The 72,089-nt window shown below is 38.7% G+C and overlaps 6 protein-coding genes across 6 annotated transcripts; 3 read left to right on the plus strand and 3 right to left on the minus strand.

Annotated features, from left to right (window-relative positions):
• The first annotated feature begins 19,304 nt into the window (after window positions 1-19,304).
• LOC100262043 (benzaldehyde dehydrogenase, mitochondrial) lies at window positions 19,305-24,008 on the plus strand. Its single transcript, XM_002283096.5, has 11 exons — window positions 19,305-19,658; window positions 20,488-20,628; window positions 20,703-20,845; window positions 20,936-21,089; window positions 21,209-21,438; window positions 21,893-21,982; window positions 22,332-22,505; window positions 22,583-22,720; window positions 23,091-23,228; window positions 23,306-23,367; window positions 23,514-24,008. Exons 1-11 carry the CDS (start codon window positions 19,586-19,588, stop codon window positions 23,785-23,787), a joined length of 1,617 nt encoding a protein of 538 aa, XP_002283132.1. The 5' UTR covers window positions 19,305-19,585; the 3' UTR covers window positions 23,788-24,008.
• A 7,371-nt stretch (window positions 24,009-31,379) lies between these two features.
• LOC100241707 (U-box domain-containing protein 19-like) lies at window positions 31,380-33,676 on the plus strand. Its single transcript, XM_002279953.4, has one exon. It carries the CDS (start codon window positions 31,442-31,444, stop codon window positions 33,479-33,481), a length of 2,040 nt encoding a protein of 679 aa, XP_002279989.1. The 5' UTR covers window positions 31,380-31,441; the 3' UTR covers window positions 33,482-33,676.
• Window positions 33,677-48,675: 14,999 nt separating this feature from the next.
• On the plus strand, window positions 48,676-52,443 carry LOC100267214 (protein DELETION OF SUV3 SUPPRESSOR 1(I)). Its single transcript, XM_002283070.5, has 3 exons — window positions 48,676-48,927; window positions 49,206-49,305; window positions 52,167-52,443. Exons 2-3 carry the CDS (start codon window positions 49,224-49,226, stop codon window positions 52,292-52,294), a joined length of 210 nt encoding a protein of 69 aa, XP_002283106.1. The 5' UTR covers window positions 48,676-48,927; window positions 49,206-49,223; the 3' UTR covers window positions 52,295-52,443.
• A 251-nt stretch (window positions 52,444-52,694) lies between these two features.
• Window positions 52,695-53,735, minus strand: LOC100262201 (UDP-glycosyltransferase 90A1). The gene has a single exon (XM_010664887.3). It carries the CDS (start codon window positions 53,733-53,735, stop codon window positions 52,695-52,697), a length of 1,041 nt encoding a protein of 346 aa, XP_010663189.3.
• A 3,548-nt stretch (window positions 53,736-57,283) lies between these two features.
• Window positions 57,284-57,877, minus strand: LOC100267370 (UDP-glycosyltransferase 90A1-like). The gene has a single exon (XM_010665543.1). It carries the CDS (start codon window positions 57,875-57,877, stop codon window positions 57,284-57,286), a length of 594 nt encoding a protein of 197 aa, XP_010663845.1.
• A 10,814-nt stretch (window positions 57,878-68,691) lies between these two features.
• LOC100852675 (RING-H2 finger protein ATL56-like) lies at window positions 68,692-69,877 on the minus strand. Its single transcript, XM_003634245.4, has one exon. It carries the CDS (start codon window positions 69,379-69,381, stop codon window positions 68,935-68,937), a length of 447 nt encoding a protein of 148 aa, XP_003634293.2. The 5' UTR covers window positions 69,382-69,877; the 3' UTR covers window positions 68,692-68,934.
• Window positions 69,878-72,089: the final 2,212 nt, after the last annotated feature.

Genomic DNA, 72,089 nt, shown 5'->3' on the forward strand with positions numbered 1-72,089 from the left:
TGATTTTCGAGATTCCAATTTTTCAATTAAATTTCAAAAATCTAATTTTCTCCCGAATAGTTTTAATTCCGCTCTGGCTTTCAAATAATCTTATGCTCCTCTTGACTTTAATAAGCAGGAACAAATTTTCTGTAATTCCGAATAATGGAATTTATGGGATTAATTCATGCAATATAAATCGGGCTTTGGTGGGGGCCCAACATATGTGATTTCCTTATGATTGATTGATTGTTTGTTTGATTTAATTGTCATGCATGATCGATTTTATTTTGCTCTATGACATGCTCGAAATTATTCCTTAATTGTGCACTAACCTCACTTCTTGATAGCGCTTTATGGATCACTGCCCAGGTACGCATCCATATCCGCTCGGGTCATTTTCTATATGCATGTTTAGATTCTCACATGTGCATGATCACTCTGAGTATTCATTGATTCCCTCATCAATTGTCATGACTGCTTCATTTTATTAGTAGAGATCCGACTTTAGGGACTTAGAAGGGTGCTACGGTTTTTACCGTACCTTCCCGATAAGTAACCTGACCCCCGAACCCGATCCGGTTTTTCACAGACCACATTTTCTAAAGTAAGGAGTCACACATAGGGTTTTTCTTTCTTATTTTGTTTACCCTTTTAAAAAATAAAACAAAAATAAGTGGCGACTCCAAGTCATTTTTTTAATCGATTAAATCATTTTTCAAAATAAAAATTGAGCTCGCCATCGAGTGGGAAACGCATTGAGCCTAAATGCGGGGTCCACAAAATGGCGACTCCGCTGGGGAGTTTTTTTTAGAGGGTCAAGCTTGAACTTAGAGTGAAGCAAACGTGGCATTTGATTGGACGATCAGTGGATGCTCATCTCTTGATTGTACATTGGGGATTTCTGATGCATGCTTAGAGGTTGTATTCATTTGAGTTTTTGATATGCTGGATTATTGATGATTGATCTTATTGCATTGCTTAGCGTATTGATTCTGATTTTGGCATGATTGTTCTGATAACTTCACATGCATACACTCACCATTGTATATCACTCAACTTGACATGTTGATTCTTTGACTTGTATACTATCTTGATCGTCTTTGAGCAGGATGTTTGTATCACTATTTGTCTTGATTGTCGTATTCTCGCTTATCTTGTGTGTACATGAGTGATATATCCTGCTTTGCCTGACTGTATGATGCATGACTGCCCTCCCTCTGCATGATTGCATGTCATCTGTCTATGTGGGTCTCACTTCTATCCCCCTATCTCCAACTCTCTTGGTTTCGGTCATTCCTTTCATCTTGGTTCTCACTATTGCAAGTGTGAGACCTTCTGTGTGCTTGCTCTCTGACCGAGCCAGAGATTAGGAGTAGGGTCTGGCGACGGGCTATATCGATGCACGGGAGTATTCTGGAGGAGAGCGACACTTTGATGTCGATTGGAGTCCGATCATTGAAGACCTGTATAGCCCCGAGCTAGGTTTCATGGATAGTCGTGCGACCAGTGTGTTTCCTCTTCTGCTCTAGATTCTTAGGGTTTTCGGATGCACCCACACCATTCACTGTGCACTTTAGTTGACCATTGAGCGTTGAGAGTTTGAGAGGTTTCACCATAGCAAACCCCCTGGGATGTCGAGGTAGTGCATGTGTGGAGGTGATGCCCACCTTGCATGGAAGCGCCCCGTCTCTTCGAAGGCGTGCAGAGGGTTGCGTACCACCGGAGGGTACGATCGCTTCTATTAGGGATCTTTTAAAGTCCACCTATCTCCTTTTAGAGCCACCTTGACCTTGTAGGTTGAGCCGTAGATCCTCCGATTAGGACTCCCTCCCTACACGTGGGTGCGTCTGTGGGCCTTCAGAGCCGGTTCAGTAGTAACAGGTTTGGTTACCTTCGCAGTAGTCTCTTATATATCTGCTCAGGATTGGATATCAGTTTGTTCGCTTCCAGGCTACCTTTTGACACATTTGATAGACATTCTTTGTGAAGTTTCCTTTACCCCGCACCTTATCTAGTATTTCCACTATTGTAGGAGTACCGATACGTTCAGTCTGGGTTCGACTTCTTGGATCAGAGTTGGGGGTAGATTGATCAGGGTATCAGACCAGTTAGACCAGAGATTAGATCAGAGGGATATGGATTCACAGATAGTTACTGTCGATCAATTCGCTGAGGCCATCGCTTCGATTCAGGAGGCTATAGCTAGCCTTGGCCGGAGGATAGATGGGCAGTAGGCCCAGCAGGTCCCGCCCCCGAATGGTGCCCAGTATGACCATACAATGCCACCACCCCCTCCACCCAGTCAGTCAGCACCACAGGCCATGCCGTTCACCCTACATAGCCAGACCGAGGTTGCTCCGCCTCCCGTCGCCGTGCCTACCCCGACCTCAGAGGACCCACATGCTCGCATGGATAGGCTTGAGCAGGGGTTGAGGCAGTTGAGGACTTCCGACAGAGCCATTACTTGGGAGGGTTTTGATGGAGTGTCGGTAGCCAGCTTGCCGGCTAAGTTCAGGATGCCTGACATTGAGAGGTATACTGGCATTGGTTGTCCACGCCTCCATCTCCAATTATACAGCACCGTGATGAGGGCTCATGGACTGGACGAGCCTCAGATGATTACTCTTTTCCCACTATCTTTGAGTGGGGCGGCCCAGCGTTGGTTTGCATCTCTGGAGGCCTCGAGGCGCCGCACATGGGACGACTTGGCCCAAGAGTTCCTACGACAGTTTTCGTTTAACGCTGTCGTAGATGTATCGAGGAGGGAGCTTGAGGCTTTGAGACAGAGGGCGGAGGAGTCTGTTTCTTCTTTCATTTCCCGCTGGCGCAGGAAGATAGCTGAGATTATCGATAGACCATCAGAGAGGGACCAGATTCAGATGGTTTTGAGGAGCCTGCAGCCGCGGATCGCCAGACATGTGGTAGGGGCCCCGTTCACAGATTTTGGGTCTCTAGTTATGGCTCTGTATGATGTCGAGGACGGCATCTCGAGAGGTTTATGGACAGATTCTTCCCTTAGTGATGTTAAGGGGAAGAAACCATTCGTAGGACAGAGGTCGACAGATGTTAGTGCTATCAGTTCGTCCAGTCAAAGGCCTCCTAGGCGCCATCAGCCGATCCCACAGTTTCCCGAGCCTCATTCGTCTTATGCATCTCATCAGTACAGGCCACGGGCACCTCGACCAGCTTATGATCAGACATATACTCCGCAGACTTTGGCTTTGCCTTATTATGCCTCCCAGGGCATTGAGAGACCCCCGGTTTCCTACACGGCTACAGGACAGCCATGCTATGCTGCTCAGTTCACTGCGAGACCCGCAACGCCTCATCCCCGAACCAGAGCTCAGCAGACTTCTGCTCCTTTTGCTTTGAGGACGCAGATGCAGTTCTCACAGATAGGCATGCCGTTGAGCCAGGCTCTTCGGAAGCTTACAGAGGCTGGGTTATTGACTACTCTCACCCTTCGGCCACCGCCTCAGCCGATTCCACCTCAGTTCAGGATGGATCTACACTGTGCATACCATCAGGGGCCTGGACATGAGACCGATCGATGCACCGCTTTGAGGCATGCCGTTCAGGATTTGATCGACCAGGGTTTGGTACACTTGGGTCAGCCGAGTGCGACCACGAACCCGTTGCCTGCTCACACCACACATGCAATCCCTCCACCAGCCGATGGCATTCATTTCTTAGAGTTTGATGAGATCGATGACCACATCCACATGCTGAGTGATGATGATCCAGACCCAGAGCCCATCATGCCAGATGTGATTTATGAGATGAGTGGGGTGACTCTGGGTCCTCAGACGCCTGCTCCATTCCGATTAGTTCCCGAGGCGGCGTCAGTGCAGACTGCCACCGTTGAGCCATTGATTTTGCCGTGCTATAGCGTTCAGACGCCGTTCGTCTTAGTCCCAGATGTTGAGGAGTTTCAGGCTCCACACAGTGATGATCCTCAGACTTCGAACGTTCAGTATATCCTCCGGGGAGGGAGAGTATTGAGACAGCCATCTCCAGCCGCTGCTGCTAGACCCTTAGGGGGTACATCATCCCAGGAGGAGGTCAGAGTAGAGGATGACGAGATTTTGAGGCAGCTGCAGAGCACTCAGGCTCGTATTTCTATCTGGAGCATTTTAGCGTCCTCCAGTACTCATCGAGATGCACTGACTCGAGCTTTGAGCCAGATCAGAGTTGATACCACGACCACTCCCGAGTGACTCATTCATATGATGACGGTCGGCAGAGCCACTTGTATCGTCTTTTCCGATGATGACTTGCCGCCAGAGGGTTCAGACCACACGCGTCCGCTCTATATATCTGTTGGCTTTTCAGGTCGTCGAGTTCCATCTGTCTTTCTGGACAATGGCTCGGCCCTGAACGTATGTCCTCTGGCCACCGCCATCGCTCTTGGATATGCACCATCCGATTTCGGCCCATCCACTCAGACCGTCCGAGCTTATGACAGCACCCGTAGAGAGGTCATGGGTACACTGGAGATTGAGCTCTTGATAGGTCCGACCACATTCATCACTATCTTTCAGGTTTTGAGGATTCCTACACCCTTTAACCTGCTTTTGGGCCGACCGTGGATTCACCGAGCTGGAGCCATTCCTTCTTCACTTCATCAGAAAGTGAAGTTCATCCATGAGGGCCAGGTAGTCGCCATACAGTCGGCAGGGGACATGTTCATTTCCGCTGAGCCCGTGCTCCAGATCAGCCATAGCGACGACGACTTACTGCTGACCGGGTTCACTTTTGATGAGGTGCAGACCGTGGATATAGAGGATTTCTGCCGGGATTTTATGGCCATGTCCTTTGACCAGCATGGGAGCACAGTGGTGCTCGATATTATGCGGAACATGTCCTATCTACCCGGCATGGGGTTGGGTCGACGTCAGCATGGACCGAGCGAGTTCATCACCTTTCCGGACCGCGATGTACCATTCGGGCTCGGATTCATTCCCACTGAGGCCGACTATCGTCATATGGCGCGGCTGCGCAGGGAGAGGGTGAGGGCTTGCTTGACTCATACGCCCTTTTATTATCCTGTCCGCCCATACACCATGAGCCTAGCCGATTACTTTGTGAGGCCATCAGAGCCACATGCACCATCTGATGGGATCATCGGAGGACTCAGCACCACTCAGGAGGCCGAGCTTCAGCGCCTCGTCCAGCAGTTACAGTTGAGTGAAGGAGCCCCTGGCCCTTCGGCTTCTATGTTGATTGCTCCTCCCTCCCCAGATCGCACGAGCCTTATGACGCTTTGCTTCCCGGATGAGATCGATGATCACGAGACTTTTGCCAAGATTGGAGACGTTGTGGATGGAGCCGTGCCGCGTGACGAGTACGTTGATGAGATGCTAGCGATGAGCTTGAGCCAGACCGAGGAGATAGCCCCGCCAGAGCTCGCTTCGCCATTTGATCTCTTCGGGGTGTTCGTCCTCGAGATCGCCGAGGAGATCCAGGTTGCCCCCACTCCAGAGGTCGTCGAGGATGTTATAGTTGCTGTTGATTTGTTTGATGGCCCTGTTGGCCTAGTTGAGGGAGCGTCCGACCTTGTGGACCCACCTCTCATCTTTGATGTTTTATCGGGATTTGTCTCCCGTCATGACTATGTTTCTGACTTTTCATCTATGGATTTGAGCACCTTTGAGTATTTGCCTGTCTCTCATGTTATTGATTTATCTGCACCATCTTCACCCACATCACAGATTTTTGACATTGATGATGAGATTGCGCAGCACGACTCAGACGATGACTCATCTTCTGCTTCTGATTCAGACCCCGTTGATCAGAGAGTTTCACCTGCAGGGGACACCGAGATTGTTGACTTTGGCACGTCAGATCAGCCTAGGGAGTTGAGGATCGGATCGGATTTGTCTACAGATGTGAGAGATAGCCTCATCCAGCTACTCAGATCCTACTTGGACGTTTTCGCATGGTCCTATGAGAACATGCCAGGCCTTGATCCATCTATCGTCCAGCATCGTTTGCCACTTTTGCCCCAGACCAGACCGGTTAAACAGAAGTTGAGACGATTGCACCCTCGTTGGAGTTTGCAGGTGAAAGAGGAGATCCAGAAGCAGCTCAGTGTAGGATTCTTATCAGTGGTTGAGTACCCGGAGTGGCTGGCCAATGTCGTCCCTGTTCCCAAGAAGGACGGCAAGGTGAGAGCCTGTGTTGATTTCCGAGATCTCAACAAGGCCAATCCTAAGGATGATTTTCCTCTTCCACACATCGACATGCTAGTTGACAGTACGGCGGGTCATTCGATGTTGTCCTTTATGGACGGATTTTCCGGGTACAGTCAAATCTTGATGGCTCCAGAGGACATGGAGAAGACGTTCTTCATTACCGAGTGGGGTACTTATTGCTATAGAGTCATGCCATTCGGATTGAAGAACACAGGAGCCACCTATCAGAGAGCAGCGACCACCCTCTTCCATGACATGATGCATCGGGATGTCGAGGTTTATGTAGACGACATGATAGTGAAATCCCGAGGTAGATCAGATCACTTGGCAGCTCTTGAGAGATTCTTTGAGAGGATCCGATAGTTCAGGTTGAGACTGAATCCCAAGAAGTGCACTTTCGGAGTGACTTCTGGGAAACTCTTGGGATATATGGTCAGTGAGCGAGGCATAGAGGTAGATCCGGACAAGATTAGAGCCATTCTTGACATGTCTGCGCCGAGGACAGAGAGAGAGGTCAGAGGCTTCCTGGGCAGACTTCAGTATATCAGTAGATTCATAGCCAGATTGACAGACATCTGCGAACCCATATTTCGACTCTTGAGGAAGAGTCAACCTACTGTTTGGGATGACCAGTGCCAGCGTGCCTTCGAGAGGATCAGAGAGTACTTGTTGTCACCTCCTATTTTGGCGCCTCCTACACCAGGCCGTCCTTTGCTCTTATACTTGTCCGTATCAGACGTGGCCTTGGGTTGCATGTTAGCTCAGCTCGATGATTCGGGCAAGGATCGAGCCATTTACTATTTGAGTAAGAGGATGTTAGACTACGAGACGAGGTATGTCATGATTGAGCGTTATTGTTTGGCATTGGTTTGGGCCACTCGGCGGTTGAGACATTACATGACCGAGTATTCCGTGCATTTGATATCCCGTCTAGATCCTCTGAGATATTTGTTTGATAGACCCGCTCTGGTTGGTCGCCTCATGAGATGGTTGGTACTTCTAACTGAGTTTGACATCCATTATGTCACTCAGAAGTCCATCAGAGGGAGCATTGTAGCAGATCATCTAGCCTCATTACCAGTTTCTGATGCCAGAGCTATTGACGATGATTTTCCAGACAAGGATGTCGCTGTTGTGACTAGTCTGTCGGGGTGGCGCATGTACTTCGATGGTGCGGCCAACCATTCTGGATATGGGATAGGCGTCTTGTTGATATCCCCTCACGGTGATCACATTCCCAGATCAGTTCGTTTGGCATTCTCGGATCGACATCCTGCCACGAACAACATTGTTGAGTATGAGGCTTGTATCTTGGGATTAGAGACGGCCCTCGAGCTCGGGATTAGACAGATGGAGGTGTTTGGTGACTCCAATCTGGTATTGAGACAGATTCAGGGCGAGTGGAAGACTAGAGATGTGAAGCTTAAGCCTTATCATGCATATTTGGAGCTACTGGTTGGGAGATTTGATGATTTGAGATATACCCATCTGCCTAGAGCGCAGAACCAATTTGCTGATGCTTTAGCTACTCTAGCTTCCATGATCGATATTCCCGTTGATGCCACTGTTCGACCTCTGTTGATCGAGTCGAGATCTGCTCCTGCTTACTGTTGCCTGATCGATGATGTAGAGCTAGATGATGGTTTGCCATGGTATCACGACATATATCACTTTTTGAGACTCGACGTATATCCTGAGGCCGCCACGGCCAAGGATAAGAGAGCATTGAGACAGTTGGCCACTCGATTCGTGATTTGCGGTGAGACATTGTACATGCGATCGCCTGACGGGATGCTATTATTGTGTTTGGACCGCGCCTCTGCCGATCGGGTGATGAGAGAGGTTCATGCGGGAGTCTGCGGACCACATATGAGAGGACATATGTTGGCTCGTAAGATCATGAGGACAGGATACTTCTGGTTGACCATGGAGACAGATTGCTGCCAGTTTGTTCAGAGGTGTCCCGAGTGTCAGATACACGGAGATCTCATTCACGTGCCGCCCTCCGAGCTGCACGCACTAACTTCACCATGGCCATTTTCCGTCTGGGGTATTGATATCATCGGGAAGATTTCACCGAAATCTTCTAGTGGTCATGAGTTTATCCTGGTCGCCATCGATTACTTCACCAAGTGGGTGGAGGCCGCCTCATATGCGAGATTGACATCAGCTGGAGTTGCTAGTTTTATCAGATCACACATTATCTGTCGCTATGGAGTCCCCCATGAGTTGATTTCGGATAGAGGGGTACATTTCAGAGCAGAGGTTGACACCTTAGTACAGAGATACAGCATCCGGCATCATAGATCGTCTGCGTACAGGCCGCAGACGAATGGGGCAGTAGAGGCCGCGAATAAGAATATCAATAGGATATTACGGAGGATGGTCGAGACTTCTCGGGATTGGTCAGAGAAGCTCCCATTTGCATTGTGGGCTTATCGGACTTATTTTCTCACCTCTACAGGCGCCACACGCTACTCCTTGGTATATGGCATGGAGGCGATGCTACCCGTTGAGATTGAGATGGGTTCGTTGAGAGTAGCACTAGAGCAGCAGATTCCTGAGGCCGATTGGGCTCAGGCTCGATTTGATCAGCTCAATCTCCTAGATGAGAGGAGATTGAGAGCAGCAGACCATGTTCGTGCGTATCAGAGGAAGATGGCCTGCGCTTTCAAAAAGCGGGTCAAGCCCAGACCATTACGGATAGGTGACTTGGTTCTGAAAGTCATCAGGGGATTGATCAGAGATCCTAGAGGGAAGTTCAAACCCAACTGGAGCGGACCTTATTTCATCAGGGAGTTGACCCCAGAGGGCGCTGCATGGTTGATGGATTTAGATGGAAACCGATTCTTAGAGCCAACCAATGTGGATCAGCTAAAGAGGTACTATGTCTGAGACCATGGTCGTAGGATGGGTGGCCGTCATTTCGGTTAGCCATTACCTTGTAATTCCTTTGTGATACATAGTCCGTTGCTAGCCCATTGAGCCTCGCATGCGCATTATTGCCTTTCTTTCTTATCGCCTTGCTCACATTTTCACACCGGGATAGGGGCCCTTTAATGTATGCATGCATTGTTTGGTAGTTTCATGAGCCTTGGACCTAGGGGCATGTTTTTCTCATCATCTTTTCCTATCACTGCACCTCTGCATTTTCATCTCATCTTATTGGTTGTGTTATTCATCTCTTCTTCTTTATCCTATCTACTATTTGTTTGTCTCATATTCTCTCCACCCTGAGTGGTGAGCCTCCTCAATTCATCACATGGAGGATAGTCACATCATTTCCACCATCTATCTCACGGACATTGGTTTAGAGATCCTTAGTTTGAGAAGGTCATCTCGTTAGAGAGAGTTTTGGGTTGCCTTATCACTTGGGGGTGTGTTCATTTGTTATCGATATCATCTTTGGGGTTCATTTGTTCACGTTCAGGGTACGCATATTTGTATATATGTAAAAAAAAAAAAAAAAAATCATTATTATTATTATTAGCACACGTGTGTATGTGCATAGTGTTCTCGATCATTGGGTATGTATATTGATGTCTGGGGGTCATTTTTATTGAGTATGTTCGTTATTGGGAGTTCGTATGTGAGCTCTCTGAGATCCCATGTTATTTGTATTGCTTTGTCATATCTATTTGTGAGAGAGATGAGTGACCTTCTCCTTAGGACTCCGAGTCATTGTCCTTCCCATCATTACATTCATTATTGACGTGACTTCACTTCATGTTTGATCTGAGTCGATCACTACCTTTCTTCACGTATCCATTGTTTCGTTGTCGTTTTTATCGTTGCTTGTGATTCATCTCATTCCCTTCACATCTTATTCTCCCCTTACAGCGACCCATCTCGGGTTCGATACTTCGCATCATCATTACACATATCACTACCAGTTCATTTTGCTTCATTTGTCTCCTTATCGATATCATATTCATGTTAGGCATTCTCAGGTCCATGGCTCATGGGGTTCACTATACATGTTGCATTTCATATATGAGGGCATGAGTTTTGATCATTGGGTATTTGAGCCTAGTTTCCTTTCATTTCTATCACCCTATCACCTTGGCCTACGTTACGTCCCGCGTCTTAAGACCACCCTGAGGCCATGGGATCAGATGTCGTCTTCGGCAGCCTTTACTTGGACAGGTGATTGAGATCTGGTTGATATTTAGATATTGTCATGCTTCTTCTTCTGGGAGTCGCCTCTTTGATGTGTAGGTCTGATTCAGTTGTGTTCGGATTACCAGGATCGTGAGTTTGATGATGATTGATTTGGTGTCACTTGATTTTTGACCTATCATACCTCTGGTGCCACACTGGGGCATATCCCATTTCATTTAGAGGTTCATGGATCCTCACGGACTTGCGCGATCATCACTTACTGGATGCTCATCGAGACGTGGACATGATCGTTACCTTACGGAGCCTCTGAGATCCACCCAGCCGGGTCCGCACTTCTCGACACTTGGATTCCATTATGCCTCTCCACCTGGGAGGTACATTTTGGATATGTGTGCATGATTCAGTTATGGATTCGGACGACCATTGTTACATGTTCGATGACAGATGATTTCGTGTCGCTCGATTTCTGACCTGTCGTGCATCTGATGCCCATACTGGGGCATATTTTCCGTTTCGGATGAGATTTACGGACTTTCATGGAGGTCACATGTGCGATGATGGATGATTTCATGACATTTGTTCTTCGGACCTGTCGCGCACCTGATGCCATACTGGGGCATATTCCGTTTCGGAGGATCTTTATGGATCTTCGCAGAGGTCACATGTTCGAGGATAGATGATTCCATGCTATCTGATCTCCGACTTATCATACATTTCGATGCCATACAGGGGCATGTTTCGGTTCGGATGAGATTTACAGATCATGAGGGAGTCGCGTGCTTAGCCTTATTTGGCGAGATGTATGTAGAGATGATGATATATTTGCTATCCTCACGATGATTCCTTAGTGGAGCCTATCGAGAGCCGTCTAGCCAGGCATGGATGACCTGAGCTCCTCTGATTTTTCGACGTATTGCATTCTCGATGCCACATTGGGGCACATTCCCCATCTTGATCGAGATTTATAGATCCCCACTGGTTTACATGATCATCCACAGTTATGAGATACATGCCAGGTCGATGTTTGATCTCATTTTGTCCGGCTACTCCGAGGAGCCTCTTTTGAGTCATTCAGCCAGATTCATACCCTTTGATATAGTCGTATGGAGTTGTCTCTGGTGCCTGGATTTCCCGCGTCATCATTTCAGAGGGATACGATCTGTTACGCGTCCCATTGGTGTTATTCTCGGGTCATCAGGACGGATCGGGTACATCGGGTGTCATACTGGGGCATATTTCCGTTTCGGATGAGATTTACGGATCTTCACGGAGGTCACGTGCTCGACGATAGATGATTTCTTGTCGCTTTTCTTCTGACCCGTCCCACATTCGATGCCATACTGGAGGCATATTTTCCATTTCAGATGAGATTTATGGATCTTCACTTATGTCGCATGATCGAGGATAGACGATTTCATGCCACCCGATCTTCGACCTATCATACATTTAATGCCATACTGAGGCATATTTCCGTTTCGATTGAGATTTACAGATCTTCATGGAGTTGCATGCTCATCCCCACTTACGAGATACACGTTGACACGATGTTTCCTCCGTGGAGCCTCTCAGGAGTTACCCAGTTAGGGCTGCACTTCGCGACGCCTCGATGTCATCATGCTTTCCTTCCGGGGGACGCCCTTTTGATCTATGGGTCTGATTCAGTTACACGTGGATGATTTGGATCGCGCATTCGATGACGGGTGATCTGAGCTCATTTGGTTCTTCTGACCTATCACACATCCGATGTCATATCGGGGCATCCCTCCACTGTCATTTTCGTTTGGGGCATCCCCCCACTGTCATTTACGTTTGGGGCATCCCCCCACTGTCATTTACGTTTGGGGCATCCCCTCGCTGTCATTTTCGTTTTGGGCATCCCCCCACTGTCATTTTCGTTCGGGGCATCCCCCCGCTGTCATTTTCGTTTGGGGCATCCCCCCACTGTCATTTACGTTTGGGGCATCCCCCCAGTGTCATTTACGTTTGGGGCATCCCCCCCCCTGTCATTTTCGTTTGGGGCATCCCCCCACTGTCATTTTCGTTCGGGGCATCCTCCCACTGTCATTTACGTTTGGGGCATCCCCCGCTGTCATTTACGTTTGGGGCATCCTCCCACTGTCATTTACGTTTGGGGCATACCCCCGCTGTCATTTACGTTTGGGGCATCCCCCCGCTGTCATTTTCGTTTGGGGCATCCTCCCACTGTCATTTACGTTTGGGGCATCCCCCAGCTGTCATTTACGTTCGGGGCATCCCCCCACTGTCATTTACGTTTGGGGCATCCCCCCGCTGTCATTTTCGTTTGGGGCATCCCCCCGCTGTCATTTTCGTTTGGGGCATCCCCCACTGTCATTTCGTTTAGGGCATCCCCCTACCGTCATCTTGTTTAGGGCGTTCCCTTGTTTTTAGTTCGTTTAGGGCATCCCCCTTTGTTTCAGATTTATCACCATCATAGATTTTCATCTATGAGCATTTGTTTCAGTTTTCACCACCATGGATTTTCATCCTTGGGCTTCTAGAGCCATCACTGTCGTCTCATTTAGGCTTCCAGAGCCATCACTATCGTCTCGTTCGGGCTTCCAGAGCCATCACTGTCTTCTCATTTAGGCTTCCAGAGCCATCACTATCGTCTCATTCAGGCTTCCAGAGTCATCACTATCGTCTCGTTTGGGCTTCCAGAGCCATCACTGTCGTCTCATTTAGGCTTCCAGAGCCATCACTATCGTCTCGTTCGGGCTTCCAGAGCCATCACTGTCTTCTCATTTAGGCTTCCAGAGCCATCACTATCGTCTCATTCAGGCTTCCCGAGCCATCCCTGTCGTCTCATTCAGGCTTCCAGAGCCATCACTATCGTCTCGTTCAGGCTTCCAGAGCCATCACTGTCGTCTCATTTAGGCTTCCAAAGCCATCACTATCGTCTCATTCAGGCTTCCAGAGCCATCACTATCGTCTCGTTTGGGCTTCCAGAGCCATTACTTTCGTCTCGTTCAGGCTTCCAGAGCCATCACTGTCGTCTCATTTAGGCTTCCAGAGCCATCACTATCGTCTCATTCAGGCTTCCAGAGCCATCACTATCGTCTCGTTTGGGCTTCCAGAGCCATCACTGTCGTCTCATTCAGGCTTCCAGAGCCATCACTATCGTCTCGTTCGGGCTTCCAGAGCCATCACTGTCTTCTCATTTAGGCTTCCAGAGCCATCACTATCGTCTCATTTAGGTTTCCCGAGCCATCACTATCGTCTCGTTCGGGCTTCCAGAGCCATCACTGTCGTCTTGTTTAGGCTTCCAGAGCCATTACTATCGTCTCATTCAGGCTTCCAGAGCCATCTCTGTCGTCTTGTTTAGGCTTCCAGAGCCATTACTTTCGTCTTGTTTAGGCTTCCAGAGCCATCACTATCGTCTCATTCAGGCTTCCAGAGCCATCACTATCGTCTCGTTTGGGCTTCCAGAGCCATCACTGTCGTCTCATTCAGGCTTCCAAAGCCATCACTATCGTCTCGTTTGGGCTTCCAGAGCCATCACTGTCGTCTCATTCAGGCTTCCAGAGCCATCGCTGTCGTCTTGTTTAGGTTTCCAGAGCTGTTATTTTCTAATTCAGCTTTTAGAGTTAGTTTTTGGTTGGCTTCCAGAGCTGTTATTTTCTAGTTTAGCGTTTAGGGTTAGCTTTTTGGCCTGGCTTCCAGAGCCGTCGTTTTTCTCAGTTTAGTGTTTAGAGTCGGCCTTGTCATCTAGAGTCACAACTCCTGGCGTTCATATCCACTGGCTTGGCGCATCTTGCCTTCATGGTTTTACATTATCCCTCGGTTTTTCCTCACTCCGTTATCCTGTGCTTATCGTCTATTCATCTCGTAGTCCACATAGGGTAGTCCCCTATGGGCGCATTCTTGCTCGTACTCCAGGGTGGTTCGACCGTTACTCATCTTTGACGTTGATCTCTTGGGTCACTTTTGGAGACATCTTAGAGAGAGGGTGGATCCTTGGTGCAACCTTAAAGGCGTTTCGAGATGCGTTTTTCTTTTAGGGTTAGAGCCTTTGTGTTCATCTGTTGGCTTGAGTGAGTTCTTATTTTACTAGTGTCCTTTCAGGGGTCTCTTTTGTTCTTCGATAGAGTTCACTTCGTTACACTCACTATTCACACTTTCTTTTCATTCTAGTATTCATATTCCTTACACTCGTGAACTCTATCAAAGAGGGGCATATTTGTAGACCCCCGGAGGCAGACAGTTTTTTTTAGTTATTATTATTATTATTTATTTATTTTTATTTTTCCTACCATTTTCTTCCCGAGCCGCTCGACATGATGGGAGAGCTAGTTTTTGGGGCAGAGAGGGGACTCAAGTGGGCGGTTTTTTGGGCGGCAGATGGGACGGGGGTACAGAGATGGCTTGCTGAGGAAGACTGAGAACGGAGGAAAGAGAGGAAAGAGAGAAAAGAGGAAAAAGAGGAAGAGAAAGGCAGCGATCTCCTGGCGGATTTCAACTGGAGAGGAGTCTTTCAAGAAAACTGTAAGAGAAGAGCAAGGGAGGAATCACTCAGGTTTGATTATTTCGCACCTTAGGTTCTCCATTTTTAACTCATTTCGTTCTATTTTCAGCCATACCTTAACTCTTTATGATTTTTTGGAGGCTTGTTCGGATTATTTAATGTGTTAAATCTGCTCCTCATTCCATGTATTGCTTGGTCCCTGTTTTCCCCATGTGAGCTGTATGATGACCATGCTATATATGAGCTGTGTAATGGCTATACCATTTGCTTGTTCGTCGAGATCGCTCGAATCCTCCCACCATTCTATTTGATAAGCCTTTTTTTTACCTTGGTGAAGTGGAGTCAGATTTGATGATATTATATTTTTATGCACATACTCTGCTTTTCTTCATTTCCCCCTGTTTCTCGCCACCATCCTTCTTCGCAGTTTCGCTTCCCGTGGCTCGCCGATAATCTAATGCCTGAACATAGTTCATCAGATGGATCCGAGAGGGCGCGGAACGTGAACTGGTTTCCGGTGGCTGTCGCGGCTGTCGAGGATGCGGACGACGGAGGAGTGTTGTCGTCTCCGAACAGCACAGTCTCATTTTTTAGATAGTTCTTGAAATGTTAATGTAATAATTCCCGGTCTCATCTCTCCTCCTCCTAAAACTCTCCTTTATTTTCCTCCATCTGGAGGTCCTGAAAGTTTCTGCATTATCAATGGAGTGCCCTAGGGGGCATTATTCAGTGAGAGTATTCTTTGGACTGGTTAATGAACCTAGTTTTGACCGGGAACCTCCATTTGATGTTTCTATAGAGGGAACTCAAATTTATTCTTTGAGTTCAGGTTGGAGCAACAGTGATAACGGGCAAATATTTGCTCAAGCCCTTTTGTTTTGATGGCATGTTTAAAGAAATTGGTGATTAAAAGTCAAAGATATGAGTTTTTTTATATCATTTTTTATTCTTAATCAGTGGCATGGTTCCCGCAGGCTTCAAAATGGTTTTTTTTTTTTTTTTTCTCTTTTCTCCCACGTGTCATCTTCTTAATTCCACTTTACATGTTAAAATTTTCATTTTTTTTTAAAAGTCCTGTTATCAAATAATTCTTTTAAAATCCCAACGTTTTAAATTCATTCATTTATTTTATCCATTTTATTCATTTATTTTTTATTTGTCTATTTTTATTTATTTAAAAATCTCAATCATTAAAATTCAATTTTTCAAAAATCCGACTTCCAAATCTAATTTTTAATCTAAAAAATTCCAGTATTCACGTTCACTCGTTTAAATATTATTTCGTTATTATTATCATTATTTCATTTATTTGTTTGTTTATTTCCTTTAAAAATTCCAATCATTAAAGTTTAATTTTTCAAAATTCTAATTTCTTTCAAATTTAATTTCTAAAAATCCGAATTCCAAACAAACTCTAAAACTCCAAATTTCTAGTGATTTTCGAGATTCCAATTTTTCAATTAAATTTCAAAAATCTAATTTTCTCCCGAATAGTTTTAATTCCGCTCTGGCTTTCAAATAATCTTATGCTCCTCTTGACTTTAATAAGCAGGAACGAATTTTCTGTAATTCCGAATAATGGAATTTATGGGATTAATTCATGCAATATAAATCGGGCTTTGGTGGGGGCCCAACATATGTGATTTCCTTATGATTGATTGATTGTTTGTTTGATTTAATTGTCATGCATGATCGATTTTATTTTGCTCTATGACATGCTCGAAATTATTCCTTAATTGTGCACTAACCTCACTTCTTGATAGCGCTTTATGGATCACTGCCCAGGTACGCATCCACATCCGCTCGGGTCATTTTCTATATGCATGTTTAGATTCTCACATGTGCATGATCACTCTGAGTATTCATTGATTCCCTCATCAATTGTCATGACTGCTTCATTTTATTAGTAGAGACCCAACTTTAGGGACTTAGAAGGGTGCTACGGTTTTTACCGTACCTTCCCGATAAGTAACCTGACCCCCGAACCCGATCTGGTTTTTCACAGACCACCTTTTCTAAAGTAAGGAGTCACACTTAGGGTTTTTCTTTCTTATTTTGTTTACCCTTTTAAAAAATAAAACAAAAATAAGTGGCGACTCCAAGTCATTTTTTTAATCGATTAAATCATTTTTCAAAATAAAAATTGAGCTCGCCATCGAGTGGGAAACGCATTGAGCCAAAATGCGGGGTCCACACCCAATCCCTCTACTACCACCACGAATCCCCCAAAAAATCCATAATTTTTCTTTATCACATATGTTGTACCATGAACTTTTCAAAGAATTTGAGTCACCAAACGCTAACATGCTTCTCATTTTAACATATGAAAAAATTATCCTTTCTTAAAATAAAATAGACATTATTTTAAGATTTTTTTTGTAGGTACTATTCATTTAGTACTACAAAAAGTAGAAAAAAAATTAAAATTATATGATTAAATTTTATATTGGAAATTCTAATTTAAAAAGATTTTATTAAAGATAAAATAATAATTTTGGTATTTTTAAAATTTTTAATTAAATAAATATTTATTTCTGAGTCAATATTTAAACAAAAAAAAATATCAATCTCTATATTAGAATAAATCACCTTTCAAGGTATTCATGAATGAGAACTTTATTTACTCTTACAAATCATATTTGACCTTTAAAAACTATTTTTAATATTTGAGAAATTTTTATAAACAAAAAATGAAATCCTAAGGCCATGTTGGGTTCCTGAAAAATTTGAGAAAAAATGCAAATGAAAGAAAATAGAGAAGAAAAATTGAAAGAAGGAAAAAAGTAAAGAAAAATAAAAAATAGGTTTAAATTTAATAAATTAGTTTATACATTTTTCAATTTCATTTTATTTATTTCTTTATTATAGCAAGATTAAATAATTTAAAAATATACAAATTTTAAATTAATTTTAATTATATTTCATTTATTTTACATCTTCATAAAATCAAATATAAGAAAATCATTTTTCTTAATAATTTTTTTCTCTAATACTTTCTGGAAACAAAAGTAGCCTACCAATCCGAAACCAAAAAAATTGTCTCAACCTTCTTAATTTGATTAAGAATATTTAAGGGTTTTTTTTTTCTCAACTAGAAAGGTATTTCCCCTTGATGGTTGAACCACATGGCAATTCCTACTCCATGTGCCCTTCTTCTTCGAGAAAGGAACATTTTTTCTTTTGTCCAGATCCCATGTATAAAATTGATTGGATCAATGAACAAAATCTCTACTTACCGTTACCTAATTCTTTGTCATGGTTCCCACCAATAATACTAAATAATTAACGATTTTGGATGGGGAGATTTTAATTTATTCAAAAACTATTTGAAACCATTATTACCATCGTACTTGGCTAACAAAATTTAATTGTCTTTTAAAATTGTGTTTCGTTTCAAAAACTACTATAAAAAAAAATATTTAAAAAATAATTTTATTATATTTGATTTGTGTAAAAATACACAAAAAATGAAATATAATTAAAATTATTAAAAAAATTTGTATGTTTTTAAATTATATAATTTTTGAAATAATATATAAAAATAATTTGTTAACTTTAATTTTTTTTTCTTTTTTACATTTTTTCAAAAACTTTTAAAGAAACAAACATAATTTAAATATCTATTTTTATTTTCCATTTTCTTTAAATAAAAATTGAGAATATATTAAAATAAAAAATAAATTTTATAATTCACATTCATTTATAATCATCATCATTATAATAATAATAATAATTATTATTATTATTATTGTTAGTCCGAATTATTGCATTTGGTAAGGGTTTGACATTCCAACCACCCTTTTCTCACCTTTTATTTGATTTGAGACAATTTTTTCTTATTTTGAATAATTTATAAATAATTAAAAAAAAAAAAAAAAACCTACGACCGCACCTAATTCCGAATGTGGTACTCAATTTCCAAAAATATTTGATAGCACATTTTTGAACGCTCTCCATATCATCCCATCCTCCATGCCTACAAAGACGAATACAATAATATTAATATAAAACAAATTATAGATGCAGCACAGAATGCCCTCCACGTAGGACAATTGAGCCCAACAGATACCCAGGTGGCCGCCCTTTGTAGGGCCATTTGTATCGACCTAAGGAATGACCCCATCATCATCTTTAAATTTCTTTCTTTATTTTATTCTTTGTAATATTTTACGGTCGAATCTTGGGTGCATATGACGATAGTATTAAATATCCTTTTGACAGGTGGACAACAATGACGTGGAAGGTGAAGCTCTTATCATATTCAATCCATGAGTCTTGGCCTTGATGCTATCATTTCAATCTCACTTTGATGTATACATATTTGGATGTTGAAGACAACAAGAAAACTTTATTATTATTATATTAGTTTTTTTAGTTAAATTTTAAATTAAAATTATTTATTTTTGTTTACTTGAATATGATTTAATAAAATAAATTTATATATTATAATATTATTTATTTATATTAATTAAAATAAATAAAAATAGTGAATATGTTTAAAAGCTTATTGCAATTCTTCCGAAATTCTGGCCACAGAAAGTGTTAATACTTGAAGAAGACTGAAAAGGAGAAAAAGCCAAAAGGTTGTATTTTGTGCTGAAAAAAAGTTCCAAAAAGGATTGTAGGGATAAACATCGGCTCACAGGAAATGAATAAATTTATGCACGGGAAGTTGTAGGGTGATGTAGAGAGCGTTGTTTGCTTGCTACTTTGTCTAGTGGTGGTGGTGGGTGGTTTTAAAAAATCTTTGGTGGAGAAGCTACTGTTTATCATAAAGTTTTGGAGCTCATCTCTGCATCTAGCCATGGCGGCTAGGAGGATCTCCTCGTTGCTCTCTCGTTCTCTCTCTGTCTCTTCTGCTTTTTCTCTTTCTCTAGGTGACTCCACTCACTCTTCTTCATTGTTCTTCTTTCTTTCTTTCTTTTTTGGCCGATGGTGATGATGGTTGTGCTCTTCTGTTTCTGGGTTTTGGTTGTTTTCTATTGTTGGGTTTGTTTGTATGTCATGAGTCAATCTTTGAGTTGTGTCCATGAAATTGAAATAAAGGAAGAATTTATGGAAAAAAGAAAAAAAAAAAACTGTAAAATATTGAGTGGGTGATCTTTAAAGAACCTGATTCGGTACTAAATGTGTTTTCCTATTGATCTACCAAAACTTTATTTGTTTGTGAACAGAATTTTCCTTTTAATTTTTTTTTTTTCCTTTTTCCTGCTCCTTGTTTCTGATTCTGATATTCATTTGAAAGCAGAAACAGTCAAACGGCTGCAGGAACGGTATAAATTACTGTTGATTGGATCCCTTTTGAGGAAAATGCTTTGTATTCGAAAATACATAAATCATTTTCCTTCTATTTTCTCGCGGGGTGTGTTTGGTAGCAAGGAACTGGGCCCTTTTGAATTGGAATTGAAGTTGGGAGGCCACAAGCTTAACTCCAAAATTTGGATGCTTTGAATGGCAAACCCAAGTCTAGAAAAACAATTCAAAAGTCAAAGCAGGAGTGTTGAATTTCGACTAAGGGATTTCTAGATCAAATCCAATTTCCATCATCCAAACAAATCCTTGATTCTTTTCCTGTTTTCTCTCTATGTTTCCTTGGAATCGGGCTACATTAATTTTCCCATGTATTTTTTTCTTCGAAAGTTCCACATTGTATTGGGTTGGCCGATTTATTTACTTCGATTAGCCTCTGTCAATTATAATTTTCAGGCAAAAATTTCAACAGAGGGAAAAGCATCCATCGCTTTAGCACTGCAGCAGCAGCAGCAGTTGAAGAACTCATCACTCCAACTGTTCAGATAAATTACACTCAACTTCTAATTAATGGGCAATTTGTAGATGCAGCATCGGGTAATCATTTTTGTGCGGGCAATGTTTCCATCATTAATGAATCATGTATGAAACCGATGTTGGTATCATTACAGGAAAAACATTCCCCACCTTTGACCCTCGCACGGGAGAAGTGATTGCTAATGTTGCAGAAGGTGATGCAGAAGATATCAATCGGGCAGTGTCCGCTGCTCGAAAGGCGTTTGATGAAGGACCATGGCCAAGGATGAGCCCCTATGTAAAAAAGCACCCCTTTTTTGTCCATTTTTCTATTGCCTTGGTATGTGAATAGTTTCTGATGTGTTCATGTCTTATAATTTCGCTTCAGGAAAGGTCGCGGATATTGTTGCGGTTTGCTGATTTAGCCGAGAAACACAATGATGAGCTTGCAGCTCTAGAGACATGGAATAATGGGAAGCCATATGAACAGGCTGCCAAAGCTGAATTGCCACTGTTTGTTCGTCTATTTCGCTATTATGCAGGTGAGAGCATTAAGACGAATTGATGTCCATGTTCCCTTGCTGCTTTTACATTTAAGTCATTCTTCAATATCCTGCACATATTGATGAAATTTTTAACAAATCATACCATAATTATCCAGGTTGGGCAGATAAAATCCATGGTTTAACAGTTCAGGCTGATGGCCCACACCATGTTCAGATATTGCACGAGCCAATTGGTGTTGCGGGACAGATTATTCCCTGGAATTTTCCTCTTATGATGTTTGCTTGGAAAGTTGGACCTGCACTAGCATGTGGTAATACCATTGTCCTAAAGACAGCAGAGCAAACACCTTTGACTGCTCTCTTTGCGGCAAAGCTATTTCATGAGGTAAGTTTGTGGGGGCCATTGAATCACTCCAAATCTTCTCCTGAAATGGTCTAAGACATTTATTTTAGCATATGTTAATAAGAGTAAACGAAGAAAGAATGAGATGTTAATGACCATGAATAACCTTTTGATGGTAGATCCAGTTTGGGTATGGTGTACATCTATAGCAAACCTAATAGTATAGCAGGACCGAATAGTTGTTCTCTACTGTTAGATAATTTCTTGAATTCCAATCAGGTTATGGTCCAATGAACTCAAGCAATCAAACAGAAACAAAGAAGTGTGTTGAATTATAAATGATTATAATGCAATACATCTCTGATCCCACTTCAATTATGTACTTTGATGTTGCAGTTTCCTCAAAATTGTTTATTCTTTTGCAGTATGTGGATGATACATCCACAACTCTTCCCTGATGATCATATTTTAATCTTATTTTTGCTCTTTGTGGCAGGCTGGTCTTCCTCCCGGTATTTTAAATATCGTGTCTGGCTATGGTCCGACTGCTGGTGCTGCTCTTGCTAGTCATATGGATGTGGACAAGGTTATTTAGGAGCTTTAATTCCCTGATTTGGTCTTTTTATGGAATTTGAATTATACTCAAGATGATTTATCCTTTTTTCATGAACTCCTCTTATCTGGTATAAGATCTCTGACTTCACACAATGTAAGAACTTGGTATGATAAATACAGTGTGATCAGAATTCTGGAATATACAAACATTTGTAGGGAAATAAAGGATCCAATTTATGTTGTTTAGCTGAATTTTCACTCTAAATATGCTTGATCATCTAGGATACCATTTCTCAGTATCCTTGAATACTGCGGACATTTACCTTTTAGTCTTATTTTGGGCATGTTCACTCTTGAGACCGTCACTCCTATCTTTGCAGATTGCTTTCACAGGGTCGACTGATACTGGTAAGATTGTACAAGAATTGGCTTCAAAAAGCAATCTTAAACCAGTAACGCTAGAGCTTGGAGGTAAATCACCTTTCATTGTATGTGAGGATGCTGACATTGATCAAGCTGTAGAGCTAGCACACTTTGCTCTGTTCTTTAATCAGGTTTGTTTCATCAACTTCCCCAATGCTAGAGTAGGAGGATTTGAGCACACTGATTATAACCGTGAGGCTCTCTGCAGGGACAATGCTGCTGTGCTGGGTCTCGGACATTTGTTCATGAGAGTGTATACGATGAGTTTATTGAGAAAGCAAAGGCACGTGCTCTGAGTCGCACGGTCGGTGATCCTTTCAAGAAGGGCATCGAGCAAGGTCCTCAGGTACACTCACTGATATAAACATTGCTTGATTTTCATACATTTTACTCATTCCAAAGTTATCTGTCAAATTCATCAACACCCTCACTGAAGTAGGCTCGTATTATTTCTGGTATTTGATTAATGGATCAGTTTGTTTTACAACCACACTGCAAGACAATAGGGCACAGAGCGTTGGGCTGTTTGTTTCACTAAAATTATTAAAACAAAACATTTAAAACCAAAGGATCCTAGGTTTTTTTCCCTGGGACATCAAATGTGCTATCCCATCTCATTGTGGTCATCATTTTGGAATTTGCATCTGATGCTTGTGGCTAAGACTATATAAAGTTAAGAGTTAAGTGATGTTTTATGGTTCTTGTAAAAATTCCAGATCGACCCAGAGCAATTTGCGAAGGTTCTCAGATACATAAGATCTGGTATTGAAAGCAATGCCACCCTTGAATGTGGAGGTGGAAGAATTGGCTCAAAAGGCTACTTTGTCCAACCCACTGTTTTCTCAAATGTTCAGGTACTATTCATTCCACCCATCTGACTGTTCTAACTCAAAATCTCCAAAGTACATAACTCAACATTTTCATCAACTAGGATGATATGCTGATTGCAAAGGATGAGATCTTTGGCCCTGTACAATCCATCTTGAAATACAAGTAAGTTAAGAACTTCCTCACACACTACAATTTCGATTTTGATATCATTTAGATTCATAATTGGGTCACAGAGAATGAAGATGATTTAAAATGAAATGAATTGAACAGTGTTCCTTTCTTCTTCTGCTGCTTTTCTTCCATGGCAGGGACCTTGATGAAGTGATTAGGAGGGCAAATTCAACGCGATACGGTCTAGCAGCAGGGGTGTTCACAAAGAACATCAACACTGCCAACACCTTGACAAGAGCATTGAGAGTGGGGACTGTATGGGTGAATTGCTTCGATGTGTTTGATGCTGCAATCCCATTTGGTGGGTACAAGATGAGTGGAGTAGGAAGGGAAAAGGGAATCTACAGCCTCAATAACTACTTGCAGGTGAAGGCTGTGATTACTCCACTGAAGAATCCAGCTTGGTTGTGAGTCTGTCCCAGCGTCGCCCATTACAAATAAAGATGATCATAGATGGCATCAATCTGTAATTGCGCCCATATCATCAGACCCCCTTTGCTTGTTTTCACTTTGACTGCCTCCAGAGAATATAGCACCAACTCTATCAAACTTCAGCTCTGCCTCCTGCCTTGTGTTATCAAGTGGTTTGCATATGATATATTCTTGATGAGTGAAGTCTATTTTTCTGCCAACCTCTTTTATTTTATTTTAGAATTTGTGCAAATAAACATCAGATTGGTATTATGTTGTGGCATTATGAGTCTTTTAGGTTAGGTTTTTTCAGGAGAAATTTTTTTTAAAACTAAGGTTTTGTTTGGTTTCCGAGAATTTGAGGGAGGATGATAGGTAAAAAAAAAGTATAGAAGAAAAGTAAAATAAAAGAAAAAGTTTATTCAAATAAAAAAATAGTTTCAAACTTAATAGATTGTTTTTGTATACGACTTTAAATTCATATAACTCTTTTATGTAACAATTAAATAATTTTAAAATGCATAAAATTTTAATTATATTTTATTTTTTTTGATATTTTGTACAAGATTAAAAAAAAAGTTTTTTAATTTTTTTTCTTCCCTTAATACTTTTGGGAATAAAAATAAAATTAGCAATTTTTTTAAAAAAATTAATTAAATCCAAAAATAGTAAAACCTCAATAAATAAATGTTTGATGAAATAATAACATCGCTTAAATAATAAAATCTTTTGGTTATAACTTAAGCTAATATACTAAATTAATAACATTACTAAATGTATAAGATAATAATTTGTTTAAAACTTCCTAAAGCCTAAGTAAATATAAATTATTAATTGATGAAATTCATAAGAAAATAGCAAACAAAAATTTATAATACAATATTGAGTAACTTTTTATTACTATTTTTCTTAATTCAATTCTTTCTCAACATCATATATCATATCTCTTATCACACATTCGAAACATTTGACATTATATCTATTATTTTTACAAGTCTTTCTTAATGACCATATTTTTTAAGTTTTTGAGGATGTTTTAAGCTTTTATAAATTAACTTTTGACCATATTCATTGTTTTTACATGTATAGGTTATACATGTACAAGTACCATACAATAAAATTTTTTGGATGATTTAAAAAACAAGGGGGGCAAGGCATGACCGAGGAGGGCAATTTTCCATTTTTAGTGAGGAGGAGGGGGGGGGGGGGGGAGGACACCTCCCAAGAGCCCAGCTGCCTTAAACGTGTGGCGAAGGAGGATGGCAGCCCATACTTGCTGATGGAGTGAACAGGAGGGTAGGTGGTGACCTGCAGCGGGAGATTGTGGGTATCCTGAGAAAGGGAGGAAAAGAAAGGAAGGGAAAGGAAAGGAAGGAGAAGGAAGAAATAAAAAAATCCAGAGAGGTGCCGGAGGGGAGCGGGCGTTGCACCTGCGAGAGAGGGGATCTTATTCAACTTAGGAGGCTAAGAAAAGGCTCTCAGGTATGACTTCATGGACTCATTTTTATTCTTCAGTTTATTTTACTTCTCCTGATTATTGTTTCTTTGGTTTGGATTGGAAGTTTTGCGCTAGCCACCCTCATGGCCCAAGCCCATGTTGAGCTAGCCCATTTGGTTGCCTCAATTCCCAAAAAAAAAAAATCTCTATACCTCCAATCCTTCAAAAATCTCATGACTTAATTTAATTTTTCAATAATTAGTTAAAATCTCATTTTCATTCGTTAGAATTATTTATCCCATATTATCTAGCTATTTAAAGTCTAAATTTTTCAAAGAAATCATGTGCCTTAATTTAATTCTTCAATAATTAGTTCAAATCTCATTTTCATCCGTTAGAATTATTTATCCCATATTATCTAGCTATTTAAAGTCTAAATCTTTCAAAGAAATCACATATCTTAATTTAATTTTTCAATAATTAGTTCAAATCTCATTTTCATCCATTAGAATTATTTATCCCACATTATCTAGCTATTTAAAGTCTAAATCTTTCAAGGAAATCATATGCTTTAATTTAATTCTTCAATAATTAGTTCAAATCTCATTTTCATCCGTTAGAATTATTTATCCCATATTATCTAGCTATTTAAAGTTTAAATCTTTCGAAGAAATCATGTGCCTTAATTTAATTCTTCAATAATTAGTTCAAATCCCATTTTCATCCGTTAGAATTATTTATCTCATATTATCTAGTTATTTAAAGTCTAAATCTTTCAAAGAAATCACATATCTTAATTTAATTTTTCAATAATTAGTTCAAATATCATTTTCATCCATTAAAATTATTTATCCCATATTATCTAGCTATTTAAAGTCTAAATCTTTCAAAGGAATCATATGTCTTAATTTAATTCTTCAATAATTAGTTCAAATCTCATTTTCATCCGTTAAAATTATTTAACTCATATACTCATCTAGTTATTTAAAGTCTAACCCTTTCAAAAATCCCATGTCTTAATTTAATTTCTCCATAATTCGTTTAAATCTTATTTACGTCAATTAAAATTATTATCACATATTTATCTAGTTATTTAAAGCCCAATCCTTAAAAAATCCTATGTCTTAATCTAATTTTTCAATAATCCGTTCAAATCTTATTTTCATCAAATAGAATTATTATCATATATTCATCTAGTTATTTAGAGTCTAACCCTTTCAAAAATCTCATGTCTTAATTTAATATTTTAATAATCCATTCAAATATCATTTTCATCAATTAGAATTATTATCACATATTTATCTAGTTATTTAAAGTCCAATCCTTCAAAAATCCTATGTCTTAATCTAATCTTTTAATAATCCGTTCAAGTCTCATTTTCATCAATTAGAATTATTATCATATAATTATCTAGTTATTTAAAGTCCAACCCTTTCAAAAATCCCATATCTTAATTTAATTTTTCTATAATTGGTTTAAATCTTATTTTCATTAATTGGAATTATTATAAAGTATTTATCTAGTTATTTAAAGTCCAATCTTTCAAAAATCTTATGTCCTAATTTAATTTTTCAATTCTAAAAATTCCATTATTCGTCTAAATTTTATTTTTGTTAATTAGAATTCTTATTCCATATCTATTTATTTATATAAGGCTCAATTCTTCAAAAATCCAACTTCTGAATTAAAGTTTCAATCCAAAAAATTCTACTATTCATCTTTATTCGCCTAAATATTATTCTCGTTAATTAGTATTATAATCCTATACTTATCTATTTATTCAAAGCCTAATCCTTCATAAATTCAACGCCATAATTTAATTTTCAATTAAAAAGATTCCACTATTCATTTTTTTAATTCGTTTAAACATTATTTTTGTTAATTAACATCATTATTCCATATTTATTTATTTATTTATTTCAATCATTAAAATTCAATTCTTCAAAATCGGATTTCCAAATTTAATCTTTAAACTCAAAAATTCCACCATTCACTTTTATTCATTTAAATATCATTTTTTTTATCATTATTATAAATTCCACGTTTACTTATTTCTTTCTTCTAAAAATTCCAATAATTAAAGTTCAATTATTCAAAGATCCGACTTTCAAACTTAATTTTCAAAATCCCACTATTCACTTTCATCCGTTCAAACATCATTTTTGTCGAAATCCAAGTTTCAAATTAATTTTTAATCTCACAAATCTCACTATTCACTTTCATTCGTTCCAATATCGTTTTGATTAATTAATAAAATTATTTTATATTTACCTATTTATTTCTCTTAAAAATCTCAATCATTAAAGTCTAATTCTTCAAAATTCCGATTTCTAAATTTAGCTATCTGAAATTCCAATTGTCTTATCTCCGAACTTAATTTTCAGTTCTCAATATTCCGATTATCGTATTTACCCAGTTATTCATTTGTTATCATCATTATTTTTGTTACCATTTTATTTGTTCATTTCTAAAAAGTCCACCTTCAAATGATTTTCAAGATTTCCAATTTTCATAAATCAACTTTCATAATTTTTACTTCTCAAATAACTTATGATTCTGACTTCTTTCAAAATTTAACTCCTAAAGTCCCAATTTTCACAACTTAATCTTTCTTTAAGATCCCGAACCTTCAAATCATTTTCAAAATTCCAACCTCTTTCAAATTCAATTTCTAAAATTCTCATTCTCACATTCAACCTCTAAAAGTTTGATCTTCAAATAAACTCTAAAACTCCAATTTTCTAGTGATCTTCGAGATTCCAATTTTTCAATTAAATTTCAAAAATCTAATTTTCTCTCAAATAGTTTTAATTCCGCTTTGATTTTCAAACGATCTTCTGCTCCTCTTGATTTTAATAAGCGTGAACGAATTTTTCATAATTCTAGAATAATGGAATCTGTGACATTAAGTCATGCTAAATAAACGGGCTTTGGTGGAGGCCCAACATGGGTGACTTTATGATTGATTGATTGATTGTTTGATTGGATTATCATACATCCTGCTCTCTGACATGCATGAGATTATTTCTTAATTGTGCACTAACCCGCTCTTTTGATAGCGCATTGATCGTTTGATGCCAAGGTATGCCCCGCTCCCACTTCGATCGTGCTTTATTGAGTGTTTTGATTCTCATATGTGCATGATCAATTTGAATATCCATTTATTTTCCTACTGATTGCTATGTTAGCTTCATTTTATTAGTGAAGACCCGACTTTAGGGACTTAGAGGGGTGTTATGGTCTTTATCGTACCTTTCCAATAAGTAACCTGACCCCCGAACCCAATCCGGTTTTTCGTACATCACCTTTTCCAAAATAAGGAGTCGCATTTAGAGTTTTCTTTCTTATTTTTTTTACCCTTTTAAAAATAAAATAAAAATAAGTGGCGACTCCAAGTCATTTTTTTTAATCAATGAAAATCATTTTTCAAATTAAAATCGAGCTCGCCATCGAGTGGAAAACACATGAGCCGAAATGTGGGATCCATAAATACTTTATCTAAATTATTTAAATATTTATTCATAGATAAATTAATAAGTTATTAATTTATTGATAAATCAACAAGTTATTAATTTATTGATAAATCAACATCCTCGTCAAGATAATAATTTTTCCAAATCGTAAAAAAAAAAAAATTTATAAGGGTTTCATTGTACATTAATATATGAGAACGGGATTAATTTTTTATTTTATATTCTTTATTCCGACCTACCAATCTAATAATTTTCAATTTCAAACCATATCTTTAATAATTTCCACTCTAATGTCATAATTGAAGTTTATAAAACAAATGATGGTTTTTTTTAAGGTAAATGCGTTGAAAAATAAAATAAAATATTCATTTGAAAATTGCATTTGAAACATGACAAAACAAGAAAAGAAAAAGTTGTTTTGATGGGATTAAATTGAGCTAAATTCAAATTTAAAAGGTTACCTTCGATGAAAAATGTATCGATTTTTAGCTTTTAATACACAAAGGTACTGATTAAAATTTTGAGTTGACAAGGATGAGGGTCAAAAGGGGAGTCAATTGTCATGTGAATATATTTTTGACCATATGAGGGATAGAAAATGTGGTACAACAGCCTCATGCCCGGGTAAAAGATCTCATCTGGACAAGAAACCATGAGAAGCGAGAGTCACGCTGGTCGTCTGGGTTGATCTGAAAGTAAGCTCACATTTATGAGCATAACTGTTTCAGAAAAGTGTTTCTGGGAAGTTAGTTCGCATACTTTACTCACCAGTATCTAGTAATGGTTGTGCGTTTAATCAAGGAACTGAAGGGCAGAAAATTATAGTTGCAAGCCTGTAAAAGAACCCAAGGTAAGACATGTTGGTGCATGGCCAACAAGGAATGTCCGGCTAGCCTCTTAGACCACAACCTATACAAAGGAATGACCGGATGAGTTTTTCGAGCACGTCCTTCTGAAACTTAAGTTAGAGAGTGAAAACTTGAGTAAGATATGACGGTATATATCTTTCTTGTTTTTATGAGTGATTATTTATTCTTATTTAATTGTAACGTTTTCTTAGATATCTTAATGATGCCTTTGATTGCGTGTTATTATTTTTAATGTTAATAATAATCAGCTTATAATGACTATTATGTCTTAAGCCATGAAATTTGGTATTTTAGTCTTATAACAATCGCGTCAATCATGACATTTAATGTCTGTTACAATTAATGCTTATGTGTGCCGTGGCCGATTGGTTTTGTGTTCACCTGATATCTCATGGCCAAATGAACAAAGTCACATGGCTCTTGTGCACTTACGCATTTTGGCAAAAGGCGATTGGGAGTGGGTTGTGATCTTCCGAAGAACCCTCGAGAGCAGGACCAATCACAGGCAAACCAACCAAAACAGAGATGGCTAGATCCAAATTCAAAACGACCAAAACCCGTTTCTCGTAGTGCCAGATTGGACCAAAGCTGAATGCTACACTTATGATAATTTATGTGAATACTTACAAAAAATGAAATAAAGCAGAGACTTCATAGTAACGAAACCTCTCAATTCAGAGATAGTCAGATGAATGAGTCACCATGACACGCATTGCATTAGTGTGACGTGTAAGGATTAAGCGCGTGATAGCAGTCACAAATTGGTTGGTCCACGTCCATCTTATGGCTTAGGCTTAGGCCTAAACCATTTTTTATTTATTTTAAATTTAATTATTTTCCTTTTCCAATCCCATTCCATGATGTATACTTGTATGTAGAGTCAACATTTTAATCTAATCTCATGTGTACACGAATGTGTGGCCACCAGGAGGTGATGGAGCTCAAGATTCAAAGATATTTGTTTGGAAGAATCTAGAAATCCATGGCATGGTGGGCAGGGCATACTCCTTTCCCTTTCGTCTATTAAGTGACAGCCTTTTTTGGTCCATTAAATGATGTGTTTACTGTTTACATTTGACCAACTTCTGGCGCTCAATCAACACTAACTGCCTTCAGTGCCTGCCAGATTTTTGCGCACAAAATTAGAAATTAACCACATGCTCTTTATATTAATATATATTTTTAACTATTTATAATTTTTAAAAAGGATAAATTAAAATAATTAAAAAAATATTCTTAGAAAAGGTATTGTTTTTATAATTGGATTTCAAAAATCGTCATCTATTAAAAAGTATTATAATTTTGGATAACATGCTGGAAAAGGTTTTTAGTTCCACGTCATTATGTAACATGTGAATTATCGATATCTTTTTAATCAATGTGACTTTATGATAATACTTTCACGTGAGATTAATAGTAAATTTGCATATTCCGAATCAATTTTTTAAATCATAGTAAAGACACGTAATTAAATTTATTAATGCACGTAAGTCTTTTTTTTTTCCAATACTCTGTCGGCTAAGTTGCTTCAATTGCTCTCTGCTTACGCCCACACAGAACTCTTCCCCGTTCTTCAGGGTACGCGTCAACTGAATGCAACTCCACGTGTCCGGTCGGTCAGTGGGAACCACAAATCAGTATCCATCAAGACCATCCCACCCGTACCTCCTCTGTATCTAGGAAGCAACGTCACCCAACTGCAGTTTCCCACGTGTCACTGACACGCGTCTTGGGAAATACGCATAATCGTCTGCCACGTGTCCTGCAGATACTCTGAAGAATCCCTTTTCTATATATAGATACTGATCGGTTGAATCTCCTCTATTTTCAGTTCAAAATACAGAGCTCCTGTGTCTTTTCCTATTTCTTCTTCAATGTTTCAAAGTTTTAACCGGTCCGACCGCCGTATTCTCAGTTTTCCGGCGGTTCACCCCTGCGAAAGCATTTCTCCAGTGACCCTTTTAGGCTCTCTCATCGCTCTCTCCACCAGCATACTGAATTACCAATCAAAATCCTTCCCAACCCAGAAGCGAAATGCGCGGGAAACACTTCGCCAAATCGGAATTCTGTTAATCTTTTTCGAAGAAATCCAGGACCGCCGGTCGGTTCTGCCGGACTCCGTTGTCCTCTGCTTTTCCGAGCTCCATCTCGCTTTCCAGAAAATCCAGTTCCTGTTAGAAGACTGTAGTCGAGAGGGAGCTCGGCTTTGGATTCTGATGAAGTCTCAATTCGTTGCGACTCAGTTCCGGGTCTTGATTCGGGCGTTTGCGACGGCTCTTGAGGTTTTGCCATTGAATTGCATTGATTTGACGAGTGAAGTGAAGGAGTTGGTTGAACTGGTGGCCAAGCAAGCCAGGAAGGCGAGATTTGACCTCGACGCTAACGACGAATGCGCTGCCAAGGATGTTATATGGATTTTGAATCAATTCGAGAAGAGAATTGAGCCGGATATGAGTGTTGTGAAGAGGGTTCTTGATCACCTTGAGATTCGAAGCTGGAGTGAATGTAACAAGGAGATAAGATTCATGGAGGAACTGAGCTTGGAATGTGATGAAAGAGAGGTTACATTATTGAAAAGTTTAATGGGGTTGATGAGCTACTGCAGAGGAGTGATGTTCGAAGAAATAGAGTCTAGCGGCACTGATCAAACGGAGGGGAGGTGCAGCGTGGAGATGCTTAGTTGCTTGAATCCTGAAGATTTTCGATGCCCCATTTCTCTCGAGCTAATGACTGATCCAGTGACGGTATCTACGGGCCAGACTTATGATCGGTCCTCAATTCAGAAATGGCTCAGAGCTGGGAACATCATCTGTCCCAAAACAGGTGAGAAGCTGATCAACAAAGAATTGGTGCCTAATTCTGCTCTCCGAAAGCTTATCCAACAATTCTGTGAAGATCATGGCGTTTCACTAGCAAAAACAGAAACCCAGAATAGTAACGCAGCAAGGACCATTGCCGTAAACAGTCCAGCAGCCGCAGAAGCTACAAGATTTCTTTCAAAATTTCTTGCCAGAAGACTAGTATCTGGAACAGGCGAACAGAAAAACAAGGCTGCTTACGAGATTCGTTTGCTTGCAAAATCAAGTGTCTTCAATAGGTGTTGCTTGATCGAGGCCGGCACTGTCCCACCTCTCTTGAATCTCCTCTCTTCCACAGACGCACCCACGCAAGAGAACGCCATTGCAGCTTTACTGAAGCTCTCTAAGCATTCCAAAGGCAAGAAAGTGATCATGGACAGTGGAGGGCTGAAGTTGATACTTAAAGTTCTCAAGGTGGGACCCAGGTTAGAGTCCCGGCAGATAGCAGCTGCGACTCTGTTTTATCTAGCTTCAGTGGACAAGTACCGATCATTGATCGGAGAAACACCGGAGGCAATCCCATCTCTAGTTGAACTGATAAAAACTGGAACAACTATTGGGAAAATGCATGCAGTTGTCGCAATATTTGGACTGCTCCTATGCCGGGAGAATTGCCCCAGAGTGCTCGCAGCTGGAACCGTTCCATTGCTGGTTCATCTTTTAGCTTCTTCAGTGAAGGAAGATCTGGCAACAGAGTCATTAGCAGCTCTGGCAAAACTTTCAGAGCATATAGACGGATCACTGGCGATCCTAAGGGCCTCGGGCTTACCTCTAATTACAAAAATTCTGCAATCTTCTCCATCCCGAACAGGAAAAGAGTACTGTGTCTCAATTTTGCTGTCTCTTTGCATCAATGGCAGCATAGAAGTGACAGTTGATTTAGCAAAAGACCCAACACTAATGACTTCCCTATACTCCCTTGTGACTGAAGGCACCTCACATGGCAGCAAGAAGGCCTGCTCGCTCCTCAAAATCATACATAAATTTCTGGAAACAGACTCTTCTGGTCTGAGGAGTTCACAAGTTCCACAGGAAAGGTTCCTTCGCGTCCGGTAGCCACACTGCCACACATTATTTTCTAACATCTCCTCATGTAAATAGATACATGCTGGTGTGCTCAAACTCGTCTTTCCAATTTATTTTCGCAGATTGAAGTAAACTGTATTAGCTCAGTTTTTTGAAGAGCTATAGGTGCTTATCCCCTGTTTTTGTGGCAATGAAACAAAGCTTGGTGATTTTTTTCCTTCAAAAGTCCTTCATACTTTTTTCTTTTTGGTCAATTTCTTCTTAAAAATGGTTACGGGTAAGCTTGAAACATTCTATGATCTTAATCCCACTTTAGAATATTGTTAAAATTTGGGTTTGATAAAACATTTATAACCTATTAAGCATATTGATTACGTTTGACAAAATAATTTAATCACAACTTAAAGTTTAAAATGAATTTTATAAATTAAGGACTTAATATGACTTAACAATTTAAACACAATTTAACTTCCATTATTATATATTAAGAGGGTGTGTTGTAAAACTTAATATTTATTACTTAATGAATACGTTGCGTGTTTGGTAAGGCTATTTATTGACTTAATATCACTTAATGGTTTAATTTAAGTTTAATTTAAGTCATTAAGTATATTAAACATATTTGGTAAAATAATTTAATATTATAATATAAAGTAAAAAATGATTTTAAGGATTAAGTAAAAATATTTAACTTATTCTTAATGTCAAATATTTGTAGTAAAACGATGTTTGTTTTTTAAATTTAATGTTGAATACAATTTGCTTTCAAAGATCGTTTTCTTTAACTTTTTTTTTTTCCACTTATTACTTAATTTTTAAATATATTTGGTACTTCACAGATATAAAATAATAAAAAATAAACAACTTAATACTAAATACTATTAAGTTATATTTAAAGTTAAATTAAATTAAAATCTATTTATATTTAAGTGAAAAAACAAACACGACCTAAGAGTATAATTTACAACAATGATTCTACATTTGTAACTTATCTTTTATGATAAATATTTTTGTACTTGTATATTTATAATACTTTAAATATAAATATTTAACAAATAAATTTATGGCTTAAGATTAGAAAAAATATAAATATTAGTTAAAATTAGTGAGGGTAAATATGTGGATTGATGATTTAAAATAAAATTTAATTTTATCAAACAACTTTAATATTTAAAAATAAATGATAAGTTATAAGTTGTTAACTTAAAACTTATTACTTAATTTTTACTTCAAGTATTAAGGTTTTTTTAGTAAAGTTAATTTGAAATTTATTCTACATAATCAAATTTACATATTTGCCTTCATTAATTTTAATAAATTTTTATTTCCATTTAATCTTAAATAATAAATTTGTTCATTAAACATCCATATTTAGAAACTGTTTGGTAATTATTTTAGGAAGCGCTTCTAACCTTTCTAATACATAAAAGATAATATAAACGCGCTTCCTACAATCACTATCGAACACATTTTTAAAATCTTAAATGAGTAATAAATTTTGAGTTGTTAATTTATAACTTATTATTTAATTTTTACTTTTAAGTGCTAAGATTGTTAGGTAAAAGTTAACTTAGTTTTAAGTATTACTTGAAATTGTTTTTGACTTTAAGTCATACTATTAAGTTATTTGATCAAATATACTTAATTTACTTAATGACTTAAATTAAGTTATTAAACCACTTTAATTTATTAAGTTGGTTTACCAAACACCTACAAAATAGTTATCTTATTTTTAATATCAAATATTTTTTTTAATCTTATTTGCCCACATCTAATGAGAAATATTTAACAACCATAACTCCACAATCATGAGTCATTTTTAAAAGTAAATATTTTAGGGTTATCTTATATATCTACGATACTTTAAATTTAAATATAGATGTTTAAAAAACAAAATTTTTGCTTAAAATTAATAAAAATAAATATTAGTTAAAATTAATGATGATAAAAGTTAATTACAGAAGGTAAATATGTCAATTTGATAATTTAAAATAAATTTGAAGTTAATTTTACTAAACAACCTTAATATTTAAAGTAAAAATAAATAATAAGTTTTAAGTCAATAACTTAAAAAGAATTTAATTTAAAGTCAACTTAAGTCATAAGTATTAAATTTTATCAAAACCGATTGAAGTTAACTATTTTAACTTCATACTTAAAATTATTTTTAACTTCAAGTTGTGCTATTATGTTATTTTACTAAACACGTTTAACCTATTTAATGACTTACATTAAGTTATTAAGTCATAGAGTTGATTTACTAAACATTTTATATGTATTATTAGGTTTTACCAAATGCCCTCTAAGAAGACTTTTAATAAATGAACTTATCGACTTATTATGACTTAAAAGGATGTTTAGTAAAATTTAATATTTATTTTTTAATATCTTTGGTTGGCTTAAAGTTAAATTATTAATGTTAAGTTGTTAATTTAAAACTTATTACTTAATTTTCATTTTAAGTGTTAAAGTTGTTTGATAAAATTAATTTAAAATTTATTCTAAATTATTAAATTGATATATATACTCTTATTATTTTTAACTAATATTTACTTTTTTTAAAAAAATCTTAAACAATAAACTTATTTGTTAAACATCCATATTCAAAGTATTAGAAATGCATAAGATAATAATAAAATATTTATTATTAAAAAATGAATTGTGAATGTGGAATTATACTTGTAAAATATACTCTCACTAAATATGAATAAGTTAGACAAATAAGATTTGGAATTAAAATAAATTAACTATATTGACTTAACACTTAAAAGTTATTTTTTATTTTGAAGTTATGATATTAAGTTATTTTATCAAATATGCTAAATCAACTTAGTGACTTAAATTAAGTTATTAAATCATATTAAGCCATTAAAATTGATTTACCAAACGCCCTTTTATTATGCTTAATAATTTAAATTGAATCACTAAGTTAAAAAGTTAATTTATCAAATGTTCTCTTAATACCTTCATTTAAGTCATTAAATAATTAAACATACTTGATAAAATAACTTAATATCATGACTTAAAGTTAAAACGAACTTAAAGTATTAAGTCAAAATAATTGAATTATTCTTAATCCTAAATGTCTTTTGTATAATTTATTCATATCAAATAAGAGTCTCTTTTACGTCGATGACTCATTTTAATAATAAATATTTGTAATTGTTTTATGTCTATGTTATAATTAATGAGAATAATTAAATGTTAGAAGATGTTTAATAAATCAACTTATTAACTTAATATAAATTAATGATTTAATTTAAGTTAATAAGTATATTAAGTACATGTTTGTCAAAATAACTTAATATCATGATTTAAAGTTAAAAATAATTTTAGTAAATCAATTTAATAACTAATAATTTAAGTATAATTTAATATAAAATAATAATAAATATTAAATTTTATCGATTACACACTAGCTCTAACTATGTAACTAAATGTAAAGTTTTCAAACTATTCATTGGAAAGTTACAAGTAAAAACTTATTAGTTATGCAACAAACTTGAAAAACAAAGATTATTTTGGGCACACATGTAGGCTATTGGGGGGCTCATTACTTCAGTCGAGATAATGAAAAATCATTTCATCTTTTTAATTGAAACTTTAGGTTGTTCTTGGAAAAAAGATAGCGAAAAAAATTATTCACATTGCAAGAAATAACAAATTGAAAAAGATTAATTTCCACCATTCATTATGTTTTTATTTATTTATTATTATCTTACTTTAAGATTTAAGATAGTTATTTTGGTAAACGGAAACGGAATTGTTAGAGCCAATGTTCCTTTCAAAAGGGCATAATCGAAGTATAGTGTTGAATTCGATTCATTTTTAATTAGGCCTTGCCCTTGTGTCTTTAGGGGTTATTACTTCGTTGGTAACTCAACACATGTATTCTTTATGGACTTATGTGTTCATAGCATAAGACTTTACAAGACATAAGTAAAGAAACCATAACAAATATAAGGATAAATATAATGATAATAATTGTTGGTGCCTGGTCCAAAAAGAGGTGCTCGTCTAAGTCTAAAGAGTTAGATGGAATGGTCACTGTGTCTTTCTGTCTAGACTACCCGATAAGTAAGTGGATATGTTTTTTGCATAAAACGATGTTTGGATGGGTTGTCGAGACATGCTCCTCTAAAGCTTAAGTTAAAGAGTTGGTTTGAGCAAGTAAAGGGTTTTTAGAAAGAAAGCAGAATACCTTTTTTGGATTGTACATGACTACTTATCCTTACTCATGTGTAATGTATTTTCAAATGTCTTAATAACACTTTAATTGCGTTTGATTGTGCATTATTATGACATTAATTGGTAGAGCACAATGACTGTTTTGCATTGATGAACCGCAAATAATGGAATTTATCATCCTAACAACTACATCAATTATGGCAAGTGCCTGGTGCACAATCAATGCTTAAAGGTGAGTAAATGCGTGGAGGTTAGTCAAGTGTCATTCTCACTGTCTCCGTTTAGGAGTGTCTGTCTTCCTTCTAGATATAGACGGACTATCCATTCGGCCTTAAGCCCTCCTTCCATACGACTAACAAGGTGGACGAATTAGGGAACGTTTTTACTGTGAGGGACCCACAATAATGATATTTTGTGTGATGAGATCATATTTTAACTTCTTGGTTGAAATCCTTATTGTTGATACCTCGCGTCTTTGATGATCCACGTAGTTGCCAGATGGATGGACGCGTGATTTCAACTCATAAATGTTCTTGATCCAGTCGTTATACCTGCAAGAAGGCATCCGGACAGGGTGTCCGGACGCACCCTCCGATGGTTTTGTTAGCCATGGTCAGAGAGAGGGATATAAATCAGTTGGCCTTTTACCAGGTATTAGGAGGTTACCAGGGATCGCATTCTCTTCGTGTGAAGGCCTATATATACAGCTTCAGGGGTACTGTTCCTCTCATTAATGGTGAGGAGATATTTTATGTTGTTATGATGATAATAGGCGTTAGTAGGAGCATCATCACCCTATAAGTGGCTGTCAGAAGCCATGGTAGGTGATGCGGCTATCAGAGATCGTGGGAAGTGGTCATGTAGAATGATCGTGGGAAGTGACTTGCTGTCACTTCATCTTGTCTTCTCACTCTGCAGGTGACATGATGTGGGCCATGGCTATTTGTTGTGATAGCGTGTAAGACTCGCTTTACTTTAATTGATGATCCGGACGATTATACCCGGATGACACATACTGATTATCCGGATGTATTGTGAAGTGGATGCATTATGAAGGTTGTCCGGATATCTATGCTCTGCCAGCGTCGTTTGCTCTTCCTTGGATAGGAGAAGCTGAAACGTCATTTGCCTTTCCTTGCGACGGTCCGGATAGGAGAACTGCATCATGCATATCCTTAGGGGAATCCGGATGGTGGTGGTCCGGATGATGATGGTCCGGCTGGTGACACGTGCCACGTGTCACCGTGAGATGTGTGCTCGCGTGTTTCCTAGAGGGAGGGGTCCCTACATTGCCCCCCTTTTTAATTTGACTATTTTGCCCAAAAAATGGGCTGGTTAAAAAAATAACTGGCTTTTTGAAACTTGAAGAGGTCTCTTCGTCTGACTGGGCCACGTGGCGAGTGTGGGTGCGGAAGCCAAAAAAGGCCTTTATGACGAGCCGCCGACTCTGGGTATTCCCAGGCAGCATGTCGTTTCAATGATAGTTTGTTTGGACGTTTGGCTTTCCGAGGGCCTGTCCCCCTATAAATAGCGCACTGTTGCTTCTTTTTGCATTTTTTCCTACTGCGTTTTTTTTTTCTGAGATTACTTACTTTCTTATTCCTTATGTGCTTTCCTTTGCTTTTTTGAGTGAAAAACCCTAGAGTTTTTCTTGCCGGTGATTTTGTATCGCTACATCAACCTTTCTTCTCGGAATTTCTATTTGGTACGTGTACTTTGATTTTTGTTTTCCCTTTGTTGCGCTTGTTTGTTTAGTGGCTTGATTTCTGACTTGTTTTGGGTAAATCGCTTGCGACTGTGTGTTGAATGCTGGTGTTTGTTGGTTTTCTGGATTTACTGTGCTTTAACTGTTGCACTCCTTGTATGCAGGTTTCGGTGCAATCTTGTGCTAAAAAGATGTCTTCAAAGAAGAAAAGTGCTTCATCTGCCCGAGTTAGCAACGCTCATGAGAAGTCCACAGAGAAGCTGAGCGTGAAGGAGTTTCGAGATCGATTCTGCATTCCAAATGGTGTAATTGTTGAATTTCTTCATGGGGAGGATGTGGTGTCTACTGAGAAAGCCGAACAAGATACCATCATCTTCTCCAAGGAACAATTCAACGCGGGGCTCTGGTTCCCCCTGCCGGCATTGCTCATGGAATTCCTCCATTTTACCAAGATTCCACCCGTCTTCATTCATCCCAACATCATCCGGGTGTTGATGGGATGCAGCATTATCAACATGCTGTACAACCTCGACCTCACAATGCTGGAGGTGTTCTTCGTTTATTCGCTGAAGAAGGCGAAAATTGACATCTTCAGCCTGTCCGCGCACCTGCCTTCTCTTCAATTGGTGACGGAACTGCCCGACTCGACGAAGGGAGGGGCGAAGGGACGGGTGATGGTCCGGGGTGCGTGGGCGGGGTCGAGGCATCCAGCGAGACCCTTCTCTCCTAACTATTCTTTAAAGATTCCGGGTAAGTTTGCTTTGCGACTTCTGTCCGGATTTTTACGTTGTTGTTTTCTTGTTGATCTCTCCGGATGGTATTCTCAACTTTTGTTGCTGTTAATGCAGGTGCGGAAAAAATGGGCTACCTCGTGGATTGGGTGGAAAAGGCGTCTTTTGACTGTCTCAGCAAGCTTTTTGAGATAGACGCCAAGAAGAGGCAGTGTAAGACGCTGCTGACTGCGCGGAACCTGACGGCGGTCGTCCGGGAGCCCCAAGAGTACGTCACCAACATTCTCCCTAGGAAGATGCCAAAGGAGGTAGTGCCTGGGGAGCATTATATTGTGAAGGATCTCCCGATTTACGAGGCGTCAAAAGAGGCTGACGCTGAAAAACGCCGAGTTCTCCTGGAGGATCGGGAGAAGAAGAAGAACGAAGGGACCCTTCGGAAGGCTCCCGGACAGAAACGCGACGCAGACTCTCCTCCAAAGAAAACTCCAGTGAAAAGGAGGAAACTGGTGAAGAAGAATGGGAAGGACGTGAAGGAGCCCACTCCTCCCAAGGAATTTGCTCCTCCGCCCATTATTCACGAGGCGGAGGTAATGATAGAGGAGTCAGTGAACCCTGCCCCTCATTCCATCTTAAGCGGATCCGGACACCTTACGGGGCTGAACCACTCAAGCACCTCCTTGGCAGCGGTTGCGTGTCTAGCGAATTTGGCTGAGGAAGCTGCGTCTGTCAACCATCCGGACTCCCGTAATCCTGATGCCGATGCAGCTGAGGCCGTTTGTACGACCCCCATGGAGGAAGCGGGAGCAAAAAGCCAGAGTCAGCCCTCTGACGATCCGGACCGGCTGGCTCTTGTTCTGGTGATAGGGCCACCCTCAAAGAAGCCCCGCTCGGTGAGCAATCTGAGGTCCGGACTCGAGCGGCAGCAAGAGATTGAAGTTAGTTGTTCATCTGCCCACGACGCTCATCCGGGTGGGGGGGGGGGAGGCGAAGTGGAGATGGTAACTGAGACTCTAGCCGTCCCGGTGGTCGTCCCGGCTGAGGTTGCATCCGGGGAGGTCCATCCGGCCGTAAATGTTGAGGCCCCTCATCCGGAACAAAAATCACCTTCTGCTGCTTCATCCGGGGGCGGACCTGTTAATGACGCATCTTGCTCCTCCGATAACTCTTTTAGTTATGCGGAGTTGGAAGATAAGCTGAAAGAAATTCCACCCGGCTCGCCTGACATCATGCCCTCAGCCCAGATGTTCGAGAATGTGGAAACGGTAAACTGTTTTTCGTGCTTTTTGATTGTTTTGTCATTTTGATGTGTTGTTGTGGTATGATTTATAACTTTGCATTGCTTGTTTTCGTGTCAGCTGGTGAGTGGTCTCCACGGCATGGCCCAACAACACGATCTCTTTGCTGACCTGCTGCGGACCACTGATTATATGAAGATCTTCGCCTCTAGGCATAAAGAAAGTGAAAACCAGCTGCGCCTGAAACTGGAAGAGGCTGAAGCTAGTTTATCCACCATTCGAAAAGAAAATGAAGCCCTCCGGGTGGATTTGGCTGAGGCAAAGAGCAGGGAGGAATCAACGGCCGACCGCCTGCATGAGGCAGCAGATGAGATGGCCCAGCTGAGGGGGGAGGTGAGGCAACTCCGGACAGAAGTTTCTATCGAAAAGAAACAGAGGGAAGATTTGCAGCTGCGCTTGGTTGCACAAAAAGAGGAGCTAGAACGGGAGTTTGCTGCATAGAGGGAGGAACTTGAAGCAGAATATAAAAAAAAAGTGGATGATACATTCATCTTTGGGTATCGGTGCTGCATGAAAAAGAACGGTATCAAGCGGGATGTGCCTTCAATTCCTCCGGGTGAAGAAAAGAAACTTCACGACAAGCCTGCTCCCTGATAGCTTCTCTTTTTGCAATTTCTTCTGTAATCTTCTTTTGTATTTTTTGTGGTCCGGAGACCTCCTTGTACATACTTTTAGCTATATCAATAAAAATACTTCTTTTCTCATTTGAACTTGTCTTTGCTTTTTTATTGATAATACTGCTTTAAATTAGACACATTCCATGGTCTAAGTAATGAAGTTCCGTCCAACTTTTGTAAATGATAGGCTCCATTGTTACTTGCCTTAGACACTATATAGGGTCCTTCCCAGTTGGCTTGGAATTTCCCTGCACCCACTTCGATAGTATTTTCAAAAACTTTTCTAAGGACTAGCGTACCATTTTTGAAGCTTCTTGGCCTCACTTTGCGATTGTAATGTGCTGATGCCCTTTGTTGATAATCTGTCATCCGGATGGCCGCGCTTTCTCTCACTTCATCCGTCCAATCCAAATTTCTTCCTAATTCCATGCTTGCATCACTCTATTTTGCCGCGTTAGTCCGGATAGTAGGGAGACCTATTTCGGTAGGAATGACTGCATCCATTCCATATGCGAGAGCGAAAGGAGTATTTCCTGTTGGCCGTCCGGGTGTAGTTCGGTAGGCCCATAGGACGCCGGGTAGCTCCTCGACCCATTTTCCTTTGGCTTGCTCAAGCCTTTTCTTTAAGGCAGTGATTAGGGTCTTGTTTGTGGCTTCTGCTTGCCCATTGCTTTGAGGATATCGTGGTGTGGAGTATGAGTTCCGGATGTTCAGCTCCGAACAGAAATTCCTGAATGTGATGCTATCAAATTGCGGACCATTGTCGGCTATGATGGTTTGGGGAATTCCAAAACGGCAGATAATATTTTTCCATACAAACTTGGTGACATCCTTGTCCTTGATGCTAGCATATGCTTCAGCTTCTACCCACTTACTGAAATAATCCGTGGCGACAAGCAAAAATTTCTTTTGGGCGGGTGCAGCTGGGAGAGGTCCCACTATGTCCATGCCCCATTGTGCGAAGGGCCATGGGCTTGAGATTGATTTTAACGTTGTTGATGGCATATGTGGAATGGGAGCATACCTTTGACATTTATCACATCTTTTGACATATGCTGCCGCGTCTTTCTTCATTGTTGGCCAATAGTATCCTTGCGAATGAGCTCTATGTGCCAGAGATCGTCCTCCCGAATGATTTCCGCATATTCCCTCGTGTAACTCAGCTAACACATACTGGGCCTCTGACTGCCCTAGGCATTGAAGGTAAGGTCCTGTGAAGGATCGCTTGTGCAGGTGCCCCCCAATCAGGGTGAAACGGGCAGCTTGCACCCGGACTTTATGTGCCTGTTTGAGATCTCCGGGTAGAGTTCCGGTCCGGATATATTCTGTGATGTCATACGTCCATTCTTGGCCATCCGTTTGGTTTGTCTCAATGGTATTGCAGGTGGAAATTTCTGCGACAGAGGGGTTGAGTTGCACATGTATGGGCAATAGAATGACTTCTTTGATGGGGAGGGAGGCAGCTATGCCGGCCAAGGCGTCAGCGCGCCTGTTGTCAACTCGCCTGATTTTTTCGATTGCCCATTCGGTGAATTGCTGTAAGGTGTTTCTTACTTTAGCTAAGTATCGCGCCATGCGTGCGTCTTTAGCCTCATATTCCTCCTGGACATGCTTTACCACGAGTTGTGAGTCACTGTAGATCCGGAGTTTGGAGACGGATAGAGCAAGGGCGAGGTCCAATCCGGACAAGATGGCTTCATATTCTGCTTCATTGTTAGAGGCAGAGAATCCCAGCCGGATGGCTTGTTCCAAATGTTCCCCAGTTGGGGACTGCAATAGGAGCCCGACTCCAGAGCCTGATGAACGTGAGGCTCCGTCAACTCGCAGAGTCCACCATTCTTTTTTACTTGATTCGTCATGCTGGCCGGGTCTTCGGGAATATTCTAGCACGAAGTCAGCCATTACCTGGCCTTTCATGGACAACCTTGGTTGGAACTCGATTCCAAACTCGCTTAATTCAATGGCCCATTGTAGTATTCTCCCGGTTAAATCTGGCTTGTGCAGAATATTGCGAAGGGGTTGATCGGTTAACACGATCACCGGGTGGGCTTGAAAATAGGGCTGAAGCTTTTGGGCAGCGCTTCAAAGGGCTAAGGCTGTTAGCTCCATTTTTGAATATCTGGTTTCTACGTCTGCCAATGCCCTGCTGACATAGTAGATAGGCTTCTGCTCCTTGGGTGAGGGGCAGCGGAATAGAACGGCACTGATTGCCCATTCTGATACCGCCAGATACATGTACAATTTCTCCTTTGGGATGGGGCTGCTCAAGATGGGTGGTTGCATAAGACAATGTTTAATCCTTTCCAAAGCGTTTTGGCAACTGTCCGTCCACCCGTGTGCTCCAGCTTTTCGTATTGCTAAGAAGAAGGGTCGCAACTCATCAGTGAAGCGGGCTATGAAACGCCCTAACGCAACGAGCTTGCCTGTGAGGCGTTGTAACTCCTTCTTGTTCCTGGGAGGAGGTGTTTCCATGACTGCCTTGACTTGATCCAGGCTGACTTCTATGCCCCTTTGGCTGACCATAAATCCTAGAAATTTGCCGGTACTCACGCCAAAGGCGCATTTAGAAGGATTTAGCTTCATGCCATACTTTCATAAGAGGTGAAAAACTTCTTGCAAATGAAGGATATGCTGCTCTCGAGTTTTGCTTTTAACCACGATATCGTCAATATATACCTCTACCGAGTGGCCTATCAGAGGTTTGAAGATTTTAGTCATCAATCTTTGATAAGTGGCGCCAGCATTTTTGAGTCCGAATGACATGACTTTATAGCAATAGAGGTCGTGTGGCGTTATGAATGCTGTTTTTTCTTCGTCATCCGGGGACATGGGGATTTGATGATATCCGGAGAAGGCATCCAAGAAAGAGAGCATCCTTTGCCCGGAAGTGGAATCCACAATCTGATCTATTCGTGGCAAGGGAAAACTGTCTTTTGGACACGCATTGTTGAGATTGGTATAATCTACACAAACTCGCCATTTTCCTTCTTTTTTGGGTACCACTACTACGTTTGCCAACCAATCCGGATAAGAAACTTCTCTGATGAATCCGGCTTCGAGCAATTTGTCAATCTCATTCCGGATGACTCTTTGTCTCTCCGGGTGAAAGCGCCTAATCTTCTGCCGGACGAGTCTGGCAGTTGAAAAGACGTTAAGCCTGTGAGATGCAATGGAGGGATGAATTCCCTTCATGTCAGAATGTGCCCATGCGAAGATGTCATGGTTCTGTCTGAGAATATTTTGCATGCCCTGAGTTTCTTCTTGTGTCATGAGGGAACTGACGTTCGTGAGGTGATCGCTTTCCTCCGAAATTTGGATTGTTTGTAAGGGATCTGCTGCCGGGGGATCTTTGTCCGCCGGACCTCATAATTGCTATTGGTCGTGTGCAATGCTGGGTTCAGGGGGAGATGCATCCTCCTGGTTAGCCCCTGCTTCACGTGCTATTTGATAGCATTGGCGAGCGGCTAATTGGCTGCCATATAGGTCGATTTGGCCATCGTTGGTGAGAAAACTCACCATTTGATGATATGTAGAGGGGATAGCTTTCATGTAGTGGAGCCATGTGCGCCCCAAAATGACATTGAAGGGTGATAACTCCTGCACTACTGAAAACTGTACGTTGAGAGTGACTGGGCCTGCTTGGACCGGCAGTACAATGTCTCCCAAGGATGTAGTTGAAGATCCGTTGAATCCGGATAGGATTCGTCCAGGGTTTTCGAGGCCTGTGAGAGTGTGTCCCATGTGGCTCATGACCGATGCTTGCACAAGATCGGCCGAACTGCCTGGGTCAACCAAGATACGCCGCACATCGAAGTCCCCAATTTCCAGGGATAAGATGAGGGCGTCGCGATGCGGCTGCAATGTCCGGGTGGGATCTACTGGTGGAAAAATGATTGTTCCATCTATGGGGCGAGGGCCCCCTCTAGTTAGCCCAGGCCGGATGGAGTTGATGCGTTCGCGTATTGATGCAGCTCGCAACAATTTTTGCCTCTTTCGCCTAGAGTCGTACTCCTCGTCAGATGGACCTCCGGTAATATAGTTTATGACGGCCTTGGGGGCAGCTGGGGCCCTAAGGTTCCCGGGGTTGTGATGTTGGGGTGCGTCCCTTCCTCCATTATCTGATCGGAGGTATTGCTTCAAATGCCCTGCTTTTATGAGTCTTTCGACCAGATACTGGAAAGATCGGCATGTCTCTGTTGTATGGCCATGATCTTTGTGGAAGGCACATCTCCTGCTACGATCCCTTGTGGACGGGTCCGTTCCAATGGGTCTAGGCCACTTGAAGTCGGACAAGTCCTGGATCATTGGGAGAAGTTTTTCATATGATATAGAAAGAGGTGTGAGAGGCGGCATTTCCGGGCGACTTGGCCCTTTCTGCCTTTGGTCAGACGGTTTTGGCCGATCTGGAGGTTTAGCATTTCTCTCCGTATTACTTCTAGATGGTCGTCCGGCAACCAAAACTTGTTGGGTAGCTGCACGTACGTCATCTTCGAGCATTGAATATTTGTTGGCTCGTCTGAATAAGTCATCCATCGTAATAGGAGGTTTTTTAGCCAGTGATTCGAAGAATGGAGTGCTTGGACAGATGCTTCGTTTGAAGATCTGTAGGACAGCATCCATACTGCAAGCCTCTACTTGAAGTACGGCTTGGCCAAATCGCTTCACGAATTCCCTCAAGGATTCGTTATCTTGCATTTTTATGTTCTGCAGGGTGCTGATATTTTGCTTGTGTCGTGCGGAGCACATGTATTGTCCCACGAAAGCTTCGGACAGGTCCCTGAAATTGCCAACAGAGTTGGGAGGTAGGCGATGAAACCATGAGAAGGCCTGTCCTTGTAGGCTGGCGGGAAATACTTTGCACAGCAGCGCATTGTTGCCAATATCGAGCGTCATGAGCTGTCGATAATGCATGATGTGATCGAAGGGATCGTTGGTTCCATCGTATGTGGAAAATTTTGGTACGAGGAATCCCCTTGGGGGCTCGTAATTAATGATATGAGAGCAGAAAGGCGTGGAGAGCATGTCATCCAGCCTTTTGCCGATGGAGCCAATGGGTGGCCCGTTTGGGATGTTTCTCCCAGTTGGTTGTTCCGTTGGGTGCGAATGAACGTTCCGCATCATGGGGGTGACTACGGGGTCACGATGCGGGTGAACGTTTTGCACCATGGGGTCAGGGCGTGGTGCCCAGGTTGTGGCCATTGGCGGCCTTGTTCTTCCAGGCTCTTGCGGGCCTAATCTCGCGCGTATTGAATGTGACAACTGAGATTTTTTATCACGTTGTCTTTTCGCTGAAAAGTGAGTAGAGTCTGAGCTTTCCTCACGGGGAGCTCGAGGCATAGGCGTGCGTGGCTCATGAGGTCTTATGTTGCATGCTCCTGGGATAACTCCTGTCGTCCCAGGATATATTGACTCCGGCTCTTGTTGAAGCCTTGAGTTTGCTGCTTGGCCCCTCGAACGTTGACGTCGAGGAGGCCCTGATGTTGAAGCCTGGATGCGTAACACAGCGTTTTATTCTCTCAATCTTTCTGTCTCCTGGAGGAGAGCTTTTAGCTGTCTTTCGCTTGCCAACTGTCTCCTTTCGATGGCTAGGCGCCATTCAAAATTATCATCCTCTCCCCTACCAGATGAACGGCTTTGGGAAGGTGTGGCCATCTTTTTTAGTGACTGAATCAAAGTAAAAAATTTCCCACAGACGGCGCCAATGTTGATACCTCGCGTCTTTGATGATCCACGTAGTTGCCAGATGGATGGACGCGTGATTTCAACTCATAAAGGTTCTTGATCCAGTCGTTATACCTGCAAGAAGGCATCCGGACAGGGTGTCCGGACGCACCCTCCGATGGTTTTGTTAGCCATGGTCAGAGAGAGGGATATAAATCAGTTGGCCTTTTACCAAGTATTAGGAGGTTACCAAGGATCGCATTCTCTTCGTGTGAAGGCCTATATATACAGCTTCAGGGGTACTGTTCCTCTCATTAATGGTGAGGAGATATTTTATGTTGTTATGATGATAATAGGCGTTAGTAGGAGCATCATCACCCTATAAGCGGCTATTAGAAGCCATGGTAGGTGATGCGACTATCAGAGATCGTGGGAAGTGGTAATGTAGAATGATCGTGGGAAGTGACTTGCTGTCACTTCATCTTGTCTTCTCACTCTACAGGTGACATGATGTGGGTCATGGCTGTTTGTTGTGATAGCGTGTAAGACTCGCTTTACTTTAATTGATGATCCGGACGATTATACCCGGATGACACATACTGATTATCCGGATGTATTGTGAAGTGGATGCATTATGAAGGTTGTCCGGATATCTATGCTCTGCCAGCGTCGTTTGCTCTTCCTTGGATAGGAGAAGCTGAAACGTCATTTGCCTTTCCTTGCGACGGTCCGGATAGGAGAACTGCATCATGCATATCCTTAGGGGAATCCGGATGATGGTGGTCCGGATGATGATGGTCCGACTGGTGACACGTGCCACGTGTCACCGTGAGATGTGTGCTCGCGTGTTTCCCAGAGGGAGGGGTCCCTACACTTATCATGCCCCACAGCATAGATTGATGATTTCTTCACGTAATTAGGTTTGTCCTTTGATGTAACAAAATCGATCCGAAGCCAACACCTTTGTTAGCACCTCAGCTACATGTTCCATGGATGCAACAAAACAAAGGACTCGTATTCATATTCTAATTTGTTAAATGGAGCGGGATCTTTGTGCTTCAATGCATGAAGTTTAAATTAAATGTAAATAGAAGGAATTAAATTTTTATTCAGTATTACATTTATTTTTCAACAAAACGACGTCGTCATACTGAAAATTTCCCAACATATGCACACTCGCTGGTAAGGTCCAGATTATTCTAGAAAAGCGATTCTTGACGTCCCCAGTAGTTACGAGTTCGTCCTCCGTTTGGCAGCTGAGAAAACAAGCCCGAGGAAGGTACGAGAATTTCCGTTATTTGTATTATTATTATTGTTGTTGGATTGGCTCAAGTAGGACAAAAAAAAGAACAGAAAAAAAGAAGAAACAAAAAGCCCTTAGCTAAATAATCTCACTAGGCACTGTTAGGTTTTTGTTTTCTTGATTTCTGTCTTTTTCTTCTCTCTGCCAAAAAAATGGAGCATTAAACTCAATTTATGCGAAATTTTTTTCTTGTAAATTTTCTTGTTCTGGAGTAGTAGCTCATTGGCGCTTCACTGGTTTGAGAAAAACTGCAGGTTTTGGTGAGGTTCGAAATGGCAACGGAACCTAAGGCAGCGGCTGAGAATGTGAAAATTGACCTATTCGAAGATGATGATGAGTTTGAAATCAATGAAGGTGTGCAACACATTTATTCAATTTCAGTTTTGATTTGCGATTTATGATTGATCCGTGGTTAATTTTTTAATCCTAACTTACGACTTAGGTAAATTTGTTTTGACAATTTGCTTGTGCACTGTTGGTCTAGGGTTGAGATATTTTCTTTAGGGAGAAAATGCAATTGGTTTTGTTGATTGGAAAGTTGTTTTGATCAGTTGGAATTGTGATTGACAGCCAGTATACCATCAATGTTCAAATATATGAGTTTGCTAATTGGAATTTTAGCTTCTTGGCTCCTGATAGATTGAAATCAGTTCAATTGGTCTGATACTATAAAATATTTATATTTCTAGATCAATTGGTGGTGAAAATCCTCTGTTTTTTCTATTACTAGATCAATTGGTGTGAGGGTCATCAAAGGTCAAATTTATCCATTGTTAAACTAATCCTTTGCTTCTTTGAGATTGCATCTATCAGTTTTGATATGAACTTATGGATTTTCAAATCCAAGAATAACATTTAGAGTTGGCTTTTAAGTGGATACTACGAAATTCTGATCATTTTATTTTATTTTTTTGGTTAAGGTGATTGATCATTTTGCACATTTTATTCTTCATGGTTTGATTCTAAGTGCTTAGAAATCACAACTTTTTATCAAATTTTGGAAGGCAATAAGAAAAAAAAAATTGAGTCTAAAATCTTATATTAATCTCCAAAGCCTATAAAATTGTTGAAGTTTTTGTTTGAGGGTAATACTTTTGACATGTTTTCTTTATGGGCCAATCCCTTTCAACCCTTTCTAACACTGGTACTGAGAAACAACTGGGGGTGTTGTTTATGAGGAAATTTCAATATCATCGAGATGTAATTCATCCCATTAAATTTACATCACAGGCGAAAGATTTATCATCTCTATGGTATGAATAACTCATACAACAGATTAGCAATCCGCCGCTTTAGTCCACTCAGCCATCTCCAGAAATTGTACATGCATAGAAATTCAGTAAATTGTCGATATCTTAGCTATTAACTATTCCTTCTTAGCTATTCATAATTAATATGAATATATAAAAAAACCTGCATCGTTAGCTTGGAAGGCTAAGGGTTATAGTTGACGTTGATTCATTTTATTTTTAACGTCTCTAATTCAAAACCAAACATGAAACTTTGGTTTTATTTGGCTCCTTTAGGGAGGATGGATAAATTTCCAGATTTAATGCACTGGGATGGAAGGATTCGAACCTTTGAATAGCGGGACCAAAACCCGTTGCCTTACCACTTGGCCACTCCTTGAAAAGGTTCTAACCCGTGGAAACGCTCTTTAATGGAACTTTAGCTTTAGCTGGTCATGACCAAGCTATTTTATGCTCTTATCGTATAATATGACTACAGGGTTAGGTTTTTCCTTTTTTACCTATTTCTAGTTCATGTTATTTTTTTCCCTACCGGTACCTTGTGATTTATTGTAATTTTCCTGTTACTATTTTCAATTTGCATTCATGTGTTTGTTTCTCTAATAATCTTTAATTTGAATATTGTGTTTGTTATTTATTCTTTTTGGAATCTTTGTCATGGATTTGGAGTAGTCATTAGAAACTAATCTGTAAATCAGATAAATGTTCGGATATTATGTGAGGCTTGCTACTATGTCATTATATATCTGCAAAGTTTATTTTTATTTCTTAAATTATTTTGTCCATTCTCTTTGCAATATGAATGACCTTTTCAGTTCACAAGTCTGAACCTTAATTGGTAATCTAAATTCTGATGTTGCCAAGTCCACAATGAGATTCACTCTCAAGAGTGGGAAGCTTTCCCTCTCAAGAATATAAACATTTCTAAATTATAAACACCTATGATGGGTGTTACCAATTAAGTTAAGAGGCTGGCCATGACAAGGAGTGAGCCCTATCTAGAACTCAAGTAGAATAATCATTTTAATCAATTTCTTGTGAATTCCCATTATCCTGGAATTGTTCTTATCGGTTTACTATGTTCATGTAGAATAGTTAGGTGGCCAAATTCTCACCCAGTGCTCAAGGTACCTGAATATCATCCTAACTTCTTTTGTGGTGCTCTCATCTTCTTGGACCTGAGTATTTAAATTTGTTCCATATACTAAAGCTTGGACAGGGAGTGAGCTGCAATGTAAAACTCAAGAAGAATAATAATTTTAATCAATTTCTTTTCAATTCTCATTGTCCTGAAATTGTTCTTGTCAGTTTACTAAGTTCACGAAGAATAGTTAGGTGGTCAAGTTCTCACCTTGTGCTTCCACAGTTTGAAAATTATTATTGGGAGGATGGACCTTGATTGTCATGTCATAATGTATGCTTAAATGGATGGGGAAGCTCTCTACTATATTCTTCGACCAACCCACAGCTGCCACTCTTTTAGCCATGAAAGCTTTTGGGGCGTCAATCCCAGGGGAGGGAGCTTCCTACTGAAATCTTCAACTAATCCACATCTACCTCTCCTACCACTCTTCTAGTGATGAAAGCCTTTGAGGGCATCAATCAAACTGCTGATTTTGAGCGTGAAATATTTTGGGGGCATCCCTCTACCCTAGATCACTTAAATACTAGGGAGACTTGAACTCAGGACCTTTGGTGCATTGCAGGAGGGTACTGCAGCTGACCTAGACCCCAAGGGTGTCATGAAAACATTTTTCTTCTTAGTACTTGCTTTGCTTTATTATTGGAGTCAGTATTTATGTGTACCAAAAGATAACGAGGGAATTCATATTTTGCATATTTGACTGCATGCCTGAAAAAACTGGATTGTATTTCTTGGTGTTATGTATTTTTGCTGGTTAATTTGTAGGAGCAGCAAGTGTCTCTGTTTTACCCTGTTGTTTTAATAATATAATTGAATGGCAGAGTGGGAGGATAGGGCTGAAGAAAAAGTAGCAGAGCAATGGGAAGATGATTGGGACGATGATGATGTCCATGATGATTTTTCTCAGCAGTTAAGGAAGGAACTGGAGAATAACATCAAGAAAAGCTAATTTCAATGATTTCGAAATTTGTTTTCTGTGGTCTCAGTTGAATATTGACCGATTGCTGTTTAAGACGAGAAATTCACAGTCAATGATTCTAAGGCTATGTTTGCCTTGAAAATATTCAGGAAAGAGTAAAAGAGAAATAAGTTTTTCTATCTTTGATTCATCATAAAAAAGAAAAAAGAAAAAAAGAAATATATGATAAAAAATAAATAAAATGAGTTTGAATAAGTATGTAAAATTAATTTATTAATTTTAAATTGATATATTTATTTTATTTTAATTTTTGGGCAAAGGGATTGCGATTCTCTAGGAGGGGATAGGGAGTGCTCTGCCATTAGAGGCAAAGCCAAGATGGGCACACTCGCACACACACTCTCCATCACTGAGTTCCACCCACAGTGACTCATAAACCCCTTGACGCTCTGGTGTGCCAGTAGCTCCCTTTGGTCCACCCATTCTTTCTCTTTTTCAGCCTCTCTTCAAACCCTTTTACAAACTCGTGTTTCTCCTGTACTTTTGAACTCAAAACCCACAAAAATGCCACCTCTGATCTTTCCAAGCCCATCGCAATTTCATGCAACTGCTCAGGTGCCATCTCCGCCTGAGATCCGAAGGCCACGTACAGCACCGACTTCCCTTGAGCCAACTTCTCGTCCAGCCACTGCACCCACGTCGGCTTTTGTAGGGTCTGGACTCTTGGTGGCTCCGCCAGGCAGAGTGGTCCGACGCACCAAGCTCTAGGTCCAATCTTCTGGTTCCAGTAATCGTTGAATCTTGGTTCCAGATCGTAGAAGCTGTTGACCAGCATGCCATGACTCTTAAATGCAGCCACGCCTGTTTCCGCCACGAAGTCGAAGTGTGCACCCTTGGGTTCAAGTTCACTGAAGGGCGGCTCAAAGTCGTTGGTTGTGAGATTCACCCAAGGGAGCCCCGGAACAGAGAAGACCTCGTCGACCGAACTCACCATCGCATGTGGCTTTTCTCGAAGCATGATTGAAGACAAGGTCATAGCATAGTTGCTCATACCATAAAAAAGAACTCTAGGAATTCCTAGTTTGTCCGCGGACTGCTGAGTCCAGCCTAGAAACCCATCCGAGATGATGCAGTGAACAGTCGGGAGGGACGCGATTACCTGTTCGAAGTGGGGTTGGATGAGCTTGGTGGCGGTGACAAAGGGAACAAAGAAAGACATGGAGGGCAGTTTATCAGTGCTTTCGATCCCAGGAGGAACACCAGGGATGTTCACCGGGAAGGGGAGATCAACAACGGAGATGGTGGTGTCAAGGAGAGAGGAACGGATTGAAGGAGAGTTAGCGGGAGTGGTGAGGACAGTGACGGAGAGGAGGCGGCGGTGGAGGAGACGAGCAAGGTGGAGGATGGGGATGGTGTGGCCTTGTGACATGAAAGGAAACAGGACAAAGTGTCTAGGCGAAACGGTTCCCATCCTTTAATTCCCTCCGAGGCTGTGGTTGGAGAATGCCTGCTTCAGAACTCCATTTATCTACCTCCATACAGCTCTGATCAAGCAATTTAATATTTTTTTTTTATTTTTATGTTTTTTATAGTTTGGTCAATATTTCTCCAATTCAAGATATATAATTATATTTAATATATAAAAAGAATAATTTATTTTCAAAAAAAATTCTTTATTTATATAATTTTCTTTTAAAAAATATATACCTTTTTAGGATGGGGTTTATTCTAATGGTAATATTTTACAATTTTGGAAATTTCCTTATTCTCGGAAATATGAATAAAAAAAAATGCAATAAAGTTTCCTTATTCTCAATTATTATCTTGGTATATGGACATGGGATATAAAAGAAGAAAAACTTTTTTTTTTTTTTTTTAAATATTCTTCTAAAGGTTAACCTATATAGATATGAATTGCTTCTCCATAATAATATTTAAAATTGTTGTTATAATTTTAAAAAATATATATTTTTATATTTATTTTAAGATATTCTCAATTGAATGATACCATGTATAATTCAACTTTCATTATTTTATATTTGAATAGTTTCATATTTTATGTCCAAGTTTTATCCGATCATATTATTTGTAACGTTCATTTAATTCATTTATTTCTTTCTATGTGTCTTGGGGTGGGACGATTTATTGTTAATCATGGATTTAAAATTCGGATGTCACCCAGTCAACATCTTAGTATTTTCTAATATTAAGATAGCAATGTCAACTTAAGTGACTTCTTTAGACGGCCAAGGTATCGTCAATCATGGTGTGCCTATATTAATTTGCACAAAAAATTTGGAAATGGCCGGACAATGTCAGCAGCGGACAAAGCAGGCCGCCGATGTTGATGGAGACTTTCTTTCTTGTGGGACATTTTCAGGACACTAATCACATTTATCTTTTTGTCATCAAGTTCAAAAAGGGGGAGACAATCCTGTGTACAATTCCAACTGTCTTTTTTAAGTTTACGTGTATATGATAAGAAAAATTCCCATGTACATTTTCTATAGAAAGAAAACGTGAAAAAAATTTGTACTAATTATAAAAACTTAATTCTAATACATACTAAACTCTTAATCAAATTAAGATTTCAAATCCTATGTCGGCTTCCTTAAACTACGCTCTTTAAATTGACCTTGATTGGTTCTATAAAGATATTAAGATATTTTGTAATTTAATTTTGATAATTTTTTTTTAGAAACTCATGATATAAATGCTTTTAAAGGAGTAGAAAAGGTAAAGAAAATTTGACTATAAATTTTAAGAGGTCAATTTGAGTTTCTTCAAATGGGGAAAATGGAAAGAGTTTTGAGCATATTTTAAGGACATTAACTTTTAAGAATTTTCTTCATAACTTGGAGATTTGAAATGTTTTAATTATTAGATTTCATCTAATTGATAAAAACTAATGTTCACAAAAAATAATGGGAAACTTCTTCCATTTTTTCAATACAAGAAAACTCAAATTGTTTTCTTAAAGTTGTAGCTTGAATCTTCCTTATTTTATTTTATTTTTTACTTCTTTGTATGTGTTTATTAGGATCTCTATTACACCTCTTTTACTCCTTTGTAAGTGTTTTCATTAGGATCTCTAATGCACCTTTTATGTGGTTGAGTTTGTAATCTTCTCAAAAATAGGTAGTTCTATCGATTGATAGATGTAAAAATAAGCCTTTAATTTTTTTTTTCTATAATTCACCAAATTGTTTATGTGTTCTTGTGTGACCTTTGGTTCATCATATTGAGAGATAAAAGAGAAAAATTATCTTTGATTTATGTATAACTTGTGTAATATATACAAGTTATGGAACAAAATAAAGAAATAAAATCAAGTTACAAAATAATGGAGTAAGGAAATAAAATCAAATATTCTAATAAAATTGTGAACTAAGTCTAAGTTGTATAATGCATTCCAAAAATATGCAAACAATCATGGTAGTCAAGGGAATGAATTCATTTATTGATTATGTCAAATGGTGGGAAGATGTTATTTCATTTTTATGTCCCCACAAGATTGGGGTTTTGTTGATAACACCAAGCTTGGAATGTGGCACAAGTTAAAGGCTTTGTAAGTGAATCAATGAGTTGATCAGAGGTGTGAACATGGGCAACACATAACTCTTTCTTGGCAACTTGATCTCTAATAAAGTGAAAATTTATTATGATGTGCTTCATTCTAGAGTGACAAATAGGATTTGCACAAATGTAGGTAGCACTTATACTGTCATAATAGATTATTGAAGGCATTATTAATGAGTATTGAAGCTCGCAAAATAGGTTTTGCACGTAATTCAATTCAATAACAGTAGATGCATCTAACTTGTATTTAGCCTCTATTAATGATCGATTAATGATCTGTTGTTCTTTTGAATTTTAACTAATAGGATTGGAGCTAAGGAAAACAATGTAAGTAGAAGTTAAGGTTCTATGATTCGGGTTCTAAGCACATTTGAGAATGCACGCAGATCGAGTGGAAGTAGAACAATGACGAATGAGTAAGCCATGAAGAAGTGTATTTTTGAGATATCTAAGAACCCTAATGCTCTTTGTTGTATCTTTGTTCAGAATGGTTTCTAGGACTGATCGATCAATGGCTTGGAAGAGATAATTTTTAACTTTCAAATCCTTCAGTTTTGCATCTTCAATCATCTTCTTTTGTCTTTCAGTGAGTTTTGCCCCTGTTTTTGCTGTAGGGATCACTTGTTCTATCAGGTTTCAATATTCCTTCAAGCAGAAAATTCTCTATAAGCATACACCAGTGACCATAGTATGCATCAAGTTTTGGAATTGCTGGTTGCACAAAGTTACTTTCAGTTGCCATCCTTATTGCTACACTCTTAGAAGACTGTTGCTTCTCAGGTATTGATCAGGCCCAATGATTGTTGGTATCTGCTCCTTCTGTTCTGATACCAAATGTTAAGAAATCTTGTTATTGAATAAGAAACTTACTGACTTATAAATAGCCTTACAAGATAACTCAAATAGAATTAAAAGTAATCCACATGTAACGGTCCTCGAAATGTGGTTTATAACTAAAGAATAGATCAACCTAAACAACACATCCCTTATCAATAGGAAATACTAACAAATCACAAACAAACTACCTAAAATGAATACTTTAACATCTCCATCACTGAGTTCCACCCACAGTGACTAAGAAACCCCTTGACGCTCTGGTGTGCCAGTAATTCCCTTTGGTCTACCCATTCTTTCACTATCAGTGCTCTCTTTTTCAGCCTCTCTTCAACCCTTTTACAAACACGTGTTTGTCCAACACTTTTGATCTTGAACCCTCTAAAATTCCACATCTGGTCTTTTCAAGCCCATCTCAATTTCATGCAACTGCTCAAGTGCCATCTCCGCTTGAGATCTGAAGGCCACGTACAACACTGACTTCCATTGAGCTGACTTCTCGTCCATCCACTACACCCACGTCGACTTTTGTAGGGTCTGGACTCTTGGTGGCTCCGCCAGGCAGAGTGGTCTGACGCACTAAGCTTTAGGTCCAATCTTCTGGTTCTAGTAATCATTGAACCTTGGTTCCAGCTCGTAGAAGTCGTTGACCAGTATGCCATGACTCTTAAACGCAGCTGCGCTTGTTTCCGCCACTAAGTCGAAGAGTGCACCCTTGGGTTCAAGTTCATTGAGGGGTCGCTCAAAGTCGTTGGTTGTGAGCTTCACCCAAGGGAGCCCCGGAACAGAGAAGACCTCATCGACCGAACTCACCATCACATGTGGCTTTTCTCGAAGCATTATTGAAGACAAGGTCAAAGCATAGTTGCTCTTACCATAAAAAAGAACTCTAGGAATTCCTAGTTTGTCTGCGGACTGCTGAGTCCAGCCTAGAAACCCATCCGAGATGATGCAGTGAATAGTCGGGAAGGACTCGATTACTTGTTTGAAGTGGGGTTGGATGAGCTTGGTGGCGGTGACAAAGGGAACAAAGAAAGACATGGAGAGTAGTTTATCAATGCTTTTGATCCCAGGAGGAACACCAGGGATGTTCATCGGGAAAGGAAGATCAACAACGGAGATGGTAGTGTCAAGGAGAGAGGAATAGATTGAAGGAGAGTTAGCGGGAGTAGTGAGGACAGTGACTGTGACATACCACATTGGATAGAGGATAAAGTTTCTAGCATTATATATGTAGAGACTCTTCTTAACCAAGTAAACGTGTTTTAAAGCCGTGAGGGCCCCTTTGGGCCAAAAACGGACAATATCTACATGGTTGGGTGCGGGTCGTTACAAATGACATCAAAGCCGATCCTAGACCCCGATGTGGGGGTTTGTTTGGCCCCGTAAGGGGTGTTTGTCGGTTTGACCCCACAATCCCGTGGGACACAACGAGGACGTTGTGTCTGCATTGGGGGGGGGGGGGGGGGGGAGGGGAGGGTGTTTGTGACATTCCACATCGGATAGGGGAGAAAGTTCCTGATGCTATATATGTAAAGGCTCATTTTAAACAGTTATACGCGCGTTTTAAAGCCGTGAGGGCCCATTTGGGCCCAAAGTGGACAATATCTACATGGTTGGGTATGGGTTGTTACAGTGACAGAGAGGAGGCGGCGGTGGAGGATGGGGATGGTGTGGCCTTGTTACATGAAAGGAAACATGACAAAGTGTCTAGGCGAAATAGTTTTCATCCTTTGATTCCCTTCGAGGTTGTGGTTGGAGAATGTCGAACTCCATTTATCTACCTCCATAGAGCTCTGATCAAGAAATTTAGTATATATCTATGCTTAGTAAAGAAAAACACCTAAAAAGGGAGGGGGGAGGTGAATTGGGTTTTTAAAATCTTTTCAATCACAACAAGTTCAAACATAATATAAGCAAAATAAAGAGACAGAGTTTAGAGAATTCAAACTCGGGTTTATAGTGGTTCGACACTTCCTTGCCTACGTCCACTTTTCTCAACCTCCTAATCGAGTGAGGGTTCCACTAACTTGAAGCTTCAACCAAGCTTCCAATCTTCTTACACTTGGATTCCGACTCTAATGGGCTCTTACACAATTTCTTCAAGATTCAAACCTCTTGAAAGCTTTGACACTCAGATTTTTACAAGAAATGATCCCTCAACCTAGCTTAAGGATAACTCAAATTCAAGACAAAGCTAGGATAACACACAAGAGTGCACTAAAGGATATGCAAGTGGTGATTTAATGCACTATGAAAGAAATGAGAGCTTTTTGATCAAGAACAGGTAGGTAGGCTATTGAATGCAAGTGTTCTCTTGTCAATAAATGAAGCGAAGCTCTCAATTTATAGGTTTCTAAGCTCGGGAGTCAAAAATAGCAAAAGGTAACCTCGTTCGGTTGAGCTAGGGGTCGACTGGTTCACTAGCCGTAAAAGCATTTAATGCATGACAGGTTACCGTTGCGACCAGACCTTGACTGGTACTTGACCGGACATCGACTGGGAAGAGAATCCCCTCGACCGGGAAGAGAAGGCTACTGGGAGAGAGAGAAACTTTTTGGCCTCCCTCGATCGGTCCTTGACTGGACGAGCACAACCGGTCAACTGGTTCCTCAACCGGTTGAGCTGGTTGGCCATAGCTTTAACCGGTTGAACATTTTTTGCCCTGAAAACCTATTTTTTTAATTCCTTTCTTTTCTAACACTTAGGCAAGGTCTTTAGGTGAATTATTAAGCCAATTATAAAACATTTTGCCTAAGGTACATTAGTTAAAAACTCGGGTTTTAATGAAATCGAAGTTTTAAAGAATAAACCGAGTTTTCTAAGATGCATGAAACGTATGAAAATCCTAAGTGCACTCATGCATTCATCTTACATTAGTTTCCTATAATCACAAGTCTTCCAAGCGTCTCGATCTTGTATCCATTTGGTCATTTGATGATTTTTTGAGTTTATGCCTGAGATTCTTAACCATTAAACAAATTAATCACTTAACCATGGTTTGTTATCATCAAAACTCGATTAGGAGAACCCTTGGGCTAACAATATATATATATATATATATATATATATATATATTTGGTCAATATTTCTCCAATTGAAGATATATATTAGATTGGATGGTGAGGTAGATGAAGGAAAGAGTTCATTTACTTGAGATTGAGAGCCATCACTTAGAGAGCACATAGATGAGGTTGGTGCATGAATGTTTCTCATACTAGATGGTTGCATGGTTCCTTGGTCTACTAAGGAAGCAGGTGAGGATTAGGATATTGATGTTAACAAAAAAGGGATGGAAATGACATGTTTACAAGAGAATTGAAGGAAGGAGTTGATGAGGGATTTAAAGTAGAAGTCCCTTGATTTAAGGGAAGTGAGGAATCTGTTGAAGGGTCAATGCCTAACCATTTAATGTACCCATTTTTAGTTACCCTTAATTCTTGGACTTGATTTTTCTAAAAAGGAAACTTACTCTCAACAAACACTACATGTTTGGATGTGAAAACCTTTATGGTGTGAAAATTAAGACAATGATAATTATTATGAACAATGGAATAGCCAATGAAAACACATGGTCGTGACTTGGGGTCTAGCTTATGAGTTGTGTAGGGTTTTAGCCATAAATAACACAATGAACCAAAAATCCTAAACTTAAGATAATTAGGATTAGTAGAAAACAACTTGGAAAATAGGGATTAGTGTTGGAGGATTGGAATTGGGAAATAGTTGATAAGGTAAACTACAATAAAAAAAAAAAAAAGAAAAAGGTAGAAGACCAATAACTAAGAGGAATAGGGGCTTAATGCAACAGTGTGAGACCAATTTTGATAATGCACTATTGTCTACGTTCAACCATCCCAACAAGTTGTGGAGTATGAAGTGGTGAGGTGAAATGTTGAATACAGTAATCAACTAAAAGGGAGTGAAAAGCTTGATAGTCAACCACTCTATCAAAATAAATTGTATGATTAAAAAAAAAAAAGGCTCAACCAATTTTTGAAAATTGTCAAAGACTTGTGGAACTTCATATTTAAATTTAAGATTGTAATACCAAGTGTATTTTATGAAATAATCCAAAAACACAACATACTTTAGAATTTTGAGAGCATGATGACCCAAATGTCGATTCTAATGGTTAAGAGATACTTTGGTAGTAATGAGAGTGTGTGGAGAAGATGTTGATCGAATGGTTGGTGATGGCCATTCATATACATTGCCACTACTTTGTCCTTGTGCAATTGATGCCCTTGTGTTCAAGTTCTTCACAAGAAAATGAATGGAAAAAATTCAATAGAAGCTTGATTATGTTTGAAAAATTGAGAAATAGATAGAAGATTTTTATGAATGGATGGTGCACATAAAACATCATTCAATATAAAGTTACGAGCAGGTGTAGAGAGAGTAGTACAATTCACGTGGGTGATGGGTATACCATTACTATCACCCATGGTTATGTCTTCATTGCCACCACATTCTGAATGAATAGCCAAGTTTTAATTGCAAATTTGAGTAATGTGGTGTGAAGCACTCTAGTCAACAAACTGGTTGGAGGTCTTGAACGACAAGTTTTGGCACTATGACTTACACGATCACATAGTTGGCACTACACTCATGGCTGATTGGATGAAGGGTGATTGGCTTATGGGTTGTAGTTCCTATTGTTGTTGGAGTTACTTCCATAATTATAATTTTTGTTATTTGTTTGAGACTTAAGGAAGTTTTGGAACTTATACCCCAATTATATTGTGAAGCAGCATCGAAAACTTTCTTTCCTTTCCTTATTTCTCTTGAGATAAATTTCATGATGAATCAACTTGTGGTGTAATTTCTTAAAAGAAATAGGATTTTCCTTTGCACACATGACAACACCTAGTTTTTTGTATTCAAGACTGAGATCACTGAGGACATGGAGGAGGAGTTCATCTTCACTAACCAGAGCACCAATCAATGCAAGGTCATTAGCCACGTGCTTGATGGGTTAGTAAATAATCATTGACTGACATAGTGTCCATGTTGATCCTTGCAAGAGTGGTTTTTAGGTTGAGTTCATGGCTTCTTGAGGCATTAGCATAGGTCCTTTCAAGACAAGACCAGGCTTCTATAAAGGATTTAGTTCCTGTGACAAGGGGAACAATGTTGGGATCAACAGACCAAATAGTTGCAAGGAAGAGGAGATAATCTTCTCTTATCCACAACTTGTAAGTCGGGTTTGGTTCGGGTGGTGATGTTGTTGTGGCCTGGAAAGTGGTTGGAGAACAAGAAAGTTAGCCGTCCACATAATCAATTAGATCATACCCTTAGACAAGAGAATTAGAAGTTGCAGACGTAACAACAATGGTGCCATCTAGGATGCTTGAGGCAGTTCTCTTTAGAGAGATATGACTCTAATTAAATATTTCAAGATTAAAAATAGTAAAAAGAAAAGTTACAAATAAATATTTGATGGGACTCCAACCCATCCCTACAGGAGAGCTTCCAAAGAATTTACCAGCAGCCATTTTCTGTTATAGACATCTCAGATATGCATTCATTTGGAAACTTTCTTCATAGCAGCAGAGATGCAGCACCCTTGGGCACTTTGAATGGTGCATCTTCTCCATTGCTGCAAGCCTGGGAAGCCTCAGTCTCATTTCTTCTTCTGCTTCTACTTGCATTCTTGAGCCCATTTTAAGTTTGGGCTTGGCACATTGTAGTCGGACAATAATTGAGCCTTCTAAACAAAGAGAACATATCTGATAAGCCCAGAAGGAACAGCAGCTTGAGGCTTCAGTGTGGGCCTTCGTATCTGATGACTCATGGGCTGGTGGTTGTTCGGGCAACCATGGTTCAAAATTGCCGTATCGATTATTGACTTGTAGGATTTTGAAACACATCAGACTTGGCATCTTAGGTTGGTTGGTATTGGCCAATGCGCAAAGTAAGATAGTTAAGAAGTTCAAAAAGTTATAAAAATGATTTTTAAAAATAATATAATTAAATAAATTAAGAAACTAATAAATTTAAAAATATATTAACATAATAATAAATGGTATGATTTATTAAATTATTAATAATAAATTAGCATATAAAATAATACACCATACATAATATCATTACCTTATAAAACAATATTAACTAAATTAAAACAATTCATACCATACTTAACATATAAAACAATAATTTTGAAATTCACAATCCCGAACACTATTGGCATATAAGGCAAATTGACGCACATATATGATCATGTGAAGTAAAAAATGATTCACATATAAAACAATAGAATTGGCCATTTTTTTCAAATTCCTAATCCCAAACACCACTAACCTACATCGCAAGAGAGGGTACCCAGTTTGCAGAGGCAAAGAGCCTCCTTTACAGTACACACCCACATCACACCACAAATACTGCAAAGATGGAGAAGAAGAGGCAACACCAACATGCTAAGATTGCCGCCAATGGAGACATATGATGTTCTCACCAGTAAGGTAGCCACTACAACATCATTGTTGGCATGAAGGATGTGTCTTTCTTCTTCTTCATCTTCATGGGTAAAGTCATGGTCTAGAAAAAAAAATCCTTTTGAAGAGAATCTTTGATTTTTTTTAGAGATTTCTTGGTTTTGGTTGCTTTTTATTGTGATTTAAAAGGGGAATAAAATAATTTTGGATTTAATTAGAGAATATTTTAATAACTCAAATGATTCAACTAAGTTAATTAGGAATCTTGACTCAATCAACTGAGTTTAACCGGTCAATTAAGTTTAATCAATTTTTGTGTCAAGTCTATGTTGAAGATGATATTTGGTTTAAGCTTCCAAGTCGGTTGAATTGTATTGGACTTAGTCAATACTTAGAACCTTTGGGGCAACAACTAATGGTTTGTTTGTGAAAATTCCAACACCTAAGCCCAACTAATATATATATACATATATATGAATGAAATAGAAAAAAACAATATTTATGTAGTTTGACATAATTGCTTACGTTCATGGAAGAGATAATTCACTAATAAATTTCAAATCTCTCAACCTCTTTTATCCAAAATTGACATACCTTTCTATCTCTCTAACTATTCACTTTTTCAATCTTTCATTAATCTTATATAAAGCCACACACATATACACACACACACATATATATATATATATATATATATATAGAGAGAGAGAGAGAGAGAGAGAGAGAGTCTTTTGAGCTTTTACTCATACCAAAACTTTATAAATATCGACTTTTCTAAAAAATATAAAAATAATAATTTGAGTCAGGTTATTTCTCCTTTATATCCACACTTTTGCATCTCATAAGGGTAGGTTGTCATCATCTTATAATCAAAAGAATAAACATGTAGAGAAATCATCTTTGTCTTATTTACAACTCTGTTCCTTTTGTGATTAGTCTCATCATTTTGCCAATGGGTGCTCTTAGTTGAAAGCAAAGTTTTGATCATCTTGTCTTTATATGTTTCATCTAATATCAAAATCTTTTCCTTCTTCTATTCTTGCAACTTCTTTAACACTAGCATATAACTCTTTATGGCATGACTTTGCCGTCATAGTTTGACCTAAAATTATCTTCTCAATCAAGATGTAAAATTTTTGCATTTTCCCCTTTTATAACTATTAAAGCACCTTTGTTAACATTCATAATATTTTCATTCATAGAAAAATCATAGCCTAGAAAGAAATTAAACTCCTCAATTTAGAAACATACTTAATATAAGTTAATATCCTCCCAACACTATCAAACATCTTCACTTTCACAATTCCAATATTAATATCATTAACAGAATATGAAGTCTTTTAAGATTCAAGTTTTTTCTTTGTTTCTAGTAGCTTCACAATACCTTCTAATAAGTTTTTTTTTTTTTTTTTTTTTTTTTTTTGTGGCAATAGTAACAACTCTACACATCCCTCCAAAAATGTGATTGAGAACAATCATCTTTCTTATCATAATATATCTCTTGCAATTTACTCTTACCATGACATGACTCAAACTTCACCACAGGAACTTGTTCAATATGAAACAAATTATTTGGCTGCTTAATATATTTTATTTCCGAAAGAGCAATTGGCACCTTATCTATGGTCAACGTCATCTTTCAACTAAAAGTGTAGTCATCAATGTCTCATATGATTTCGATAGGGATGTCAATAAAATAATCATTTCATTTTCTTCATCCATCTTGATCTCTACAATAATAATTGAGTTATACATTTATTAAATTTACTTATATGATCTCTAACATTATCTTTCAATTGAAAGTATAGTCATCAATGTCTCATATGATTTCGATAAGGATTTAATAAAATAATAGTTTGATCTTCTTCATCAATCTTGATTTCTACACCCAATAATTGAGCTATGCACATATTAAATTTACTTATATGATCCCTAGCATTAGTTCCTTTATCCATCTTCAACTTATATAATTGTTTTTTCAAATATAATCTATTTGTAAAAAATTTTGATTGTATAAATTTTTCTAAACTTTTCTTTTATAAATCAAAAGGAGATTTAACATTTAAAACAATATGTTTTACTATAGGAGTCAAACTTAAACGAATAGTGCTTACTATTCTTGCATATAATTTTCTCTAATTTTCATCCTTCATGCTTTTTGGTTTCTTGTTTTATAATGTTTTGAGAAGTCTTTGTTCCATCAAAACATTTTTAATAATACTTTATTGGAAATTGAAATTATTTTTTTCATCAAAATGCTTAATATCATATTTTACACCAAATCATCTTCAAAACAATTTTCCTAGGATCTTCACATCACAACTTTGAAACAATTTTTTTGGAAATCACAACATCCAAACATAGCACAAAAAAAAGTGAAATAAAGAAAACAAAAGATTTATGTGATTTGATGCAATTAACTATGCTTATCAAAGAAAAAGATAAAATTCACTAATAAGCTTCAAATATATATATAGAAATAGAGATACAAACTCTCTCATCCTCTTTCTATCCAAAGCCCAATTCCCCATTTGCTTATTTCCCTTCACTTTTTTTTTACCATTCACTTTTTCACTATCTCATAAAATCCTTTACAAAACCAAGTGTTTATAGAGTCTTCGGAGCTAAGCATAAATAATAAGTTTTCCAATCCTACTCAAACTTAAAAAGGTAATTTATCCAAATATAAACTCTATAAATAGGACTTTCTTGAAAATAATGAAAAATAAAAAAAATAATTTGAGTTAAAGTTACAGTCTAGATGCTTCGTAACTACCTTAGTTTAGATAGTGTCTCCTTTCCATTTTTTATGGCAAGCTGCAAATTAAGGAATATTTAAAGGAGGTTCCTAGAGATTGCCCTTCGATAGTGAAGTTAATGTCTAATTGGGAAGAAAAAATGAAATAGCTAGGGTTTTTGGGAGTAGTAGCACTTTCCTTTCACCTTGATTACTATGCCCCTTATATAGTACTACATAAGGGCAAATGACCAACAACCTTTATAGTGATGACATTTATACTTGCAATGGTGGCATCATAGGAATGTTGAGCTTGATAGGTGCTAACTAGGCTAACTTTGTTGTTTAAGGGAGATTGGTAAGATTGAATCGTGTGTCTAACCCATTGTGCTTGAGATTGACTTTCACGCAAGCTTGGGCATAAGAAGGCTTAGATATTGGGGCTTATCTATATACAGAGAGTGTGGCGCATGAGAGCTCATCAAATTAGGGAATTCATCTATATAACCATGCTTAGGGTCAACTTGGTTCATGCTCAAGTGCAATTTCTAAACAAAATGGCATATTTGCAATTAACAAGCTAGTGCCCTTAGTATTCATGGCTAAGAAGTATCAATTTGTTTTTAGCAGTGATTACCCAAAAACTCTTTTCCCTATTTGTTAATGCCATTTTAAAATAGGTGATTAGTGTGGAATTGCTCATTATTATCATAATTAAATAATGCAAACTCATGACACTGCATGCACAATAGCACTCAATGTATCATGTTTTCTCATATAAGGCTCTTGGGTTGAGTTTTGCAAAAAAAAGAAGGCAGAAGGTGACTTAAACAGAGCACTTTGGAAGGGCTAGTAACCTTAGAAGGAAGATGATGTGATGCTCTATTGATTCCCCTTAAAAAACTACAAAAGAAAAAAAAATGCATAAAAAAAGGTCAACCCACTAGGTTTAGCCTAGCAAGCTTAAAGGCTCTTTAGGCTACCCACTAGGCTAGCCTAGCAAACATTGTGCTCACTAGGTTGGAAGCCTAGTAGCTAAGACAACCCTTCTTTGTAATTATAAGCTATTTTTCAAGCCCAAGTAGCCTTGAGACCTTCCCAAATCCCTCTTTCTTCATTTATTACTCTTCATCTATTCTCTTTAGTGGAGACTTGAACTTAAAATCGCCAAATCTCACTCACTTCTTCCCATTCTCACCCTTCACCAAAGCTCTCTAGGACCATCGTCAATGCCTCAGGAGGTGATTCAGAGCTATCATTACCTAATAATCTTAGGAAGTCACCTCATTTTACAAGTTGTTCAACGAAGAGACATTCCATTTGCCTCCAAGTTGAAGGCTTTTGAATATCACTTCACCTTTTATAAATAGTCAGCTATAAAAGAAGTGGAAAGGAGAAGCATGGTCGAGAGCAATGTAGGAATAGGTGAATGTGAAAAATAAAGAGGAAGAACTCTATTTCTTCTAAGTGTAGTTGTAATCTTACATCTTTATTTATGTTTTCAAATGTTTAATTTTCAATTTTATTATCTTGTCTAGCTTAGGCTCCCATTCAATTCATCAAATGTTAGTTAAGGCAAGTTAGGGCAAAGATCAACACTTTCATTGTTGTCACCACTTGTTATCATTACTTGAAAATGTCTTGAGCAGACGATAGTTGGTGGAGTGATGACTATAGTAATGTAGAGTCCTCATAAGACTTTATCAATCTTGTGTCGTAGGATTAAGCGAAGGGGTGAGAACTCTTCTAGTGGTGTTAGTCATTGGCATGGGTTACAAACTTTGTAAACACAAAACTTAGCTCAAATTAGGTTTTAGTGTTTTGAAAGAAAAATGGGCGGAGAGAGCAAAAGCTCTATGGTGTGGTACCTATCTAAGACAGGGTCATAAGGGAAAATTGCATAAAATAAACTCAAACTTTAGCCATTTTCTATTTATTTAATTTCTTGATTTTTCAGCTCTCATACCTTTCAAATTCAATGCAAAAAATATAAAGAACTCCCCTTTCATCTCCTTTTTGAACTAATTCATCGGTCACTTCCTTTGGGTTCAACTATTGGGATACTTTCCAGGTATTATAATTTTCAAGTCCTTGAGCTTGGGAACTAGTTGACAACAAGAATACTATTCCGAGATCCAAGCGGTAGTAACGATTATATTGTTCTACAATGACTTTTTCAGCTTCATACTTCACAGAAACAATCCCATAAAACTTCCCGAACTAGTTAGCATGTTGAACTGGAACAACTTTCTCGTCACCACATCCAGTGATCTAATTATGCACAAAATGACTGATGGAGACTGATATCTACTTTTGGACACATTCAGTATACAGGGGGCAGATACAGGTTCCTTCCCCCCCATCCACAAGCCCCACCGGCTAGAGACACCGAAACCCCATCATTCATACGTAAAAGGTATACAGTTTAATTCTAATGTGATTGAGTAGAATCCAAGACACCCTGTCCACAGCACCATTTCTCAAAATTCATTATTTGAACCAGAGACGCAAGGACCCCATTGTGGAAAAATTAGACAACCTTGTTGGAAAGGGTCCCTTGGTGAAGTCTTCAGTCAGCAGAGAACTCCATTCCAGGACTATTGCCCAACTGCTGAAATTCAAATTGCCAACCATACTTTTCCAGGGAATAGTATTTCCTTGGATCAGATCTCAATCCTATAACTTTTATCCCACCAACCAAATGCAGATGCAGTAAACCTGAATCCCAATGAATTGCTAGGGTTTGTAGCTTTGATTCTGGAATGAGGTTATGCTCAGCTGTTTAACAGAAACAGTCATTTCTACGAATATATGCATATCAAAATAAGTAATGCGCAATATTCAACAAAGCCCTTTAATCTCAATTACTTGAGCTTGAGAAATATTCAGAACAAGAAAAAGGGAGAGCAAACTTTCTCCTTCTATGTAATTGTATGGTGGAGGACAAACAAAAACATTACTAAATTTCACATAAAAGAAAACTTAAACCACAGGTTCAAAAATGGGGAGAGGGAAAAACAGAGGGAGAGGGCCAGAGAAAGCAAGCAGAGATGAAATCAGCCATGAAGAGAAGCGCTGAACTCTTATGTCAATTCAGCTCCAACATCTCTCGAAATGCCACTCTCCTGGCCCGAAAACGTGCTGATCTTGGGAGTGCTAGCGCATGTTCGACAGATAGGGCAAATGGGTGTCTTCAACAGCCATGAATCTATGCATTGAGAATGGAAGAAGTGCTTACAGTTTGGTAATAACCTGCACTTATCCCCCTTCCTGAAATTCTCTAAGCAAACGGCACAATCCACTGGGCTGTTACTCGCTTTCTCTAGTGCTACCGCCTTGTATTCAAAGCAAGGAAGCTTCTTCAGTTCATCTTGGGACATCCCTAGGCCTCCACTGCCACCCCTTTGAACCATAGCCCCATTTCCATACGCTCTCCTAAAAGCCCTCCCAACAATACACACATGAATTACGATCAAAACAGCAATACCCACAAACAACAATACCAAAGATACCACAATTTCCATGACCATAATCTGCGCTGAAAAAACCCAGAAACAGTTTTCTGAAAAATACCCGGATTTTCTAGCATGCCAAACACCCCAAAATCAAATCACAGAACTCTCCTCCTTTTCCAGTAACACAAACAAACCCAGAAGCTGAAACGGTTGTACAGGCAATAGTAATGCATGGACGCTTCAGATCATTGATTTCACCAAAACCCAGTTGTTGCAGTTGTCTTCAGCTTTCAAAAAAAAAGCTGAAACAGAAGAATCTTTGGGGGAAAAAACTGTACTTAGATGAATTCTTGGTGGTCTCTGCATGAGGAGTTTGGTGGGTGGGGTAAACAGAAGTTGAAGCTATGGCATGCCTGCTTTGTCTTTTTCTATTATTAAACTTCTGAAAGCATCAATCATGCCTGCCTAATGATTTCGAAGAAACCTGGAAAAATTACAAGTGAACCCTCGTGGTTCATGGCTTTTTGATTCTCGGGAAAGTACGAGAGAGAGAAAAAAGAAAGAAAAAACACCTGGATTTAGCCTGGAATTCTATAATTGTCTGGCAAATTATAGGTTTTTATTTCAAATTTATTTTATTTTTGGTAAAAAATTATTATTACATCTAATAATTCTTAAATACTATAATAAATTTGTAAATTGACTAGAAGAACAAACTTTAATTATGCAAAAAGAAGATAAGACATGTTTCTTTTATGGAGATGGGAGGATGATAGATCAACATCATTCATAAATTTATTCTTTTGTCTAAACCCAAAATGTCAAAGTACAACTTGTAAGGAATATAGCACAGTGTTTAAGAAGTCCAGCTGTATTAAACATTTGAATATGGAACTATGATAAAGTAATTCCATGAACCCTAGATGATTCCACAAATATGAGCCATTGGATGTGATGGGCCATCAAATCATATGGCTTGTGATTGGAGTAAATGGAAATTTGGATGGTTGAGATTGATGGATTATTGTTGTATAAATTCATCTTTTGTGCGCCTAAATGTTTGTTATATATAAGTACAAGTGGAGTTGCAAGTGTTAGATTTATTGAGAATTTTATGGTGACAATGATGGTATTGCTTTAATTTTTTTCAAGCCTGCCCATTTTGATGAATTATTTAGAGAGATAAGTTGGGTGGGGGCATGTGGGAGAGATGGACTATCTTCTTAGGGCTATCATTTTTGTGTCAAAAAATATATAGTGTGAATGATTTTAGAAAAGAAAATTGAAGAATTAGGTTGGTTGATTAGGAGATTTTTTAATTTGATCCAAAATTTCACCCCCCAATAAATGATTTTATAATTCAAGTACAATTTACATAATTGAGTAGGATTTTTATTTTGAACAACAAAGAATTAAACCAATTGTATCACGAGGTTGATTTTATTGTCCTTCTTAGTTTTACTCTATTGATAAGAATGCTTTTTCTTTTTCTTTTTCTTTTTTTATAAAACAAAAAAAAATTAGTATGATATGAAAAATGCTAAAATACCGTACTTGTATCTACTCAACTCTCAATCCAAACTATTGAATATAGATTATGAGATTTAAGTTATTAAATGAGAGCATGAACAAATGAGATCAAAGTAAAATGATACAAACAAATAAGATTAGGTATAAAAAGAGAGAGATGAATCTGATAATGGGCTAAAAGCCATATATTAGTTGATGGTTTTAAGTATAATCTCTTAGTATTACTTTGTGATTAAGGTTCTAAATTGATTTTTAAACTATTTTGTTGCATATAACAAAAACATCTTTTCAATTTCTAGGCTATTAGTATTTCTCCATCTGGATGTGTTTGGCCCATCTAGAACTTCTAGTCTTAGAGAAAAACATTCTATTTATGTAATTGTGGATAACTACTCTAGATCTACTTGAGTTCTATTCTTAAGTCACAAGAATGAAACATTGCTTGAATTTTGAAAGTTTTATATATATAAAAAAAGTTTATTATCACTTCTATTAAAATTAATCATGAGAGAGAATTTAAAAATTATGACAAGTTTAAAATATTTTATAATAAGTATGGAATTGAATACAATGTTTTGACTACTAGCACACTTCAACAAAATAAAGTTATTGAGAGGGAAAATGTGACTTTAGATAAAATGGAAAGAAGTATGCTTAATGAAAATTAATGAATTGCCAAAATATTTTTGGATTGAAGTAGTTAATGCATATGTTATGTTTTAAATAGAGTATTGATGCATCATACTCTAAAGGGAACTTTATAAGAGTTCTAGAAAAGCAAAATAATAAAACATTAGTTATTTTAATGTCTTTTGAGTACAAATATTTTATCTTTAACACCAAAGTAATTTATAAATATTTTTCTTATAATTAGATATTAGAATTTATCTCTTGATTATTCATCTTCTAACATGACTCATAGAATTTTCAATAAAAGAACCCTTATAATGGAGATATCTATAAAAGAACTCTTAGTGGAGGAATAGATTCATGTTATGTGATTAATTGAATCTTCTAGAAGGTGTAAAGGTTGGCGATGAAATAGATTTGAAATATAACTTGTATAAATTGAAGATTAATGAAACCCAATAACATTAGGAAATGGAAAAGAGAGACAAATAAAGAACAATTATCTCTTACTCTAGCAGCGCCAATAAGGAGATGACCAAAGTCTAGAATTTCTTAAGAGTGGGAGTAGGGATGGTAATGAGGCAGATTTTTTTGGATATCCACCCCGCCTCGCCTCTAATGGG

This window comes from Vitis vinifera, chromosome 17 (genome assembly GCF_030704535.1).
Source record: "Vitis vinifera cultivar Pinot Noir 40024 chromosome 17, ASM3070453v1".
Lineage (NCBI taxonomy): Eukaryota > Viridiplantae > Streptophyta > Magnoliopsida > Vitales > Vitaceae > Vitis > Vitis vinifera.

Excerpts from the sequence above, each read along its gene's own strand:
- LOC100262201 (XM_010664887.3), bottom strand. The coding sequence starts at position 53,735 with ATGGGAACCGTTTCGCCTAGACACTTTGTCCTGTTTCCTTTCATGTCA.
- LOC100267370 (XM_010665543.1), bottom strand. The coding sequence starts at position 57,877 with ATGTGGTATGTCACAGTCACTGTCCTCACTACTCCCGCTAACTCTCCT.
- LOC100852675 (XM_003634245.4), bottom strand. The coding sequence starts at position 69,381 with ATGGTCATGGAAATTGTGGTATCTTTGGTATTGTTGTTTGTGGGTATT.
- LOC100267214 (XM_002283070.5), top strand. The coding sequence starts at position 49,224 with ATGGCAACGGAACCTAAGGCAGCGGCTGAGAATGTGAAAATTGACCTA. Across the intron at positions 49,306-52,166 it reads TGAGTTTGAAATCAATGAAG|AGTGGGAGGATAGGGCTGAA; the intron begins GTGTGCAACACA and ends ATTGAATGGCAG.
- LOC100241707 (XM_002279953.4), top strand. The coding sequence starts at position 31,442 with ATGTTTCAAAGTTTTAACCGGTCCGACCGCCGTATTCTCAGTTTTCCG.
- LOC100262043 (XM_002283096.5), top strand. The coding sequence starts at position 19,586 with ATGGCGGCTAGGAGGATCTCCTCGTTGCTCTCTCGTTCTCTCTCTGTC. Across the intron at positions 21,439-21,892 it reads CGGCAAAGCTATTTCATGAG|GCTGGTCTTCCTCCCGGTAT; the intron begins GTAAGTTTGTGG and ends TCTTTGTGGCAG. Across the intron at positions 22,506-22,582 it reads TTGCTCTGTTCTTTAATCAG|GGACAATGCTGCTGTGCTGG; the intron begins GTTTGTTTCATC and ends GGCTCTCTGCAG.